Raw genomic sequence first — 67,140 nt, forward strand, 5'->3', positions numbered from 1 at the left:
TTTCTCCAAGATCCCAGACACGCAAAGTAGTATTTGTCTGCCCCTGCAGCAGCTCTGCTCCGCGATACTTCATCCGTCCACAAAATAATACAAATCTCGCTTTCTAAAAAGTTGAATAATTTTAAATTTAATCAAATTCATAAAAAATACTAGCATTTATATCTCCAAATGAATTTAGTGTGAAAATATAATACGTAATTAATCTAATAAAAATTTATTTTGTAACATAAATATTTATACTATTTAATATAAATTTAGTTAAATTTGAAATTATTTTACGGAAAGCAAGAGTTGCGTTAGGACGGAAGCAGTAAAAACGACTTTTCTTTTCCGGCACGTGCTGCGCGCATCCGGGCCCACAGCCAGTGCCCCAAAGCTTCCGCGCTTTTCCACGCAGGCAAGTCCAGGGGAGCTTCGTGGGTTAACCTTTTTCCCTGGCGGCCGGGGTGGTCCCACCGAGCGGCCATATATTAACCCCGGCTGCAAGCTGCCCGTGATGGCGTGACCCGTGAGGCCGTGAATACAATTCCTTCCTCACAAAGAGTCTCGCAGATCAGCCAAGGAGACCAGCTCAGCGCCTGCGACTCTGCTTGCAAATCCACAGGGGCCCGTGCCGTGCGCGGCCGCCGGAGGAAGGAGACGCGAAGCCTCTCCGCGCGTCGCGTCGCGCTCGCTTCACAACCGCTCGCTTGGCGGCGGCCGCGGTAGCTTCGCCGCTTTCCCACATCTGGTCCCCGCCGCCGCCGTTGCCACAGCCGCCACAAATACCCCGAACAGCGGTTGCCTCTTCTTCGTACTCCTTCGACGTTTCAACGCGGGATCCGCTAGACCGACGGACCGGGAGCCATGGGAGGAAGCCCGTCGAGGAGCAGCCCGCGGGACGGGAGCTGCCACGGGCGGGGCTACGGCCACTCGCGCTCCTTCGGCCAGCCGGCGGGGGCACCGCCGCAGTATGGAGGCTACTACCCGCAGGACCCGAGCGCGGGCTACTACCCCGCGCCGCAGCAGGGAGGGGGGTACGCCGCGCCCTACGCGGCCCCGGCGTACCAGGCCCCCGCCGCTGCCCCGCCGCCGCAGGCCGCGAAGCCGCGGCAGCTGGACCGCCGGTACTCGCGGATTGCCGACGATTACCACTCGGTGGACCAGGTACGCCTGCGACTATCTTGTCCCTGGTAAATCTTAGAACCGGCTGCGGGCTCCGTGCCTTTCGTTTGGATGTTGGTTGGATCTTACTTAGTGGCAGCGCGGTGAATCGGATCGATTTCAACTCACCACTGTCTCGCTGAGGCCTCGTCTAGATCACGGAAGTCCCCAGTATTTTCCCATCTTGCAACCAAGTTTGGAGACCATGACTGATTTCTCCTCCTCCGTAGTTCCTCAATCTACAAAGAATTGAAATGTCAAAGGAGATTAAAATGGTCCGTCGTGGGTCAGCTGATTTGATGTTGCGCAAATTCAGATTGGGATGGCGGGTTAAATGGGTGGTCAACGATAGATTACTGTTGATGAAGGATTCATGCACACGAAAGTAGATAGACGACTTTGTGGCCATAGCTCATTGGAAAAATACACAATATTTTTCTTCAAGGTTGGCAACTTGGCATTATCGGGAGCACCAGCCTTTGGCTTGCTGTTGTGTTTGGTCAGAGTTGCTGGGTTGTCTGATTGCCTGGTTTTCTTCTCGCCAAACTGGCCAGACTGTTATGAGTTTATGGTTATGCCGGACAAAGTAGTGGCTGGGCTCGTGAAAGTTATATTATAATCTACCTCATGACGCAATTACATATGTTTCACATTAATTGTCTCTAGGCTGTATCATTTTCTTTTCATGCTTGCTTGTGTTCCTGTGAGCTGTCTTTCTGAGGATCAAACTTTTAGGCATATACTAAAATTCAGTTATGCTACTGTTATTCCTGTGAGCTGTCTTTCTGAAGATCAAACTTTTCCCTTTTGCAGGTTACTGATGCCCTAGCTCAAGCTGGGCTTGAATCGTCAAATCTTATTGTCGGCATTGATTTCACAAAGAGCAACGAGTGGACAGGTTAGCACTTATGGACTATTTATTTGTTTTATTGCTTAATGTAATAGTTTGGTGCAATGCCTCGCCTACCGATGCTAATGATTTGTTTCCGCTATCAGGGAAATTCTCCTTTCATGGACGTAGTTTACATCACATTAGCAGCACACCAAATCCTTATGAACAAGCCATCTCGATCATAGGGCAGACAATGTCAAAATTTGATGAAGACAATTTGATCCCATGCTTTGGATTCGGAGATGGTAATGAATTTTAATATTTTACTTATTACACTATTTCATAATTTCTCTACAACCTAATTCAACTGTACACTTCTTTTTTTCAGCATCAACACATGATCAAGACGTCTTCTGTTTTTATCCTGACGAGAGACCTTGCAATGGCTTCTCAGAAGCTCTGCATCGATATAGGGAAATTGTACCACATTTGCGCTTAGCTGGTAAGTTGCTATTGCCCTGTTCAGCCATCTGACTAGATTGGGCATGTGTGCTAATTCATCTTTTTGCAAATGATTCTGAACAGGACCAACATCCTTTGCACCAATTATTGAGATGGCTATGACCATTGTGGAGCAAAGTGGTGGGCAATACCATGTTCTATTGATAATTGCCGACGGGCAGGTACCATGTTTACTTTTCTTGTTGTGATGCTGCAAGTAATTTCATGGTTGTGAATTATGAGTGGTGGTTTTAATATATGATACACATAAATTAGACTCACTGTTGCATTGCTACTGCAAAATGCTGTTTTTCCTTGACCTGTATATTGCTGTGCAAATCCAGCACGTCGATACATGGACCAACAAATACAATTGTGTTTTTCTTAAAGTTACGTGTTAATGTGTACTGTCTGATGCTTTTCACTTGCACTTTATCTTTTTCCGACTAGTATGTAAATATGAATCCTGTAGCCACTAGCCATAATAACAACCTTGGCCGAATAATAATTCATGTTTACTTTTTTTATTGAATTACTTGTTGTGTTTTGAACTGTAGTATGTATGTCAGGAATTAGAACATTTCCTTTCGGTTCTCTTATTAACTTATATAATTACTCAGGTTACGCGGAGTGTAGATACTGCATCTGGACAGCTAAGTTCGCAAGAGCAGAAGACTGTTGATGCCATTGTGAAGGCCAGGTAAGACATGCATAAATGTCGCTCATTGTCTTGTTTTGTTGTGCCCATATACTGAATGCACTCTGTCTTTTAGTTACAGATACAACTTCATCAAGTTTACAAAATTTACCAAGTCTGATGTGTCATGGACGACACTGATTGTTTCATTTTTTTTTTTATGCAGTGAACTGCCTTTGTCCATCGTGTTAGTAGGAGTTGGTGATGGCCCCTGGGACATGATGAAGGAATTTGATGACAACATTCCTGCTCGAGCTTTTGACAATTTCCAAGTAAGTTGACGTGTTATACCCTGAGATGATTGGTTTCACTTTAAAATTTGCTTGTGAACTTGAGATGATAAACTCTTGCTTCCTAACACTGGAAATCTGTTACTTCTCTAGTTTGTGAATTTCTCGGAGATAATGTCCAAGAACATGCCACAATCAAGAAAAGAGGCTGCATTTGCTCTTTCTGCGTTGATGGAGATACCACAGCAGTATAAAGCAACCGTGGAATTAGGAATTTTAGGGTATGCCTTTCCCCCCTTGAATGTACATTTTAGGGTTGTTTTTTTTTCATTTTTAAGTATATACTGACTTGTATCAACATGTTGCGAGCAGTCGTCGCTCTTTCAAGTCTCCTGACAGGGTTCCTCTGCCGCCTCCTGCTGGAATCGATGATGCTTATTCCTATTCATCTAAAAGCTCTAGTAAGCCAACCACCTACACACAGAGTTCATCATCCTCATCACCGTATCCTCGCTACGAAAATCCACATAGCGCCACCCCAGCTGCGCCTACGTCCACTTATGACAACCAGGTACAACCCCATGTGCTCTGACAAAATATTTCATTTCTGCTTGATCTCTGAGTTGAAGTTCTTTTAAGAGAGCCATTTATGTAACATTTATATCTGATCATCTAAATGCGTCTGTAGGTCTGCCCTATCTGCCTTGTGAACCCCAAAGACATGGCCTTTGGCTGTGGACACCAGGTGAATCTCTATCCTTTATTGTGCTACAGTGAATCTGTACCTTCTCTTTTTAATGAAAACCAGTATACCTGCCAGTGCCGTTTTTCTTATGATATCTAATAGATTAGTGCCTTGTTGCTCGAGTCATTTTCGGTTGTGGAAGTGTGTTGAGACGTCAGCTTCATATCCCTCCTAACAAAACATTTTCTTTGCAGACCTGCTGTGACTGTGGACCGAGTCTCGAGTTGTGCCCAATCTGTCGCACTCCCATCGCCACAAGGATAAAGCTATACTAGCAAGTGGTGGTTTGGATCATTGCAAAATGGGTGGTATACTGGAGCCACCCTGCGTCACCGAGACCGGGACAGCACGACCCATTTGCAATCCGTCCAGTGAGGCCCCCCCACCACGGACCAATTCAGGCCGAGGACTGCAGGGCCGCCGATCTCCAAGATGGAGCAGGGTTGTCCCAAGTATTGATGCCCACCAGGAATGGTCCGAACACAGTGCCAGGCAGTGGGTTTCAGAATTTATCGAGGGCTATTTCCAAAGCAATGGGGAAAAACACAAAAGAGAAGAAAGAGGAGAAAACGCAAAAAAAGTTGATGGTGTGTTTTTGCTATTGCGTGTTGGGCAATGGCACTCAATTGTGTGGTTGCTCAACCGACGACTTGTACATATGGATATTCGTTCGTTTCTGGTCTTCTGACATCAGCGTTTAGAGGATTCTTTGTGCCAGTGCCTTTTTGTTCGTCCGAAATTTGTTAATTTGATTTGTTGCATGTTGTAAAAAAAATCCAAACATAAATTTCATGTAATGCGAAGTTATAAACTGGCAAAACTGATTGCTGGTTTACAACAGATTGGGATTTTGATGCTGACATGCCTGTCAGTTGGCCTTTTTCTTGTAACGAGCCGGCATTAGATTGTGCAGCGTGCATGGATGTTGTACCACTGGATATCTAGTATACGAGCTAGCATGGGGGGTGTCGTGCGGAGAGAACGTACTGCGGAAGCATCTGAACCCGTTTCACCCTGCGCTCTTTGCCTCTTTGGTTTGGTGCCGTTACATGTCGGCGAAGAAGTGGTAAACCCTGGCGTTGTGGAAGATCAAACGGACGGTGGCGGCAATGGTAGCGACGCCGAGAACCGTGGAAACTGGAGACGGCGATGATGATGCCCCAGTGCCAGATCCTGCTCCATCTCCCGCCGCTCTTCCCTTTGATCTGCACCACCAGCAACCCATCATCACAAATCATTAGACTACCCAGTTCATCTTGATATGATTAAACAACAATACTGCCACACTACGTGCCTTGAGGACGATCATGCTGGTGAACACGACGGTGAGCGGGACGAGCGCGAAGGAGCCGAAGAGATTGACGACGAAGTCGCCCATGAACGGGAACAGCGCGGCGACGAAGACGTTGAAGCCCGACGAGGCCCCGCGCGCAAAGGGGGTGCGTCAGGTTGTAGCGGGAGGACGTGCCCTCGTCCACCGGAAGCTCGACACCGTCGCTGCCTCTGCGACATGGACAACGACATGGAAGCCCAGCAGGCTGAGCGCCTTCGTTGGCACGTGATCCCTCGATCTCCAGGACATCGTCGACGCCTTCCTCACCGGTGAGTGCCCAGAGTTTGAAGCTCGTCTCCGCCGAGTTCCAGCACCTCGTCGCGGTCGCCGCGGCGATGAAGACGCCGCGATCGTCACGGGGCCACCAGAAGCGCCGCCGCGACACCACAGACGATGACATTGACGCGGGCGGGCCTCGCGACGCGCCACCGTCACCGCCATGGGCGCACGCCTGGAGGAGCAGCTCGAGCCGTCACTGAGGGACGACGGCTCACGGCACGGCAAGAAGGCACCGTCTCAGCTCGAGGCGCTAGTGACGCGCAGGCACCGCCGCGGCGGCCGAATCGCCGGAGGATGTAGGAGCCTGAGAGGAGCGCAAGAGGGGGGGTTGGAGGTAGGGAGCGGAGATCACCGGCGGCAGCGCGAGCTCTCGTCGCCTCCTCCAGCACCGGCGTGGCACTTTGCAAAATGCCCCAGGGGTCCATTTGTAATTTTCCGCGTCAGATATTTTCATTAAGGCCCCTGATTTGGATCGCGATTATGAATAATTAGAGGTATTTTGTAAATATAGGGTCCGATATTTACAATTGCGATCCGAATTAGGGGCCTATATGTAAAATCCGCCAACGTATATTTACAGAAAGCACCCTGGGTTCGGACTCCTCTGCCTCCGGCACCGCCGGCAGCCGCAGCAACCCGCCGTCGCGCACGACGAAGCCCGGCGTATAGCGCCTTCGTCCTCCTCTCCTTCTTCCTCGATAATACCCGCCACCTTCCCTTGCACCCGTAGTGTTTTCGACTCTTCTGTGTATAACTCGCTCCCATCTCTCTATGTCTCTCTGTAGGACGGCCCTTCCTGCTGAAATCCACCGAGATTCACCGCTCGCCGGCTGCCTTCCGACGCAGTCACCGCCCTCGCCCACCGCCTTCACGCCAATCCGCCATCCTTCCCCTGAGGCCTCCACGCGGTCTTCCTCCGGTCCAGTTCCGGCCCCTCCGATGCCTCCCTCGCCAGTCGCCTCGAGAGAGCGATCTCGTCCCAGCTCCAGCTCCAGCTCCTCCCGGGCACTTCCACAGCGGGTAATCTCTCGGTATTAGCCACCGTCGAGTCGGATGGTGGCTGCTCCAGCAGCTGCAGCAGCGTTGGTTCGCGATGGCAAGGCGGTGTTGTGTGAGCACTGCGGAACTGGTGCTTGGTGACGAGGTGTTTGATGAATTGCTGCACTCGGCATTGACATGCTTGGTGATCGAAACTTCAATTTGTGGTGTATGTTCCCTGTTAGCCTGGGCGTTCGGGCTACCCGAAAATTTCGGGTCAGGCTTTTTGGGCTTTTCTAAATTTCGGGTATCTCAAATCAGTATCCGAAATCGGGCTTTTTACGCCTGACCCGAAATTTCGGGTACCCGAAATTTTCGGGTTCAGGTTCGGGTAGCCCGTTCAAGTACCCGAAATTTTCGGGTTCAGGTTCGGGTAGCCCGTTCAAGCTCGAAGTTTGAAATCATATTACAAACAGAGATATATGTACAAATTTAACAACAATAAGGTGCAAAAGTCTAAACAAGTGAAGAGCCAAAGGACAATGCTAAAGTCTGAACTTAGCTCTGAACAGGGACAATGCTAGAGTCTGAAGTCTGAACAAGTGAACAGCCAGCAGTGTGCGTGCACTCGTGCAGGCATAGAGTTAAAGATAACAAGAACAATACATGACTCTCAAGTCTGAACCACAACACAGAATACCTTAAAAGATAACTCAGATGTAGACGTTGCAGGCATAGAGTTGCTTCCATTAGTTGCAGTTGCTGCTTGCTTTTCTTTTCCTTTGCCACCTAGTTCTTCTTTTAGTTCTGCAATAAGATGAGGCATTGCTATGTTAATATTTTTTGATATGCAGTGATCAATTAGTGATGAAGAAACAAGCAAATGAAGGAATATTGTACCTTTTTCCAGCATGGTTAATTCCTCAATATTTTCTTCAATGTCAATAGGTGTTGACCACCTCAACCAATCTTGTGCACAAACTATAGCTTCAAGCATGAATGGAGTAAGCGAGCTACGAAAGTCATCTAAAATGCGCCCACTTGTGCTAAATGCAGACTCCGATGCTACAGATGAGATTGGTATAGCAAGAACATCACGGACCATGCGAGCAAGAACAGGAAATCTCTGCTCAGATGCCTTCCACCATGTTAAGAGGTCAAGCTTCATTTCTGTGTCCTCACATTCTTCAGCTAGGTATTTCTCAATTTCGGACTTAGTGTTACTGCTTGGACCGCTGCCTAGCCTCATCTTTTTAGCAACAATTTCCTTCAGCTTGCCACCCCTACCTTTACCTTCCTTTGATGCTATTGAGTCACTCACATCAGTTGTGTCCTCTCCCGACGAATATATTTTCCTATACTCATCAAACAACTCACGAACGCAAGTGTTAATGGCTGTCTAAACTAGCTGTCCCCTTTCCTCACCAAAAATCTCTTCAACTGTTATCTTTGTGTACATTGATAGCTTGTATCTTGGATCAAGACATGCAGCAACAAAAATCAGTAAAATAAGGTTCTCCTTCTCCTTTGCCTTTCCCCTTCCCTTCTCCTTATCCTTGTCTTGATCACTGCTAGTATGCCAAAGTCCCCAATATTTGTCAAATTTTTCTTTCATTCTCATTCCCATTGCTGATTGCACATCATCTGCACTGTCCATCCATGATTGAATCAACACATGCACTTCTCCGATCTCATGAAGGAATGTATGAGTAGTGGCATGAAGAGTAGTAGAGACACGGCAAGTAAGGTCATAAAAGTGCTCTAGAAATTCTGCCATCTTCCTTGCATTTTGCCAATCTACCTCATCTGGATGACCACAACCATCTTTTCCTTCAGCTAGGTCCATGACATAAGCATAAGGTACGTGGAGTTCCATCTAGTTGGGACATCAGCCGTAAGATATGAATTCCTGGTCAGCTTCTCTTCCTCCACAACTTCCTTCAATTTCACCATTCTTGAACCACCGTTTCGGATATACTTAACAGCTGCCCTAGCACGCCGCCCGGGCAGCCGGGCGGCCGCGCCGCGCCGCCGCGCACGCCGCACGGGTAGGGGGCCGCTGCGCCGCGCCGCCACCGGTGGGAGCGGCCGTGGATGGGGACGAGCGGACGGCGGCGGCTAGGGTTTAGAGGCTCAGAGCAGGGCGCCATTGCGGGAGGGGCCGGGGGAGTGAGAAACAGAGAATTGAGATGAGTCCTGGACTCCTGGTGGCTGGGCTAGTGGGCTGCCTTGCTGGGCCGCCTTGTGATAGGCTTCGGGCCTGTCCGGGTAGTTCGGGTACCGGGCCTCACTACCCGAACAGGCCTGAAATTAGTTCGGGCTTTACGTTTTACTACCCGAGGAAGCCTATCGGGTATCGGGCTTCGGGTAGAACGGGTTCGAGCTCAGGTTTTTCGGGCTTCGGGCTCGGGTTTTATGCCCAGGCTAATCCCTGGATCAAACTTGCTTATTAATCTCTTTTTTGTTGTTGCTGTATAGTATCAAACTTTACTCAAGAGTCTCAGAACCATGATGTAATATAATTTGTGGGCACGCACGTTTCATCCATACGTACAGCTCGTACGATCAGTGGGCATCGCAGGTGAGAAACGATTTGGAATCTCTTGGAGGAAAAATGAGGCATCTGATCTGAATTCTTCACCAACATGCCTGCTTGCATCCATATATTTACAAATTCATACAAAATTATCTAGTTCATCCAGTTGCGTACTAAAATTATAACGAATTTAATATGTGAAAAGGCAACATACATCACCAACTTAATATTAATGCCACTTGATTCACTAAGGAAAAGACATTTTCACTATTTCCATGTGGAATGCATTTTCATAGATATTGTTTGTCAAAGTGTTGTAGTATACTGAAGACTGCAGGATTATAATCACAATTTAGAAGTAGTAATAGGCAGATGTATAAGAACCTCACTTACCGAAGACAAAGCCCATGCATGAGGTCCCTGTACCGGATGAACCTCTGGCCGTCGATGACATGTAGGCCGGCGAGGAGCCAGTTGGCATACCACGCCGCGGCGGCGACGATAAGCAGGCAGGCGGTGCCCCCAGCCCAAGGGGACCAGCATGAGGTTGGAGAAGATAAGCACGTAGGCGCAGTTGAAGGAGGTCACAAGAAGCAGGCCCACCCTGCTGCCATGAGTCTGAATTGAATGATCAAAATTCACCCAAAAGAATCGTAGTTCAGAACGAACCAAGGAGCTAGTCACTAGTTTTAGCCATAGTGCAGGTTTTCATGCTGGTACAGGTTCATGCAGTTACTATTCAAAGAGCAGATTAAAACAAAACCTTGAGGATCATGTGTACCTTTGTCTACAGCATGAGCAGTAGCTGCAATGGTGTAGCCACTGCCGTTGTGCTCCTGATCCGCTTCAGTGCCCAGCGAAGATGCCATTGCTTCTCTCTTGGCACCTGCTTCCATGTGCGTTGTTCAGCTTGCAGAGGTCAGGAAAGATGCTCGGATTACACTCCGTATGGCTCATATACATAAGCAGGCAAAGAAGACCCAAAAGCCGATTCGCGAATTATTAACAAAGCTATCTTTTCTTTCAGAACAAATAATCACATTCCCCATAATAGCAAGTACTACACTCTTTAGTCTTCAAATAATTGTCATTTTAGAAAGCAACAAGATCACCAAAACATTACTTTGATCACAAATTAATACTATTAAGCACATTCAAATATAGCAAATGCGCAAGAAAGTACCGTTGAAGATGACCTGGCCATACTATTTTGTAAAAGTTAATTTAAATAGGTTAAAACTAAAATATGCAGTAGACAAACTTGATACGAAAAACACAACATTTGGGGAAAAGCCATCTTTCTTCTATTAGTTTCTTCGGATACAATATATACAGATACCTGAAGTATTTTCTCATCTACATAATAATGAGCGTTCCTGGAAACTCTGAATCTGATGTAAACCTGCAACTTAGCTTGCAAGCTCACCACTGCATGCGTGGCTGAACTCCGATCCCGGCCAATTCGATTCTCTTGGTAAATCAAGTTAATAATTAATACTTCAGCATTGAAATATGATATGACTTAGCATTATGATGACATATTTTGTGTTCAAACTTCAAAGAGGTCGCATTAGATTCTTTATGAAAGCACAAAAGCAACGGTATGCGACTATCACAATGTTTAATCTTTTATGAACCCGTCAATCCATTATGGTCCATTATTCTTGTGTAATATTCTTGGTCCTTGCAAGGGTTACTGAATTCGGCACGTGCGAAACATTCGTCTTTCATACAAAATGATGTTTGGTTTGAGGAATCACCTCATCCAAATCATGCATTTGTCAAGGATGAGGTGGTCATTCCACTTCTCAAACCAAACAAAAATGAAAAGAGCGAGAAGGTATTTAATCGTCCTACCCCTCAAACTAAACACCTTATAAGAGGCGATAAGCCGTTAACCTAAAAGGCGGCACCATGTAACTATCACTTCCATCATGTTTTCACTCCCCCTACATGTCGGCGAAGAAGTGGTAGATCCTGGCATTGTTGAAGATCAAACGAACGGCGGCGGCGGTGGTTGCGACGCAGAGAACAGAGGAGAAAACGATGACGCCCCAGTGCCAAAGCCTGCTCCATCTCCCACCACTCTTCCCTTTGATCTGCAACACCATCAAATTCACCAGCCATGGTGATCTGCTCAATTATTCTGCTAATACAAGCAATTCAGACGAACTAAAGCCATCAGAGTATACTACGGCAACGAGCCAGTACCTTGAGCACGACCATGCTGGGGAACATGAAGGTGAGCGGGACGAGGGCGAAGGAGCCGAAGAGGTTGACGAAGTCGCCCATGAAGGGGAACAGCGCGGTGACGAAGATGTTGAAGCCGAAGATGAGCCCCCGCGCGAAGAAGCGGCGCGTCAGGTTGTACCGGGAGAACATGCCCTCCTCCAGCCGCTGCAGCCGCGTGTCCATGGCCTCGTGGATCGGCACCGCGAACAGCTGCACACGACGGCAAACCACACCGGAGCTCCGGTCAGCTAGGTGGGTTCCACGCGGCGAAGCAGTAAAGAGTTCGCCGCAGCCATGCGCGCAGCGGCGCACGTAGGAAAAAGAAGCGTACGCACGTGTTGGGAGACGACGCTCTGGAGGAAGGCGGTGGCGTTGATGAGCACGGCGGCCCACCGCGGCCCACCGAGCTCGTTGGGGAGGTACTCCGACACCGCCGACCCGTACGCCCAGTACCCCGCCACGCTGATGCCGTAGTAGGCGGCGGCGCCGGCGGTGTACTGCAGCAGCAGCGCCCGCCGCATGCCGCGCACCGCCGGCTCTCGCACCGTCGACTGAAACCAAACGGCAAATGTAAAGCGTCAACCACCGTCGAGACGAGGTCACGGGTAACCAAAGCCACCAGCCACACACGTCGGTCGGCGTGCACGCAGGGTCGCCGTCGACGCACGGGTTTGAGCACTCGACGAGAGCTAGTAGACATCGATAAAAGAGATCGATTGGTTCAGGGTTCAGACCTGTATCTCCGGGAGCAGCCCGGACGTGTTGCAGACGAGGATGGCGGCGACGGCGCCCAGCGCGTTGAACACCTTCTCGGCTGGGCTGCCATGGACGTTGTAGTCCTTCTGCTTGTTCGATTTCCCTGACGATCGAGAAGACAATGCAAATCAAGTTGTTGGGGTAAGTCCTAATGCTAGCTCACATGATCAGCAGGTGTGGTCACCATCTCTGATTAGGATGGCCAGCAGAGCGACGTCGTATGCTAACGTCAGCGCCGCCGACGTGGCGAGCCAGTTCCTCATGGCAGAAATCGTCGGCACGAAGTAGGCGAAGGCGAAGTAGATGATTCCCGTCGCGGTGATGAACCACTGGAGCCTAGCAGGGGAGTGGGTGAACTCCACGTTGATTGCCTGGTTAATGACCACGAGCAGTGAGTTATTATGGGGTTAACCATCGGAGCAAAGCTGCTTGCGTTGCTGCTGATTCCTATACTAACTGTCAGTCCTGTTCTTGTGCACATGTCAAATCAAGAACAAATTGGTGTACCTTGAGTGCTCTTGCACCAAGTAAGATGAATCCCATGTTGCAGAGAAGCAGAGTGGTGAACTGCAGGAAATAAGTGAGGTAGTACATTTTCCTCCCTGCAGATTCAGAACAGAGCATGCATAACGTATGAGCTGCTTGTTCAGTATCAGGCTATCAGCTACTAACTTGTAACAATTTCTTCGCATGAATTATGATAGATCAATGGTTGCGTACCGAAGACGAAGCCCATGAGGTCCCTGTACCGGATGAACCTCTGGCCGTCGATGAAGTGGAGGCCGGCGAGGAGCCAGTTGGCGTACCAGGCGGCGGCGCCGACGAGCAGCAGGCAGGCGACGCCCCAGCCCCAGCCCAGCGGCGCCATCATGAGGTTGGAGAAGCTCAGCACGTAGGCGCAGTTGAAGCCGATCACCAGCAGCAGCCCCACCTGCTGCCACGAGTCTGTCGCCAACAACAACGAACTCAGTAGCTGATCAACTGAACCTGATCAGAATTCAGAACAACCACACCAGCTCGCTGATCCTGAATGTTTCGTACCTGAGTCCACTGCATGAGCAGTAGCTGCGACGGTGTAGCCACCGCCCTTGAGCTCCTGGCCTGCAGCTTCAGTGTCCATGGAAGAACTCGCCATTGTTTCCCTCCTCTTGTCAGCTCCTCCTTCCAGATGAGCTGAGCTTGCACGGCCCAGGAGGGGCATGGCCTAACACTCTGCATATATAGGCAGGCAAAGAAATCGCAAGAGCCATGATGCCGATTCCGGGCGACGAATAAAGCTGTCTTGTCCTCGCAAAATCCAAAAGCTTATTTCCATTGATAAGCATAGCTAAGAGAAAGTTTGTGTGACCAGTAACCACCAATACTAGACCTTTGGTCTTGAAAGATCAGTCACTGGATTCCCCAAAGATAGCAAGGAGGGCTAGTGTTTCAGTTGCGATCTCCTCCTCTCCGCTAGCAACGTCGTGCTGCTTTACGCAGTGTCTTAGCCGCTCATACCACCACTTGCTCTCTGCCCGCGTCAGCCGTCTCCTCTTTTCCGTGTCTGGTATAGCCGAGAATGGCAGAAAAGTTGCGTGAGGTAGCGAGGTGATGCGGTGCCGGCGGTCACCGCGGCGGCGGCGGAGGCAGAGGCGAAGCTGATCTTGCTCACCGGTGCCAGCTTTCGGGCAACAAAGCTAACTGTCCAAGCTAGCTGATACCTCCGTTGATTTCTCAAGAGTTTTTTTGTAAGATTCTAGTAAGAATTTGAGCTGGGTCTTAGAAAACATGCCGTTTTGGCTCTCCCGAGCATAACCGAACAGCACCTGAATGACAGCAGTGGTAGTCTATTCATGACGTTTATGCTAAAAAGTCTACTGGTCTCCAATTCTTCCTGAGTGGCTTTTCTAAGCTAAAAGCAAAGCTAATTCCATAATAACTGTAATGACCATAACATTCATGCGGCGGATGCCTCATTTCATGATTGGAAGCCATCATCAGATATCCTGTTACTCTCAGTCTGATCATCCCATTATCTCGGTGCAGAGCACACACCACGCCTTTTGAAAAAGCAAAGGAAGCAAACATGGCGATAACTTTGATGAATTTCCTTTAAGCCACAAAGGAGGAAGAGGATTTGATTGATGCAATGTGACACTCGACCATCCACCAATCACCGTTCGTTAGTGTGGAGTCATCGCAATATACAATACTTTCGTTCTTCTATGCTTGGACCTAGGGTTACCAAACCATGCAAGGAGACTATGACTAGGAAGAATAAAAGTATCTAAGTTTATGCGATGTCCTTTTGCAGGCGAGAATGCCGGAACAAAATCCCATTCATCTGGAGGAGCTTGCACTGTGGTATGGAACAAATATTGCCACCACTGACCTTGGTTTACAAGTTACAACACTAGTTTTTCGAACTCTAGGAACTATTTTTTCCGCTAATCTCAACACACTATTCTTGGTGCTGTTTTTTGATGCCACATCCCTCACTTGCACCTATGTCCATGCACACATACAGATGTTGCTACCGCCAACAAGCTGAAGTACTGCACCCAAGGTCAGAACGAGCTTGCAAGTGCTCCTTCAAGTTGTGGTAGGGCTTACACTGGATATTCAGCTTAGAATCCATGCTGGATGCTGTGGCCATGGAGTATTGAGAATCATTTGTTGTTTTCTTTTAGCGCATACTCCACATGGTAATACAGCCTCCATAATGTTGCATCATCCTAACCAAAAGAAACAAGCAAGGGTCAGGCATAGATAATAAGGTTGCATTACTCAGAAACTGCTTGTATTTTATAGTGGAACATACCAATTCTCTCAAGTTCATGGTTATCCGATCAGAACTCTCACTTGCCAGTTTCCTTGTTGTAATTATCTCCACGACGCGGTTAAGTGCCTCCTCTGGGAGCTTTCGGATGCGCTTGCTGAGTTCAATCTTCTCCTCGGTACTCATAGGTCTTCCAATATACAACAATTCAACAAAAGGATATACTACCATCAAATACTATAAACAATCACTCTGTAATTTTGCAGGGGAGGAAAAAAATAATACGCAACTCAGTGAAATGTGAGGACTGAAACGTACTGTTGTAGTCTATAGAACATATAGGATCTCAAATTCTTAAGTCAATGTAAATAAGCACAAGGCTCATTTGAGATGAGAGAGTATGGCACCTGCATTTGGATGTTGCTGTATTTAGCAAGTCATTGACACCTTGCGCCATTTTACTGAGCTGGAAACAGAGAACTTTCTCACTTGTATCCTATAGAACTCCTACAACATATTTTAGCACACTACTGCTTAAGGACTATCCAACCATCATGCCATGCTCTGTAAGTATACCTTTCCCAACAAACCAGTAGATAACCTCTTCACAGCCTCTTGACATGTTTCACCACTTTCTTCCATTGCCTGAATATCTTGATCAACCTGCAAGAAGTCCTGTCAATGTCTTGAAATGTGAACAAGTTTCCACAGTTGGCTAACTTGATATATTGTCTTCTGACATAATTTGACATGGCAGAGTACCAAGTAAATCTGGTACAATTGGCTATTTCAATTGTCATGTGTGAACATCACAAAAGTGAAAACTCTCCTGCATTCTACGCATCATCACATAATACATTTGGTCTCTGAAAAATTCACTAGGATGGAGATATTCTCCAGTAGAGAAAACAGAAAAAGATACCAAGCATAACACCTGCTGCTGGGTATGAAGAAGCAAAAAATGGTTTGCATGTTAACTTTTCAAGAAAAAAAATGAAATTCCCATATTTTACCTTTTCATTTTCATATTTGTCCCCAGCAAGTCACCTCGCTTTGCTTTTACTGTTATTTGTTGTGGTTTGTCAAAGGGTAAAGGAACAATAATGTTTCAGGCCAAGTCAGCCACAAATTGCATGCTAGTCTTACATGCAATCGCCAACTGCAAATCGATTATGTATTCGGAATTGCAGCATCCAATTGCATGAGGATTGGCCTCAACTAAGCTGGTTTGATATTTAACCTGATCTATGACGTATTGTGTCAGAATTGGCCAAATGCAAGCTGGGAAAGAGAAGGAGAAGGGGCTTATGTTGATGCCAACAAAAATGTATTACTTGGGTTAGACACCCAATCTTAATACACCTTAGATGATCCGCATATTCACATCTAGAAGTATTGCACATACTTAAGTATGATTGAGATATCTCAAACAACACGACAAAAAGCAAAAAAAAATCTAGAACTGCACTTAGCAAAGCCATATAGCCTATGGTACGAACAACCTAAAGAGGCTATATCAGAGTCCATTTTTTTATACATTCCTATGAGGCGTGGCATTATGAGATAAGAGCTCACTGCTATCAAATAGTTCTAGAGATAATTCCTTGTGTGTCACTGAAAGATAGCGAAATACTTGAATTGCCACTTAGAAAATTAAGGATCCCTTCTATGCCCCCTATGGCTTGTTTGCTTAGAGGTAATTAGTGGAAGGGATTGGGAGTTTAGAGATGAGGGTTCAAAATCTCTTGTTTGATTGGTGGGAATGGGAGTTTTAGTGGGTTAAGGAAAGAGAGTTTAGGAGGCCAAGTCCCACTAAGGAATTACTTGGGGAAGAGTGGTAATTGGATGGGAATTGTGCTTAAGTATAAGATCGATACATCATAACCGTTTGTTCTAAGTTATGATATAATTTCCCACTCCTAAACCTACGAAACAAACAGAACATATGAATTATCTCTTAAACTTCTCATTTCAATTCTCATCACAACCCAAACAAGGGAGTGAGACTAAAAGTCCAACTCCCACGTGAATTCCCTCTATCAAGCCAACACTCCTGTAGTGCAGTGGTAAGCTTCCCATTTGAGGAAGACACCAACCAGGGTTCAAATCCTGGTGGCAGCAAAAAAGTCCCCTCGCTGGCAACTCGAAAAATGGTGGCAGGACGCCGGCCTGTGGCACCTGTGGTTGGTTTGGCCTCTCCCCTACCACGGTGTAGTTGCAGCGGTCGCTAATCCAGTGGGTCGTGGCCAGCCCAGGTTATGGTGCGGCACTATAGGGTGAAGCCGAAGTTTAGGGGTTTTTTTCGGCCGGTTGGCTGAGAATTCTTCTTAGTGCAATGCCATGGGAGCGGTCTCTCCACCGCCGATTGAGTTTTTTTTTATTCCCTCTATCAACTCCCACTTATAATTCACATGCCCATTCCCATTGCTTGCCATTCCAAACACAACGTTAAGCCACTTCCATCAGCAAGACCTCAAGTGTCGATTAATTGGTGATGGAAAACGAGAGTTTTACCCTCATGTCCATGAGCTAGCTGATGTTTCCTTTACTCTCTTTGCGGGATCCACAAAGAAATTAAAAAAAAGCAATTCCCCTCTTTTCATACTTCCGCCCACCAAACTGTAGCCATCTGGAAGAGCCGCACACACCCTTCCTAGTTTTCTCACTGTCATACCGTAGTATAGGAGGGGAAAAGGTGGTAGGGCCATGGATCTGAAGGATGGTGAGTGGAGGGAGCGATAGGGCAAGGCATACTGTCGGCGTCACGCTCAGTGGAAGTAGGGTAAGGCTCCGCGAGGACTTTGGTGGGGTCTCGGCATCCGCGGCAATGGACAGCAAAGCAGATGGCCATGTTTTCCACCTCAACCTCACAATTCAAATTATTGAAAGAAAGATACTAAAGTCCATATGCTCAAACTTCTATACATTTATTGTCGTACAATGGCAAGTATAAGCACATTTTCAAGAAAGCATTGCAAGGATATCATGACAAACTAACTCAATAAAGTATGATGGATATAATAAGAGTATAGTGTCAAGTCTTTACCTCATCCACATCATTGTTGAGGAATGTAATAATCTCGTGAAGGGCAACCTTTATTTTCTCCTTATCATTCTTCGATAGGCCACTGATTTGTTCCTTGAATAATGGAAAGGTTCTCTTGCAAATGTAGCCTTCTCTACCCTTATTTTGAGTAATAGTGCCTTGAACTTCGTTACTAACTCCTTTACAAAAAGAGTCATCTTGCCCTTGCAACAGCTTAGAGAGAATATATTTGTAGTGCTCCATATGATCAACATTGGATTCAGTCTCCTCGAAAGATTTCCTTGTCAATTTCCTATATTGTAAGTGCGTGTCAAGACGGAAAGTAAAACAGGTTCTCCGATTTCTCGAGTTCAAATTGGTATCCCCGCATTTTTGAGAAAAAAAAGCGGTAGAGAAAGTTTATTTTGATACCCACATTTGGTATCTAGTAGCCAAGCCAAAAATCGGCACGCCAAAATTGGGATTGCCAATTAAGTAGTTTGCTTTGTTCATCAAAATGAAACGAGACGGCAAATGAGGCAAATTTTGACACAACCAAGTGGTGCCAAAGTCAAACAAGGCATAGTTAGATTTACAAGACACCAAAGCAAACACACCCATAAGCACCAAGGACCATTATGGTTCCTTTAATAATAAGGTATCTATCTATTCTAGAAAACATCTCTCAAATGAGAATATTTTGTTTATGCTATGCCTTTAGATACCAAAGAACAAAGAAAAAGGTTGAGGCATAGAGGCTTAAGAGATATAGGGTAATGCTAAGCCAATTCCAAACTGATTGTAGACTGTGGATTCTTAAAAGATGTACATGTAAAAGCAAGGAGAGTATTAATATTTGCAATATTCTACTGTTATGAGGATGTGTCTTGGATGGAGATTGGATAAGTAATAGAAGCAATAGGTTTATTTCAACATCAATGGCAAATCCATGTCCCTCAAAGTTGATATAAAGCAAGCTCGGATTTGAAGAATTTTGAAAACGTTATCCAAACTTCAGCTTTTGAAGCGGAATCCAAAGTTAGATCCAAGCAAACATGGTTCATAAATAAAGAATAAATTCAAAGGTCATCTTTATAGATTTAATACATATTAAGATGCATTTTTCAACAATCACAAAAGGGAGAAAAGGCTTTAACTCTTCTTGGATTTGGATCTTCATTAGATCTGGTACCCTTTTTTTCATCTCTCACTCTCATTCCTCCTCAAAACCAAGCTAGCAACCATAGCGTGCGTGCCCTTATCTCGCTCACCTTATACCATCTCCGGCGACTCCCATCACCTATACTATCTTCTGCGACCGCTGCCACCAGATCTGCTGCTAATCTGTTAGAGCGAATTGCTCCGGATCAACTCTCCCCAACGGCCGTCCTTCACAACCCCAGCTTGCGGCATCACGGTCGCCTTCATCATCGAGCCGATCTTTATCCTTTAGCCTTGCCTCTAATTCTCCAAATCACAATTCTCTAACCTATATCCCCTAAATCAATAAATCTTTAACCTAATCTCAATGTATAAGCCCAATCTTCATAGATTTGGGGGATAGACAAATCTCACTAGAGATAGATACAGAGGAGGATGAAATAAACACCATCCACCATATATAGCAAATAGAATAGCTGAATTCCACTTCCACAAAGGTAAAGAGAAAAAAAGGAAGAAGACGAAGAAACCAGACCTAGGCATCTCAGATCCAATCTCCGACCCCCTGAGTCCTTCTTGGCCTAGCTCCGCCCATCTCTCTCTTATCGTGCCCTCGCTGGCGTTCTTGCGCTGCTTCGTGGATTCTTGGTGCCGTCGAGGGAGCAGGTGGCGGCTCGCCGCATTGCATGTTCCTTCCGTCATAGGCCGCGATCCTGTTTTAGCGGAGTTATTAGCTGATTTTATAGTCAGTTTCTTCTTTATATACTGGAAACTTCGTCAGCTTGACCATGGAGAACAGAATGGCCCACGAGTCAGGCCCTCATGGGCTTTGTCAGATTGGGCCACGCCATCGAGCTGGTTTCGATCTCATGAATTTTCCGAAAAGCCCCTCGGCATCAGTTATTTTCGCGCAAACCCCCACGTCGCCTCCCAGCCGCCCACCACCAAACCCACCGCGGGGCACACCACACCGACCGTTTCGTTCCGGATTCCCCACCGCCGCCGCCGACCCCTACCGAAACCCTAATTGTTGGTGGTAAGCCATGAGGCCGCATGCCACGGGGACGGGCGGCGGCGGCGTGGGGAGGCGGAAGGCGGGGGCCGCCGCTGCCGCCGCGAGCCGGGAGTGGATGGTGGTGCCGGCGTCGGGCCCGGCGCGGGTGGAGGAAGCCGGGAAGCACGCGGTGATGGCGCGGACGGGGCTTCCCGCGCGCGATCTCAGGGTGCTCGACCCGTTGCTCTCCTACCCTTCCACGATCCTGGGCCGTGAGCGCGCCATCGTCGTTAACCTCGAGCGCGTCAAGGCCGTGATCACCGCCGCCGAGGTGCTGCTTCCAAATTCCAAGGACCCCACCTTCGCGCGCTTCGTCCGTGACCTCCAGACCCGCGTCCTCGCGTCCTCCTCAGACCAGGTAGCGTTTTCTACCCCCTCGTTTGTTGTTCGGTTGTCTAGGAGTCAAATGTTTTCTTTTCAGTCTTACAAACTATTAGGCCTCGTTCGTTTATTTTGGATCCGTTCCCGTCCAGGAACGGTTCAGGGCCACGATCGAGTGAATCCCCTTCCTTCACTCGATCCTGGTCTGCTTCAAATCCTATCCAGGAACCATTCCATCCCCTACAAAATGTATTCGTCTGGATAGGAACCATTCCTGGTTCCAAATTGCCAAGCAACTGAAGCGAAGCAAACAAAGACAAGAAGGAACATCAGTTCTGAATTCTGATGCCAGCAACCATCATCCTGCCAGCAGCGTTTGCTTCAACTACCATCACACTCTTACTATGGATCTGCGTGATTCTAGTAAACTACTTCTATACAGGAAAAAGAAAAGAAAAGTCATATATTCTGGGATCAGATTCAGTTCTCGCTCCAGCTCAGAGTCAGAGACCTCTTCCTCTGGCAGCTCAAAGGCGCCGACATCTGCGAAGTACGTCCTCTGCTCCTTCACAAAGTCTGCTCCTTCACAAAGTCTTCTGGGTGCGCTTGGAGGGGGTTGTTTCTGTTTAAAACATTGCAAGCAGTCAGAAGTCTGAACATCAGTGCAAACAAACTTTATCGGAAAGTCAGATTATCTGAAATCACTTTCCAAGCACACATTGTTATCGATAAGAAATTTAAATTTCGCCGTTATTAATTAACAACCTGTTCCCGACAGATTTGATGGGGATTGTTGTCGAAGTAGTCCAGGAAAACATGGTCCACCCTCCCAGCCAACTGAAATCCAACGAGCCATGGTAAGAAAACAAAACAGTAAAGTTCATAGTTCTAGACCTGAACTTCTCACCACAATAGTATCTTTAAATGTGATTGACAGCAAGTTGCAGAAGTTTCATTTTATCAAACAAAACAGTAAGACACCACTAGTCTAATTGGAATTAGCATCCTCAATCACTAATGAAACAAAATTGCTTCCATGGTAAGAAATTCTTTGCAATTGTAGAACTGATAAGTTCTAACTAGCATCAACAGTCCTGAGTGCCATCAGGGAAAAAGAAATAATTTCTATGAGAACACAACTAATCCTCATCAAAATACCAGCTCCACCCTCTTATACAAACATTAAAAATATTAACGCGTGCAATTAACCAAAACCAACCACCAACGATGTGCTCGAATCATCGCAAAATCAGTTCACTCATCATCTTCGCGCCAAGCAAATCAACAGCACAGCTCAGCACCGCACGGAATGTGGAAGCTCAGCAGCGCACGGATGGAATCAGTTCACATTGGATGGAATCCGAAGCTCAGCAGCGCACGGAGCGTGGCGACGGCGCCAGTGACGTCCCACACGGCGCAATAGCGCAGGATGAGAAAGAGCACCGCGGCCAGGGAGGCCATCGACGCCCGCCGCCCCAGCGCGTAACCGGCCTGCGCCGTGGCCCACCGGCCACCGGAACCAAGAAACGCGAGAGGGAGAGAAGAGAAGGTGACGGCTTACTGGCGAGAAGGCGGCGGAGACTGCGGATGAAAAATGGGAGGTGGTCGCCGTCCCTGTTGGGGATGTGCCGCGCCGTCCACCGCCCGCGCCACTGGCTCCGCGTGACCGCGAGTGGGCAGGAATCGATCCGTAGGGTATGAGGTAGGGTTTCGTTCCGGGCCGTGGAAAGGGGGGAAGCCCATTCCGGGCCTGTTTCATTTCCCGGTCCGGTCGAAACGAACGACCATTACAGGCCGGACCTGATTTCAAAATGGGCCGATTCAATCCAGGTGGAACGAGGCCGGGAACGGGCCAATCCGGCCTAACCGAACGAGGCCTTAGGAATCGTGGTGTGAGATTTCAAATATGTGTGGAGGGCATTGTACTGGAGAGTTGGTCCTGAGTGTGTGTGTGTGTGTGTGTGTGTGTGTGTGTGTGTGTGTGTGTTTGAAAAGCTTGCTTTGCTCTGGTCCTGAGCTTCGATCACAATACCGCACTGCTCTGCTCCATTGTGGATTATGCACCACTGCAACTAGAGCAATGGAGAGCAAATTCATGCAATGAGCAGATAGTTTAGCGAAGTGGACAGAAAGTGGTGATATTTCGGCAGAAAGATAAAAGTATTATGATGGAGTGTATTGGTCACTTATTGTTATATAAGATACTGTGATTAGGGGATTTATCACTAATTGTTTTCCCCTTTTCTATATTAGGCTGCGGATCTCACCGACATGGAGGGTGAATCGTCAGCTGTTGCTTCACCATTTCCTGTTCCGAATTCATCCAAAGGACATGAATTGGAGATGACTAAGAAGTCTACTACCGTGGTGCCAGAAATGACAAGCAGCACCAGTATGCCTGATTTGGCTGCTGCAAAAGATGGAAATGCCAAGGTTTTACCTTTTGAATTCCGAGCACTTGAAGTCTGCCTTGAGTCAGCCTGCAGATCTTTGGAAGAGGAAGTATGTGCTTTCATCTGGATCTTTTTGTCAGGTTATCTGAGTTCAATTGAATTCATATCTCTCACATCCTGCGTTCTGTGCTTTAGCATGCTTTTATCCATTGTATTGGCTGTCCAAGAATTATATATTTGTTTTTCTTGTTCGTAGAATATTGGGTAATCGCTTCAGACATGTTTACCTTTGTTGTTCTTGTTCATAGAATATTGGACACTCTCCAGATGCTACTGATAGATGGAGTTAATGCGTCTTGTAGAAGCTGATCTGTTTAAAATAGCTTATGACCATTATCTGTTACATGTTTCTTCTATAGTGCATTTAAGATTAAGGCTTATGGATTACTTTTAAGATAGCCAAGTACCTTTTGCAAATAAACAAAATATGTCCTTCTTGCAGATTCTTGTAATGACTCCCATCCCTTACGTTTTCTTCTTTCATAGACTTCTACTCTGGAGCAAGAGGCATATCCAGCATTAGATGAGCTGACATCAAAGATCAGTACATTAAACCTTGAGCGAGTTAGGCAAATCAAGAGCCGCCTGGTGGCGATATCTGGTCGTGTACAGAAGGTACTCAACTGAGATTCTTTGATATACTTGATGCCAATCTTCTTTCAAATTTGTCAATGGTAGGTCCTTTTGTTTGAATCGAATCTTATACATGGTGGGGATAGGGTGCCTGGTGTGTACATGTCATATTGCTATCAAACAAATTGCAGTTAAGCGCTATTGCTGTCAAATAGGAAGGTGATGTACAATTAGGGGTGGTAATGGATCATGGCCCTAATTCCTCCTTCACAATCTATCATTCCAACTCAAGCCTTATTTGTTCTTAGCTCAAAATTATATAAAGTATGAACCCGGTCCTTTTTTAGCCCGGCCTATACATTATTTATAGGCTAAATTTTTAGGCCCTTTACTACCCCTTGTACAATATAATTTCCTTGCAAGAGACTTGCTTACTTTACTAATGTAGTTCGCCCTTGTGCAAACATCATGTTCTGCAAGGTGAGGGATGAGCTTGAACATTTGCTGGATGATGAAATGGATATGGCTGAAATGTACTTGACAGAGAAGCTTACTCAACAAGAAATCAGTGAGGCTTCATCTAGAGTTGAGGTTGATGATCCATCTCAGACTGAGGAGGACAGGCAAGTCATTGTTGCTAGATATTTTTATTTGAAAGAAGAACAAGCTATACCCCAATCATTATGTCCATAAATAATCTGAACTGTTTTGAATGCATCTCTTTGCAAGTTTGCACGTACCAATTTGTTAATGTATTCTATCATCTTTTATTGTGTCTAGGGATGAAGATTATAGAAGTGAGCCAGATGGAAGCAATGGTAGCTTTATTGGTTATAAGCCTCACATTGAAGAACTGGAGATGCTTCTTGAGGCTTACTTTGTGCAGATTGATGGCACACTTAACAAGTTATCGCATGTAATATACCTTCACTTTGCATCTTATACTTATATTGTTCCTAATACTATTGAGTTTACAAGCTTTTATTAGTGACCGCTATTGTTTTTTCGCCATGTGGTATCACTTTACATCAGAATTGCTAAAAATTGATGAAAGTATTTGACTTACGACCGTGGTGCCAGAAGTAAAATAAACTATGTTGAGTCTTATAACTGCTGTCTCGCGGTCACAGCGAAAAGATATTTTTACCTTGATAGACTGGTACGTTGACTTGGTTTGGTTGAGCATCCTCTGACATTATTGATTATTGGATACTTATATTTTTGACAATTTTTTAATTAATAGGGCTAGGGCAACATTTCTGTTTATTTTATTAATGACATGAATGCATGATTTCTCTAAACAAGCTAATCTTAAGAATTAGCAGTTTGCTGATGGTTGTGCATGGTTCTTTCTTTTGATGTCTGCCATAAGCCATAAGTCACGGGGACACTAGTGTAGGTCTACATTTATGGATTGATAAATCAGATTCTGATGATGACTTGTTCATGTATTCTAAGCCATATGTCTTCTGTATGATTGAAGCTGAGGGAGTATGTTGACGACACAGAAGATTATATCAACATAATGTTGGATGACAAGCAGAATCAGCTTCTACAGATGGGGGTTATGCTCTCAACTGCAACTGTCGTCATTACTGCTGGAGTGGCTGTTGTTGGACTTTTTGGAATGAATATTGGCATATCACTTTACGACCCTCCAACAACTGAGGAGGAGACAAGGGCGGCAAACATGAAATTCTGGGAGACCACTTTGGGCACCGTTGCTGGCTGTCTGATTTTGTACATAGTAGCCATGGGTTGGGGGAAGAGAAGTGGGTTGCTGCAATGATGGCAGAAGCGTGCATCTTGACTTCACCCAAAGCAAACTAGATTGAAAAAGTTCTCCAATAGCGTGATTGCCATGCAGCTCGGTACATAATGGGGAAAACATCTTCTATACTCCTAGTAAACGGGTAATGAGAGCTAAGAAAGCCGTTGTACAATTTGTTGCCGCACAGTTGACGCGGCAACTCAGTTATTTTGTCTCGCACCTGGTGCGCAACTGTTTACCATACTAGTGCAGTTTCTGCACTTGCTATTGTAATCGTTTCTGTAGCTGTTGTATATGTACCTAGTTACCTGTAGCTTGTTGTGTGAAGTGTTGTATCATAAAGGTGCCACAAGTCTGTAGTACGACGAGGTTTGGGGTGTGGCATCATGGAACTCCAACCTGCGTACAAGAGCTGCTTGAGCAGGATTGTAATCACAATCTATGATGAATAAGCTTACCCTTTTCTCAAAAAAAAAAGGATGAATTCGTCAACTCAGTTACTGCCAAAGTAGGAGGGTGTTAATGATCTTTGAGTAAATTTTTTGGCCTTTGTATAATTAAGAAAATGTTTATGTTAATAATCCATGGGTGGAGTACATAGGTATCTCGTATCATTTTTACATTAAAGATTATAGAGAACCGAGTTGGAGTTCATTAAAGAAAATTAGGTTTGGAACCTGGAGACCCACCCGATGGGTATCCCGGCTGTTGAGTATAAGTTGTCAGGTCAAAGGTGGTGGCTGTTGATTATGACTAGATGTGTTTTGTCCTTCAAGCAATTGCCATGTATTATGACTACGATATATGAAAATTGGACGTTGAAAATACGTTTACGCTGAGTCCACTCATTTGACGGGCTCTTAATCGCAAGTGCTGGAAACAAAATTTCTGTTAGTTAGGATTCCTTTATTCTTTACTTTAGCTTCACGAATTCTTGGATCTCCGGCAGACATGTCTGAAGTAATTTGATTCTGAGCTGATTGTCTTGTAGAGCTTCGGTCATTACTCGGTGTTGTCAGTGGCACACTCAGTTTATTTATTTTATTTTATTTTTGAGTGGGAGTGGCAAATCACAATCACTGGACAGATTATTTAGGCCCAATAGGGAACGAAGGGCCCAGCCCAAATCACTCCTCTCAGCCCAAAAGGAATCCCAGCCGTCCAATGGAGGAGAACCTCCTCCTGTCCAGAAGACGCCGCAGCCGTCGCCAAAATTCCCCAATCCGCCGCGGAGAGCCGGAGAGAGGGGCGCAGCCAGAGAGATCGGAGAAGAGGAAGAAAATGGTGCGGGTGGCGACCTACTTCGCGATGACCTTCGGGGCGTTCCTCTTCTGGCAGTCTATGGACAGGGTCCACGTCTGGATCGCTCTCCACCAGGACGAGAAGGTGAACTAATCACTGGCCCAATCTGCTCCCCTTCTCCCTCGGAATTCAAATCCATTCCTCGTTACTATGCATGTGCCGCTCGTGGGGATTCCATTATCGCCTTAGCTTGTTAGATCTGGGTCATATATGCCTGTGACTAGCAGTTGCTGGAACCACTTAAATCTCGGAATGGTCTAGGGATTGCTGGATCCTACATGGCCTGATGAACAGATTCGGGAATGAGTTTCTAGACATATCTGAGATTCTGAGTCTGATGTTAAGTTTTGAGAAGGGGGCATTTAGAAGCATAGGATTTCTTCAGTTAGTCTGCGCTACGGGTTCACCCTTTTAGGGGCATTCTCTTCTGGATTATGCATTTTGATTTGTTGAGAGACACGCCAATTCTGTGTGTAAGCTAGGAACAAATCTTATACAGTTATGCCACAAACATAAATACATAATGGGCTCAGACGATACATCTTCTGACAGAAAACACAAGTGGAATTTAAGCACCAGATATTGGGGGGTGCTACAAGAACCTGAATTTGGAAGACATCTGAAAGTAGCCCATTCTGATCCATAGAAGACATGTACTGTAGGAAAGCCTTTGAGGTTTTTACCTCATGAATCTGCAACTATGGCACCCAAATTTTGCAGCATTAGTGCTGCTTCAGTCATCAGTCAAGGCCTACACCTATCAAAAAAGTTGCCTTCAAGTGTTCCATGGCTGCAATAAAATGTGAATAGAAATTAGCCTTCAGCTGCTTCTTGCTGTATGGCTGTGTGATTATGGTTTGTTCCGAGTCCTTAGTGTCCAGATTGCAGTTCCAAAGCCATTTAGAATTAAGGGTACATTGTCAGGGAAGTTTCTAACCTATTATTTGAAAACACATCATGTGTGATAATAATTTGGTATGTTCACACCATGACACTTTGATCCTTTGACTAAACTTTGGCCTCCATTGTACCCAAAAGTTCATTTTTGTGGAAACTAGATAATTGCCACTATTGAGACTTCTGAGGGATGGAAAGTTGCTCAGGTTGTGTTTCTCAGGGGGGCAACGCCTTTGCTTTTATATGCATGCTCAATCCTTTTTGGGTTCCCATTCTTCAAATTTGATATTAAGACATGACAGCATTATGTACCCTTGTAGTGCTAGACTGAAACACAGACTGATAAACTGATTTCGTGTCTGATCGAACTTTAAACTAGCCCATTGAGCTAATGGCCAGAAAGAAGGTTCACTTGTTTTATGTTCTGTGTCCACCAAGAATACCATCATCACCCATATATGCAACTGGACACCAAAACCACTAACAGCCCTAAATGCAAATACATGCTCTGTCAGTGTCTGTAGTTTGTTATACTTGTGATTTTTTCCTGAAAGCAGCTGATAATGGTTTTGTTCTTTCAGAAAGAGAGGATGGAAAGGGAGCTGGAGATAAAGAGAATGCAGGCAGAGCTAATGGCCCAAGCTAAAGAGAGTGATTCATGATTATCATTTGGCCAATGGTTTCAGGCAGTTCCTTTATCATATTTCCTCTGCTGTATTTCCAAGTGATATCTTGACTGATGTATGCTTGACACCTCCAATAAACCGAGAGATGCCATAACTTTGTTGAATGCAAGCGGATATGCTCATGTTGAATCATTGCAATTTGTAGAACAGCACAAACCTGGCCAGCTTGCTTGGAACAAAAGGCTTTGTTATTGTTGTTGTTTTGTTCTTGTTATAGAACAGCCGACTCAACACTCAGATTTTCTGTCTGATTATAAGGTGTTGTTTTGTACTGATATTCCATTCTTCACTTGAAGAAACCCTTGTTGGGAAGCAAAATGTGTTACAGGTAGTACTTTTGCTCGTATTCGGGGCATACATGTCTCAGCATGTTGGTTGCTTTTCTGTTGCTCTAATTTGACATATATAGTGCTGTTTCTGTTACGTGTAGTCTTGATCGTTGTTCTGTGCAGCAATGCCTTTCTTTCTTTCTCACCCTCTCTTATGGCTTTTCAGGTGTGATTCAAAGCAGTTTATATCAGCGTATCCATTTTGCCTGTTCGCTTGTTAGTGCCCCTTTGATTTTTGTTATGATGACTCCACCTCGTGCAGATAAAGCTCATGAAAGCCTGAGCTTTTCTATGTTTAAAGAATCTTAGAGGGTCTGTTCGTTTTCTACCCTCTAAATTTTAGACCTATCACATCGAAGAGAATCTTACTATTTAGAAGTATTAAATAAAATCTGTTTATAAAACTTTTTGCATAATTTGTCACAGTGGTGCTAATTCGCGAGACAAATTTAATGAGCCTAATTAATCCATAATTTATCACAGTGATGCTACAGTAATCATCCGCTAATCATGGACTAATATACCTCATTAGATTCGTCTCGCAGGGTTCTGCAATTAGTTTTGTAATTAGACTTTATTTAATACTTCTAAATGATAAGATTCTCTTTGATGTGACCCCTCTAAACTTTAGGTCCCAGTAAACAAACACACCCTTAGTTGATCCCATCTTTATCGTCAAGAGCAAGTTGGATGATGAAATCAAATCGTAAATAAATGCAGGCCTTGTATTCTGGGTTTAAGCCATTTTGGATTGCTGTATGTCAGGGGCAAGAAACCTCAAAGATATCATAAACATATTTATTTATCTCATCTCATATTTCCCTGTTACAATACATGCAGTTTTTACAACGATTTTGGGCTCTCATTGATTCCCCACCTGGCCACCTTGCTAAAGGACTCTAGCAACGTACTACATAGTATATACCACGGTGTAGCAAAAGGCATGTACAGTACATAGCTCAACAGAGATCTGGCATATCAAAAAAACAGAACCAACCAAAAAAAATAACAGCTCACTTAATCTTCTCACACTCACTAATCTAACTAACCCTAACCATCCCGGCTGAAACTGCATTTGCTCAGCACTGGGAGGTGGAGCTCATCTGCTTCCTGTTGGCCAGGGAAGAGAAGACCCTGGCAGCCTTCACCTTCTTCACCAGGAGCCCCCATTTGTCGCCATCATCGCCGGCCTTCACGGCCGCCTTCTCCTGCTCTTTCTGCTTGAACCTCCTGCATGGCGCACGCAACAATGTCAGGTGTGAGCTTAAATTAGGGCAGCAACGAAGCGGCTGCCGAGCTCTGATCGGCGGCGGCGCTTACTTGCAGAGCGGGGTGTTGCAGCTGTCGGGGCGGTCGCAGAGCGCGGAGTGGAGGCGGAGTAGCTGCCACATGCGCTGGCACCGCGCGCAGCTCTTGCGGTGGCACTGGGAGAAGTGGCGGATGAGCAGCTGCAGGCCCCGGCAGGTGGTGGCGTAGCGCGCGCACGGCGCCGGCGCCGGCGCCCGCCCCGCCGGCCCGACCTCCGTGCAGCCCTCCGTGCAGATGTGGTCGAGGCAGTCCATGGCCTCGCTCAGCTCCACGTACACACGCTGCTCCGCGCGCTTCCGCCGCCACTTGCGCCGCCGCTGCACGTCGGAAATAGAGCACCCATCGATCAGCGCTTAGCTCACACAGGGACAGGGTCGGGGTACATTCAGAACAAAACGAAGGTGCATCCGTCACAAAACTTGAATCTACAAATTGATCACTGATCAGCGATTCTTCCTACGACTTTCCTATCCTTCGGTTGAACACTGTTAGAAGTTAGAAGTGAGTAGCCGCCAAGACTCTACAAACTTTCGTCAAACTAAAAGGTTGCTTGGTCTCAACTCTTAAACATGACCTGGCCTCGAGGCTGGAACTGCTTCAGGTCACGATTTTTCTACCCAAATAAAAAAAACGTTTAACGCAGAGGGTATGGCAAGGTCCATCCGAGGAGATGTGAACATTCAATTTGCCAGCCATTCGGCACTGACGGGCCGGCCTAAACCGCCGCCCCAAACTGACGCACTAACCACCTAGAAAACGCACTGGTGCCATGTCGTACGCGCACGAACGCGACATGGAGGTCCGGCCATGCCCGCCATTTCCTAGAACAAGAAGCTTGACGCTAAGAAAGCATGCTCCCCACTGGCGCACTGGCGACAGAGGCGTCGTGCATCGCGCTTCCATTTGGTGTGCTCACGTGTCAGCACGCAATCTACATCGATCGTGTTGTGCCGGAGGAGGAGAGAAATTTATTAAAAAGAAAAGAAGAAGAGCGTACCATGTCGGCCTCGTGCAGGCCCTGCAGGACCTGGAGCTCCTGCCATGGGTCGTTCTCCTGCAGGAAGCGCCACGCCTCGGTGCGCTCGACGGCGGCGAACTCCTTGGCGAGCAGCCTGGTGCAGCGCAGGTGCAGGCGCGGCGCGTCGCAGAGCGCGGCGAGCTGCAGCACGTCCACCGCCGAGTCCGCGGTGAGGCGCGCGCCGATGGCGCCCTCGCAAGCCCGCTTCAGCCACGGCACCTGGTACGCGTGCGCCAGCACCAGCACCTGCACCGCGTACTTCTCCATGTCGTCCTCCTCGCCGTCGCCGCACCTGCCGGGGTTCATCATGATCGTCGGAAAATTAAAATTAAGCACGACAGTTTCGGCAGGCCCTGTTTTAAACTTTGGCGAAATTTTCTACATTCCATATGAAATTCAAATTTCTACTAGATTCCTGCTATCCACGTAGTAGCACGATACGAAGAATCTTCGACAGGCTCCACGGGAACATTCGTTCAAGGCGAGGCCACGGTCGTCCCGGCGGTCCCTTTCTCGGAATCCACATGTACAAAGAGCCCCAAAGGCAAACAGGATGATAGGTCACCCGTCCCCGTGCCAGCCGCGCCCGCGACAGCAACGGGCCCCGGCCGGTCGCCTCCGGGGCAGTCGCCGCCGTGCGCTAGCGATAATGCGCACGTCGGCCGGGGAGGGTCCAACCGGGCAGGCGCCACCCGCGCCGCTCACCACACCAACCAGGCAGGCGGCGGGGGAAAAAGGAGAGCCATGTTTTTTCTTCTGTTTTTTGGAAAGAAAAAGGCTATGTTTTTTTTCCGAAGAACCAAAGGCCATGTTTTTTCACTCCCTCCTCCCGCGAGCTTTGGAGCATCTCCGAAATCTGTTTGGATCCTTTCATTTTGAAAAATTAAAATCTACGGTAGACTATTTATCTTAAAATATAACATTCCACGACTTTCCAAAATATATATATATAACCTTCTCTTAAATTCATCAGAGTGGGAGATGTAATTTGATTATATAAATCCTCATATTATATTTCTAATGTACAATTTATAGCACACTTTTCGATTCGCTTCCCTATAGCAAAATTGCAGTGCATAAGCATGTCTATATATGGCCAACAGTAATATACAAATATATTACACATGGAAATGTATAAGCTTAATTAATTTATATCTAAAATATGATTATTAGAATGGAATTTAATTCCAAAGATCCAAGCGGGGCCTAAGAGTTTTTCTAAAATCTACTCTCTAAATCATCATTTAGAGAGTTATTTGAGTAAAAATTATTTTATATATTTTTGTACTTTCTAACAGCTTTTCTATATCTTGTGCACAGTCTAGAGAGCAATTATCGCTCTTTATCTTTGTCTGATGAGAAATTCGGAATAAAATAGGTATATATTTAGATATCCAATTGAAGAGCTAGGTGGGTAACTTTTTACCGAAACCTCTATTACTAAATATATAAACAGTCGCTAGGAGATGCTCCGCGTCGCTTTTGTTTTTCCTTTTCTTTCCCTCCGCGAGCCGTCGTATTCGCCGCCGGGAAGGCCGCGGGATTTTTCCCGTGCTTTTCCGGCGGTGGCCAATCGCCGGCTCGCCATGGGTTCGGCGGACGTGTGTGGCTGTGGTCGAGAGAGGGGTCCGGCGGCCGACGTGGCTGCCGATCCGGAACATGACAGTTGATGATAGGGCAGGTGGCTGGCCCAGCCCAGTCAGGGCCGTCTGCAGACAGGTCGGCTTGATGATTGGATGTCCCAGGGAAAAATATCAAGGATCCGTCTTGATCGTCAACTACTATGCAGTACGATTCAGGGGTTGGTTCGACGAACGGCCAGCCGCGATCAACTGTTCTCCTGCATTTTGGCGATTTATCTGCCAAAGGTTTCTGTAAGGAGCACCGTTTGACTGAATTTTGTTTAGCTGATTTTCAGACCGATCGATGCACAGAGACTGCTTTACTATTCCTAGAACGTCAGACAACTCGAATTGCAAGTTTATTTACTGCTGCTAACAATGGAAGGAATCGTCTTCTGAAAATATGCAAAGAATAGAAAGTACGTGGGGTACGCACGTGCTGATGCGCCATGTTTTTCTCTCCTCGTGCGTTTAGAATAAACTCGGCAGAATTAGTCCTTGCAGGGCGTGCTTGCCCAGCCTCGCAAGGAAGGGACAGACGGTCGTGTGCGGAAATAAGACTAGGAACAGCGAATCAGATTGCAGGGACGGAGGGAGGGGGCGCGGTACCTGCCGGCGTCGAGGAGGCGGACGAACGCGGCCGCGGCGTCGTCGGTGACGCCGCGGATCCGGAGGACGGACCGGCCGGCCTTGCCGCTCTCCCTGTCCTTGCGCAGGCGCCGCTCGAGGATGCTCGCCAGCACCGGCGACGCCGAGGCCTGCGTGCGCGGAAACACAAAGGGAGACGAAGATCTCTCGTCAGACCAGCGAGCCGGATGGTCGATCGACGCGGCAGCTGTGGGATCGTTCGCGAACGAGCAGAGCGAATGCGCCGCCGAGAGACGGCCGGCGCCGGCCGGACGTTCTGACGCTTACCAGAACAGAGGAACGCGCCGGGATCCTCCTGCGCCCGCCAGTGGTGACGACGTCGACGTCGGCGGCGGCGGCCGCCGCGTCACCGGCGCCGCAGCGGAGCCGTGGTGCCTCGCACATCTTCCTCCGGTCTTCCGGCGCGGATAGGAATCGCGAGCGTCGACGGCGAGGAAATGGGAGGAAACCAGCAGGGGAATAAAAAAATATCTGGCGAGGAGCGCGCGAGATGTTTGGGAGGGGACGGGGTAGACGTCGCGTCGCTGGTCGCTTGCTCTGTCCGCGAGGGGAGGGAGGGAGGGCCAGTTGCCGCGGCATTCGAACGCTTTTATAGAGGAGAGGTGGCGCCGACCGTCCCACCACCCCACACGTTTCCAACGCAGCCCCGCGGGAGAAATATGATTCGCAGAAACGGCCTCCGCCAGTGCCAGCCTGCCTTGCCCTCCCTTCGCCTGGTCTGCTGCTCATCACCTCCTGCACTTGTAAAAGACTGTTAGGTACCAGTAGTTTTTTTTAATAAAAAAGCAGCGCGTGTGGATGAATGAACCCACAAAAAGTCTGCGCCGGCCAATGAACATTCGGCTAAATTTTATCTTATTTTTCGTCAACTTGTTAGATCATGTTTCATCGGAGCAGCAAGTCGATGATTAGTTACTCATGGTACATGCATTTACAATTCAATCGCTATGATCGCTTCAGCTCATCTTAAGACCTTACTCCTACCTGCGACCGAAAGGGTGAGCCGACGGCCCGGCCGGCACGAGCCCAAAGGGAAAGTTCCTTCTTGCACGAATAGTTGAAGCCGAAACCTTATCGGTTATCGCCAAGCGCCCAAGTTTACAGGCGACGACGGAGATTGAGGTCGACCGCGCGACAGGATCGATCACCCGACGCTGACACGGGAGTAGTGACGCAGCGGCGTCGCGGGGTCGCGGGCAGCCAGGCCAAAACGGCCCTTGGACTGAGCAAGCGCCACATGTGGCCGCGCCCGCGCCGACGTGGCGCGCCCGTGGCCCCCATGCAGGCCTCCACCCCGGCCTCATCCGCATGGGCCAGCCCGGGACCAAAAAAAAGCACAGCCCGGCGACAGCTCAGGCCTCGGCCTCTACGAGCGGCGGGCCTAGCCCGGTAGCCCCCACCTCTCCATCCGCCGTGGTCGCCGTCTGGGCCGGGGACGGCGACGGGTTCACCCCGTCCGACGTGGCGGCGACTAGTTTACCGGCCGGCCAAGTTGGCTACCTGCCGGGGTTTGTCTGCACCACATGCGTTCGTGTCGGACGTGGCGCCTGGGCTGCAAGGTTTGTCGATCTCATCCCTTAATTAGCAGTTAGCACTAACCTTGGAGCATTAGTGTCCGGTTGCGTCATTTGCGAGCATCAACGGGCAAGGCAAAAGGTTTTATAGTAGAAACTGTTGGAGGAGCCGGATTGACAAGTAGCACTCGTGAATATATTAGATGCGCTTTTTTTGCCTTTTGGTTCTTCAGGCGTGCCAGGGGGCAAAAGCGCAGCTGATCCCGTAGAAAAAGCGCCGGGTGATGGCATTTTAATCTGTCGGGGCAACATTCTCTAGCACTGATGCGATGATGCCTCATCCCCTTGTGCCTCCCAAGAATGTGTCTCGTAGCGCAGCAGGCTTCGCATCTGCAAATGCGACAGCGTCGGATGAGATCAGAAGAAGAAACCGAAAAAAAAAAGGAACTTTCTTCTGACGCTTTCCAACAATTACTTGTACCAAAAAAGAAGCTTGGTGCTGGCATCATTATCGCCTGAAATCTCTCTCGAGATATTTGCATTGGTCACTTCGTTTGCCGACTGATAGCGTGGGTTTCCTGTCATCTTAACGGTTCAGGCGCGCTGCGTTTTGCCCCACCGAGGAGGCGTTCCGGGCTTCCAGGCGGCCCCTGCAGCTAGCATTCCGGCTCTTCTATGCACAGTAGGCTACAGGACATGCCAGTGGCAGCAACTGCTGGGTGCCGCCGGTGACAATGACGGGTACCGTGCCATTTTATGGGACTGTTCATTGCTCAGATCAGTGTGTGCATGCACGAGACCCGATCTCATCAGGGCCAAGCACTCAGGTGGCAAGTTGTTGATGGGCACCGAATAACACTCGTAATAATCCCGCCACATGGGGATTAGAATATGCTCGAACAATCGCATGCGTATGGCGCCTAGCTAGAGGAGGATACGACCGGACCTGGATACCGCCGGGCTTATGCCTGATGCTTCTGTGCCTCTCGTACCAACCAACTCAAATCCACTCGAACTGTAATAATTTTTATACGTATGTGTATGTACATATCGCCACACGCATCTTAGTCAAACACGCAGATTCAAATCTCCTTTATATCATTTTATGACAGTGTGACTTTAATTATGCTAGAGGGATATACCATCCGTGTCATGTTTAGGCTAATCACAATGAAGATTTCATGACGAGTTTTATGGTATTAATTACCATGACACATCAGCATTTTTGATGATGTGACACTGATTTAATGAGGGAAGAGAAGGGACCAGTTTCATCCCCATGACACACTCTGCTAACTCGTTTTCAAGACGTTTGAAATGGCGTGAAACGACCACGGTGACCGCCGTTATTTCATGGAGGATCCCGTGTGCCAATAGATCAACTAACATTTAATTACACTGGTTAGCTTTGGAAATAGTGAAATGAAACTCTCCACTGAGGCATAGTATTTCATTCATCCCCCAACCTGATATGACGTTTTTGGAAACAGGGATATGAAACCCCCCACTGTGATTAGCCTTATATACAAGTAGCGGCTCTAGCTACCTTGGAAATAGTATATAAAATAATAGCACACGTGACGACCTCCATGTCGGCATTTTAGCTAATAAACTCGATCTGATATGATGGCACTAACTGCAGCCTACTCCAAAACTATCTTTCATTACTGTATAGATGAATACTGTATGACCAGCCGGGGGGGGGGGGGGGGGGGACATGGTCAGCCAATGCAAAGCCTCGAGCATGCCTTTCACTTGTGCACAAGCACAACTGTATGCGTGTACTCGTACACATGCATGACCAGATGACCTCTCTTACTTGGCCGCACGACATTCCTATCCGTTTGCAGCTTCTGATCTCGCACTGGCTGATCTGCTGATCGTGACAAAAGATTGCTTGCCGATCACAGGCTAGAATGTATATTATTGTCGTCTCCATCGTGGGGCCCTCCTTTATCTCCTAAGCAAGTTTTCTAGGGCGGGAGAAGGATTTAGGAGTTCCCAACAACCACGAGCTCTGGACTATATATTAATATCTTTTCCTGGTCCATGCTGCGTGGTTGGTCGATCTGAACTGGCCTGGCCCCTCGGGATGATGTTGTCATTTGCTCAGTTCCATGGTCTCCTGCTTTTTCGTTGCTGATGAGACACCCGTGCAAAACCGTGATGTTGGAAATTACTCTCGGTTTTTTACGGACACCAAAAACTTTCTGTCAGGTAACTGTAATCCCGACGTCTTCGATCGAACTTCACTCATCTGTGTTGAGAGGGTCAAATCTTCGTTGCTAATGGGCTTGTACTTCTACATGGGCCATACCAATCCATACATCATCATCTTCAACTGGCTGGGCTTGGGCTTTTTTGTCGTGAGGAAGGTAGGCCCATCACCATCAAAAGAAGGAAGGCCCATCCCGTGAAAGGCGTAGTAAAGCATGAAAAGTCAGCGGACGATCTGTACGGTTGATTTCAATTGGGCCCACAAATCGACGGTTAAGGATAGATCCCGAAACATGTCTCGCTAACCGGACACGTTTCTGAAGCCACACGGGCGGTGGCCGGTGGGTGCATCTCAACTCCCAAAGGCCAAATCCATGGCGAGCTCGCCGAGATCTCCACCGCCGCCGCCGCCGCCGCCGCCACCGGAGTTCGAGATCTCGCGGCAGTCCCGCATCTTCGCGGCGGTAAGGCCTCCTGCTGTTTGCGTATTGCTTGGTTTTGGTTTTTCGGCTTCTGGCTTAAGGGTTCGTAGGCGTGCTGGACTCTGTGCAGCTGTCCAAGAAGGTGATAGATCTCGATGAGCTGAGGATGCTGGCGGCTCAGGGCGTCCCGGACGCGGCCGGAGTCCGTTCGACTGTGTGGAAGGTACTTGATTGGCTCGCTTTTTGTGTTTTTTAGCCCTTGTATGGTTTGTTCTATGGGCAGGGAATTCAGACTTCAGAAATTAATCGCATCGATACAATGGCAGTGCAATATACTGCAAAACTAATTCGGTTTTCATTGTAGGATGGCCTTAATTTATTTAATTGTCCTTTAATCAGCCCTCTATTATGTTGGAGATTTAAGTCTATCCTTTTGCTTTGGATGCTTATGTACGGTTGAAACTGCCTACTCGTTTCTGTTCACTCTTGGCGAAGATTGAAGAAGCATTCTGATTCCATAAGTAGTGGAAAGGTTGCAGTCAAAGCTTTTAGTTTTGCCTTTTCAGTCACTGACACCGCATGTTATTGTTGTGCAGCTGCTACTGGGTTATCTGCCCAATGACCGCTCGCTGTGGGAGCAGGAGCTGGCAAAGAAGAGATCACAGTATGCAGCTTTCAAAGATGAGTTTCTTAGCAACCCTGTAAGTCACTGCAAATTCAGGTCATCCCTATGGTATCTTGATTGCTAGTTGCACATGTGGTACCTGGCGTATGGCCAGTATGCCTGGCTAGATCCTGTCGGGAAAATAGAGATCCTGAATCCTGAATTTGCTAGGTAGGTAGAAACAGCGCGACAAGTGGAAAAAGAAGGCAACAGCAACGATAATGCAGAGCATGTTGACAATGGGTTGCTCCACAGGTCAGAGGTAACCCAAGAGGAGCACCCTTTGAGCCTTGGGAAGACCAGTGTTTGGAATCATTTTTTTGAGGTAGATCGTTGCCTTGCAATGCTATAACTGTTTATGTTTTTTATATAGCTAGAATTCAGTTCACCTAACGCAGTTGACTACACTTTTGTCGGTACTGTGTTTGAACTATGCATGAGCCAGTGGTTGTGGTGTCTATGATTTATTGGCATTGCTGTTAGAATGCATGGTTTAATCATAACAAGAATCAAGTAGAACTGGAATAATGCAATTGACTCTCAGCTCATTTATTCCTGCTCCAAAATCTAGGTGCGCCGTGCTTAGAGAAAAAGAAAATGAAGCTAAGAAATTTTTGAGTCAATTATTCTTCAGCTAGTTTATTTTGCCATAGTTTCAGAAACATCAGCTTTCTTTCTGAGTGTACATGCATGCAGTGTGTACCGTACTGCACATATGCTGTTGAGTTCGTTGCAAGTATGAGCTGATTCACCTTACGTCATTGCTCTTTTATTGTTAACATATGATGTCTGGAATTTTTCTTTCATACAGTATGCGGAGATTATGGAACAAATTGACCGCGATGTAAAACGGACACACCCTGACATGCATTTCTTCTGTGGTGATTCATCTTTTGCTAAGTCCAATCAGGTAAATCTTCATGTCGCTCGGAGATTAAACAGTGTTGTCAGATGCCTGTCTGATCTTTTATGATTCTCACCAGGAATCTCTGAAAAATGTACTGTTAATCTTTGCCAAGCTGAATGCTGGAATAAGATATGTGCAAGGGATGAATGAAATTCTGGCTCCACTCTTCTTTGTCTTTCGGAGTGATCCAGATGATAAAAATGCTGTATGCAGTAAGAGATTGTTTTACCAGATTCTTAGTGCCCTTTATTGTACTGCTGACAGCTGAAGCTTTTCCTGTTCGGTTTAGTCATGACTATCTGTATCATGATGTTGCTATTTGGACTCTTTGCAGAAATTTGCAGAAGCGGATTCATTCTTTTGCTTCGTTGAGTTGCTTAGTGGATTTAGAGACAACTTCTGCCAAAAACTTGACAACAGTTCTGTTGGCATTCGAGGTACCCTAGCGAAATTATCACAACTTGTAACAAAATATGATGCAGAACTCCAGCACCATTTGGAAATAACTACAGAAGTAAGTCTTTACTTCCTGCATATTGCCGTCTTACTTGCTGTGTTTAGTATTGTTCTCTGTTTGGCCTTCTAGGTCATTTAAATGTATTGACCTGAATGAAACTATAAAGAACAGTATTTCTGTTGTAAGGACAGTGTAACAGAATGTAGGTGGTTCTTTTGTTGAGTATATCTCAAATGGTTTCGCTGTACCTGTTTCTATGGTGTTATGATTTTGAAAGCATCCTATCCACTGTTTTAAGGTAGGTTAGGTGCCTGCAGCTTTCGTGACAAAAGCAAAACATGCTATCTGCAGGTTAATCCCCAGTTCTATGCATTCAGATGGATAACGTTGCTGCTGACCCAGGAGTTCAACTTTGCCGACACTATTCATATATGGGACACGCTATTGAGCGATCCTGACGGTCCCCAGGTAGTAACGCAAACCCTGGTATATTCTGCAAGGCTTTGATCCTGTGTTTCTTCAACTGAACTTTTTTTATCTGCCGAACACAGGAAACCTTGCTCAGAATATGCTGCGCGATGCTGATCCTTGTCCGGAAGCGGCTCTTGGCCGGCGATTTCACCTCCAACCTCAAGCTCCTGCAGAACTACCCCCCAACAAACATCAGCCACCTCCTGTACGTCGCGAACAAGCTGCACTGAAGCGAGCTCTCGCGGCGGCCGTGGAGCGCTGCTGTGCTTGTTCAGCTAAAACTGCCACTGAGCCGCAGAACAGCAGCAGAATTGAACCATTGTTTGATGTATCATTACTTGTCAATTAATCCCTATGACCTTTTATATGTTGACCAGACGATGACTTGAATCCCGAGTAATCAAGGTGGTGCCGTAATTAGCATCCGGCTTATCTGTTGCCCTGCTTGTCCTTCCACTGATGGGGGGGCATTCTTTCTTTAGGAAGCGAGTCTAGCTCACCCTAACCACACAGGTTCAGATTCAGTTACTCTTTAACTCAAATTTGAGCGGCCATTTTAATTTCTCCTTAACCAACTATATTAGGTTGGGTTTGGGACTCTTTCACGTTACATGTACACGCACCAGTTGGCATGCGCACCCAGTTGCAAGTTGCAACTGCACTGCAGGTCTCTCCTCTGCCAGTGTCATTCTTCTGTACTGTACGTTCGTCTTTACTGTTGAAGTATACTCCCAGGCCAGCTGCAGCAGCAGCGGCAGCACCCTACAGGGATGGAACTCAGAATCCATGTATGGTAGGGTTCATGACATGTAGTATATGCGTATCAATCATATCAGTGTGCGTGTGTGCTCGTGTGTCCAGGATCCCATATCCCAGAACAGTGCTGTTCCGGTGAGGGGAAGCATCCGCGACGCCGAAAGGCTACAGCCTCGCTTTCCCCCCTTGTTCCCAGAGCTGAAACAGCCCTCTCGCGTCGTTGCGACCGGAACTGTTGGTGCCGCGCCTTGGCGGCGCCCAGTGGGGGACACGGCCGCCGCCGGCGCAGCCCCCCGGCCCCAGCCCTGGAGATCCTCACGAGTCACGCCGGCGCCGTCTGCACCAGGAACGCTCGCTCGGTAATCCCGGACCTCGACGCCACGATTGCTCGGCGTTGCCCGGACCTGACCGGACCGGACCGGACGGTGGAACGCAGTTGCCACTTGCTGCTCTACCATGCGAGGCTGAGAATTTGCAATGGGAGGTTGCACGACACCGGGCAAGTGAACACATGGCACATGCATAGTGGCATACGGGCGCGACCGCTAGTTTGTCCTCTCCTACTCACTGCTCGCTGCCAGAGAGATATAGGAGTGATGAGGGGCGACGACGACCGCCCCGGGGGGGGGGGGGGGTGGGGGGGGTCCTCTGCAACAGGGGCAGAGCGATCTCAACGCCGGCGACAAAATGTACAGGCCGCAGAGATAGGCCGGAGCGGAGCGCCTGTAGTCGCCCCCTTGCTGTTGCTGCTGCCTGCTCCGATGCATGCCGCCGCTGGGTCTCTCTGATGGGGCAATGGCGGATGGACGTCGATCCAGGCGTAATCCAAATCCGTGAGACAGGACTCGCGCCTCGGCCTCTCCCCCAAGCTGACGGTGATGTGATGGAAACCCGCTGGCGCGCCGCGCGGTGTCACCACGCCACCGCCGGCCGGCGCCACCGCTGCAGATTCCATGCGGCCACATGCTGCTAGCGCATGCATCGCCACCAGCAACCGCAAGCACTGTTCTCCTCCACAGGTTGTATTGTGTGCGGCGCCGGAAATTGGCTGCCGTGCTAGCTCGGATTACCAAACTGCTAGCTGCTGATGACAGCACCAACAATACCGGAGTCTGCATCAAACAGTTCGGTTTCAGCACGATAAAAAAATGATTATCGGATTTGGATCGACTAAACTTTGCTATGTGCTGCTAGGCTAGGCTGTACTCCTATACGTAGTTCAGGCTCCGGGTTTTACGAAGTGCGGCGTCGGCGCAGGGGACACGCGTGGGAGGGCCGGCCGGGCCGGGACCCCGCACGGTTGCAGCAGTAGGCGTACCCGCGCGTATACATGTCGCCCGGGGACCAGATACGAGGTTGGCGTTGCCGTTGCATGCGACACCACGGGCAGAACCAACCTCCGACAGGCGCCACGGGCGGCCGAGCCCCTCGTAGCCAACGGCCGGCACGCCGCATGCACCCTCTCCGCATGCCATCTCACAGTCTCCTCGCGCTCTCTGCATGCCGCCGCGCGTGTCCGCCTAGACCACCTCCCCACGCACAAAACGGCCACAAGTCTTTTCTTTTTCTTTTTTAACCTGCTTCCTCAACATTCGCCGTATTGTTGGTGTTCTAGAAGAATGATCCCAGATACTCAAGCTGTAATCCAAAGGGGATTTTTATCTGTCTCAAGCTTCAAGCTTGCATAATTACTCACTTGCTAACCTTTATGCTTCGTTCGAGCAAGTATTCTGCAAGACTGCACAAACTCTACCAGCAGCGAGCGCCGAATAAACTTCATAGTTCACACAGCTCAGCGACAGGCCAGCAGCCCAGCAGATAGCTTCTTCTCCGCCCATGTCGCGGTCGCAGCTTTAAATTTTCAGAAACACCTAACAGAGTGGCATGGTAAACTCTTGGCTAGCTCAGCACCCGACTGATCTCTCCAAGTGTCCGGCCCTCCATGGCGTGGCATGCATGTAATTACAGATTCACAGGCCGAGAGCTAGCTGGACTGGCGAATCACTCACTCCATTGTCGTCGTCGACCGGGGGTCCGTCCAAAGCGAGACGCCCCGCCAGAAATGGTTGGGCAAGTTTTTGCCCGATATAGCTACTGTTTGCCGGCCAGTTCGGAGCAGCCGGCCGGTACAGTGCCCACACGCAGCCCGGCCGGCCTCGGCCAATCTTTGTTGGCATGCATCCACTGTGCCAGTGCGCCCGGCCGCCTGCTGCTGCGACGCTAGCTGCTGCGTGGTGTGGTGTCCACGCCGCACACAGCAACTGCATCACACAAGCGCGGGCGCGCACACGCACTGGGCAGTGCCACCCAGGGCAGGGGGACAGCAGCGCACGTACGTGCATGGCAGATCGACGCAGGCCTCTGCGTGTGCTTCCCCTGGCCTTGCTGCTGCTCGCAATTGTGATGAGGGGGCCAAGGCCAGGCCAGGGCAGGCGATGCCAGGCGTCGGGGACCCATGGCTACCCACTTCCAGTTGTGTCATCGACCTCGCCTAGTCTTCTCAACCTGTCTGCGGAAAAGCAACCGCTCCTGGCCAAAAGATATCGTAATCAATTAATGGGTCTTTCAGGCTTCAGGCCCCCGGCCAGAAACACAACGACCCGAATGATTACGCGTAATTCGGCTGCCGGCTTTGGTTCGAGAATTAGCGACAATCGTTGTTCAGATAGCAGGTTCTTTCGCCGTGAAACAAAAAATCAATGTTCAGATGGGAATATGGCCTGAGATGACTGAACACTGATGATGCTTCTAGTGATAAAAATGGAGGCCTTGACATTTTATGTGATGTTATAGCACTGCGACACAAGATCATACTGCAACGCTATTGGTTTAATTTGGTACCTCCTTCATCCTAAATTATAATTTATTTTAGCCTTTTAGATATATATATTTTGTTATGCATCTAGATATACATTATATCTGGGTAAAGGTTATATATTTAAAAAAATTAAAATAAATTATAATTTAGGACGGAGGGAGTAGATGCTGTCTCGTGGAAAAATAAACAAACGATAGATTCAGTGGTGTATGTGAAGATGTTTGAAATCTCACTGTTTTCTCAGTACTATCTAGCTCTCCCCGGGCAGTGTTATGAAGCATGGTGGATTCGTCGATTGGTGGTACGTGAACCTGTCTCGCTGAACTCCTGCATTGACTGACCATTTGGTAACCGCAGACTGGGAGCCTGGTACTGCCGCGACCAACGATCTACCATGAAAAGCTGTACTTTTATGTTTGCGGATCACCATACAGATGGATGGAAATTATAAGGACGTATTACTAGCCACGTACAGAGCTACATTGCTTCACTTTGGCTGCCTCTTTGTTCATGTCTATGCATCGAGGAGCATGCCATTAGGGTAGAAGTTTCTCATGTAGAGTACTATAGTAGTAGCTAAAAATTCTCAAATTGTAACTATAGGGATATAGACGTGCATTGATAAAAGAATCCCACTTTCCTTTTTCGCAGTGCAGACAAAAGATCTCACATGCATGAACACTTTTATGTAGCTAGCAAGCTGATAACGTCCTTTGAGTTTCACAAGCATACTTCGTTCCCTACAAGTTCAGATCAAGAAACAAAGGAATATGATGTCTCCAGCTAGTATTGGGATAATCTCCTAATAATTTATGTTTCCTCTTCTTCTTTCCTGCAAAGCCATTTCTGCTTTTCTATCTCAGCTGGTCTGGCCTTTAGTCGTCAAAAAGAGTACGTGTCCGCTTACAATAGCATGCAATCAGCATGAACTTGGAATGTAAGCATATCTTACTCGTAATAGTGCAGGTGGAAACTTAACCGGCTTTGCACTTGCAGCCAGTAAATGTGGCACACCTACACACTAATACGGTCAATGAAACCGGGACCCCACCGGCCTGGTGCCCTGAGCAAAGGTAGTGGGTGCTTGGGGCCACAGCTCAGTCCCTGACAGGTGTGCGTCCAGTGAAGTCCCCCCTCCTCTAGCCTCTTTCCAGGAGGCCATCACCGAGGCCGTCCTGCAGGTCGTGGACGTACGGAGCCGGTCAACGGCGCGGACCGCCATGTCATTGCAGGACGCTGTCCTACGTGGCGGGTACTGCCGCGGCCACCTCCCCTCTGCTCTTCTCCCCCCATCCAGCCAGCCATCTCCCTCTTTCTCTCTCCCACCATTGCTTCGTAATTCGCGCATGCAAGCATCTCTAGCTCCTCCCCCCTCTCTCTCTCTCCTCTTTTATTGACCTCTTCAAGAGTTTTTTTTATTAGTTCCCAGCATGCCCTCACAGTCACTTCGTCCCGCACATGCATCACCCTTTGGCATGGGCGGAGCACCCTTGTAACCGGGTAATAGCATGCACCCTTTCTTTCTCTCTCCTTCCTGCGTCGTCTCTCTCTCTCTCTACGGGCACGGCCTTTGCGTCATTGGAACACACGTCGTCGGGAAGTAGACGACGGTGCCGTGCAACCCTCCTGGTCGCATGGGCCCCGCTTCACGTGGCTCCCGCCTGTCAGCGTCCACGTGGTGCGTGATCGCATGCGCGCATGCGGCTCTGCTTGTTTCTCTCGGCTCAGCTGGGCGATCGAGTCGAGACTCGAGAGGAGAGAAGGCCGCCACAGGAACATGATGGGTCGCCGGGTGGCTGCATGTGGGGTAGACGATGGCGTTGACTTTACGTTTGACTGTCGTGTTTAGCTTGTCCCATTTTGGCCAAGCCTTTCGTTGCCTCGTCTCTGCTCTACCTCACCCTTTCTCACGATCGGTCGCCTTTTTTTGCAGCGCTCTCTCTCTCTCTCTCTCTCTCTGTGGTTCTTGGGAAGAGAATAACGACTGGACTTTTGCATAGCTATGGCAGGTAGGTTGGTTGCCAGGCTCATGCGTTACACCAAGCTGCACAACTAGACCTCGGGACCCAAAAATCATCGTGCTTGTGTGCAAATGTGGTGATACGACGCTTACGTTAAATGATACGGAGTGCCTGGTTTGATCTGACAGCTGCGTGTAGTCGTAGTAAAAACCATCATCTGTTAGAATGATCTTGTGGGATTTGTGAAAACAGTTGAATGTGAGGAAGATTTTAAGGTCCTACTGGCTGTCTACCGTTGAATGTTTGTTTATGGAAGATTTTAAAGTCCTACTGGCTGTCTAGCTGCAATAGATCGTCCATCCATTTTAATCCCTTATATGTTAGATATAAAGCAGAATCTCTTCTTATGTTATGGAAAAATCTGCATAATTCTTTATTATTATTATTAAGAGGAAAAAAATTTAAAAGTAACAAAGAAAATCAAAACAGCGTAACAATAAGTGGAAGTTGAAATCTCTTTTGTGACAAGCAACTTATTGAACCTCTGAAATAAAAATTCCTGTGAGAAATCATAGATAGAAATTTGCTTCCTTATGATAATTCTCTAATTTAAGTAAGTATTATTTCTATGCTCGATGCAAATTAGACGAAGATCGTTCGTGCAATTTCCTAGCTACGTCTTATGATGCTCTATTCCTACTTAAATTTTGAATGTTTCCTGTATTTCCCTTGTTTTTTTATAATTTAGTTGCCGTGGTTTTGTCATCTATATGATTCACCCACTTAATTAATTTAGTTGCTCTATTCATATATAGATAGAAAGAGAAGCATGACACCTGATGAGTCTGTGTTGACAAAGTTTCAATAAAGCTATCCCATCCGAGTCTCCTAGATGCGCATCAAGCAGCAAAAGTGCTTACAATTAGTACTATTTGCCGTACAAGCAGGTGTGGCCGAGCACTACTATCGCTTTTCAGGAGACAGAAGGTCCACTCCATCACCAAAAAAATCACATGACCGGTAGAAAATCCCCAAAAGGCTTCTTCGGTTGGTCGGCGCTAGCTGCTGGCACCAGGACTCTTTCTACTGCTCCTCCTAACATAGATTGTGCACGCAGTATACGAGTCCCTTGTTAACGACGATCGAAACCAGCGATTAATAAGCTAATGGTAAACCCCAGCAAACCCTATTGTTTTATGCAACCAACGAAGGAGAGTAGTTCATTGCGATGATGTCGTGCGAGGTCTAGTCTCTCTCCTTGGTTGCATGCGACTGTCTGCCCCCACTGTTTCGAGTCACAACACAGGTGCCTCGGAATTCGCGGCCATCGCCACCGTGCGTGCCTCGGTGACCCCCAAAGCGCCCGCAAATCGCTGGTTTTGGCTCACCTCGCTCCACTGCCTAGCTTGCTCAGCCACCAATTCTTTTTGGCCCTGCCACGCCGCACGCAGCACAAAATCCTACCTGAAAACGCTCCACTTCGACACCACAACCACCATAAACTACACTAAACTAGTACGTAATAATTAACCTCTCGATCGAGAGTGTCAGCGTGCAACAAGAGTATAATAGCCCTGCCGGTGTCGATCTCTCCCGCGTGCCCGCACGGGTGCAGCGCTTGCAGTGTGGCAGCTTCCCTGATGCGGTAGAAGCCACACACACATCTGATATGATCTGGGCGATTACCTTAACCAAATCCACATGCATGGCCCACACCGAGCTAATTAACAAACAGAACACACGACGTATTCCATGCTAATTTTTGTTGCACTTGTACAGAACTACCAGTAACTTAAGGATCATTAGCAACCTCTTGTCTGCAACTTAGCCGGTGTGACCGTGTGAGCCAGCCAGCCGGTCAAACGGAGCGCTACGACCCACACGGCCGGCTCGGTATCCGTTGTATCGTTGCGACCCGTATGCAATGCGGTGCGCTCAGCTCGTAGCACCACCCTGGCCGTTAAAGCGGCCAATGCTGTCAGAACGCGGCGTGGGGCCACGGCCACACCAGAGGGGATGGCCCAGGCGGCAGCGTCCGGCAGCAGGAAGATGAGGTCCAGCACATGAAATATAGACAAGTACACCACCGGGCAGATCGCTACTGGTACGTGCATCCACCAAATAAATGGGGGCACATGCAGGACAAGCTGAAGCTAAGGCAAAATCTTGTCATGCTCGTTTCAAAAGAAAAAAAAACTTATCATGCCTTTCATTCACATTGCAGGTTTGTTTTTCAAAATTAATATCTTGAGGTCTATGTATTTTCTCATATATATGCTTCTAATTTATAATTTCCGACCCGCGCATAACTTTTGGGTGGTGTGTTTGCAGTTGTCCGAAGGCAATTTTATCCTATAAGGAAGATTTCAAACATGGCAGCTGTTTTGAAGACGCAAAATGTCAACTGAAAAGGAATTTATTAACTTAGCAATAGACTTTTGTAATTCATTGACTTGAACTCGTGTAGACTGGCCCTGATACTCTCTCTGCCTTAAATAAAAGAAATATATATATATATATATATATTCTGATTTATCCTATGTCAAACTATTACAAATAAACTATAATATGTATTATTTTTTTACCAAACTTAAAATAGTTTAGTTTAATACAAACTTCGAATCCCTTTATATTTCAGGTGGAAGTATAGTATATAGACGTGACATTGGTATAATTCCCACTTGAATCTTGTGAACCAATCACATTTCAAGCCGGCGAATGTGAAAGCATAGCCATACCTTCATTATCCCCAAAAGGTTTCTAGTCAAGGTCCCTCATGAGGGAATCCGGTCATATCAAGCCAAGTTACACTTAATGCACGGCAATTCAACAAGATGCACCATAAATCAATTTCTAATCCGCGTAGCCTTAAGACCCGCATGCAATTTCTAATCACTTTTCAAAATACCGCATAATTAATTTGCTATCTAGAATGCACTTTTACCGAACGCCTTTCTAGAGAACCAGAAACAAGAGAGGAAAGGAACAATGACTTACTCCATGCTAACAAGAACTTGAATGCTAATAGCCTGTAACTTTCTTGATTTTTTTCCACGCACATTGCCAAACTTCGTGTAAGATCTACAAATTAAAGTGCTCTATGTATAAATGATTCGACTCTACATTAGGTGGCGGCATGGAGGTAAACACATACTCCCTCCATCCCTAACTAAGTGTCACTCGGGAAGCGTGTTATTTAGGGACTGAGTGAGTACATTACATATCTTTTGGTTGATGCAGCAGTCTAGATAATTTAATTTTTTTAAAAAAACTGGAGCTGGTTATCTGATCTACCTATATATGTTTTTAAATATATAACGCCATATATTTAAGACCAGAGACCAGAACGAGTACATAACGAAAAGCATTGCACATATTCATCACTACATTTACAGGGGGGAGAGGGTGCGAGTTCTAAAGCTTTTTTCTTGTATCTCGGTTCTTTTCTAACACTGAGATGGAAGACCAGTACGCCCGGCACTCTGATCCGGGGTCATGTGTAACTAGACGGTAAGGATAAATTCTCAGATTAAAAGAACAAAAAAGACAAACCATGATGAGTCCATGGCCTTGATGCGGCAGAAATTTATTTCTAAAATTACAGAATTCCATATACAATTTTTCATAATGCAGTTAAAAATATATATTTCATCAAAATACAGACAACATAAAAAAGATCAACGAAACAAGCATACTGGGAAGCACGGAAGAGGACAAGAGGCTGCCAAGAGCCTAACTTCCCAAGAGCCAAAGATATCATAGGAGCGTAGGGGAGATGGAGCGAAGATCTCATCTCCTGGTGGCTGGTGCGAATCATCAAATGGAAGAGATCCGATGGAATCCAGCAACTCATGATGATACCAGATCAGAGGCTCTCTCGGAATATGGAGTATGGTAGTAAACTGTAGTAATTAATGTAAGGAACAAACGCATGGCGTACAAAGAATTGATAGTCCTAGCTAAAGCTACGCTAGCTAGCTCCAAGTTTCAACGATGGAAACTTCAAACCGAAACCCAAAAGAACACGACTCCACCCTCCTGCCGCAGCTTGTACTTCTACGAGCCAACGAACACCCACTCCCCTCCCCTTCTCTTTCCAACCCCTCCTCTATGTTCTTCATGTGCCATAAATGAATTGCCACTCCACTCCACTTCACTCGCTGCGCGTGCAGGAGTTACGGAGCAGCGAGAGGCTTGGCCGCCATCATTGCCTCCGCTTCTCGAAGCAACGCGGCGCACGCGCGCCTGCCGATCGCCGCTAAGCTAGGCCGGCTACTAGAGCTGCGGCGGCTAGCTAGTCGGTGTAGCCCAGGCGCCGCAGCTCCCCGGCGAGCCTGTCTTCCTCGTGCTCGTCGTCGGACGGCGCGTGGGAGGACGTCGTGGTGGACGACGCACCGTCGCCGTCGCCGTCGCCGGACGAGGAGGGCGCCGGCATCAGCTCCTGCGCAAGAGGGTCCACGCTGGGCGCCCGGCTCTTGGGAGGCGACGACGACGAGCCGGACGCGGCGGGCGAGCGGCCCACGATAGGGACCGGCTCCGTCAGGAGCTTGCCGTCGCGCGGCGGCGAGAACGCCACGGGCAGGTACTCGTCGCTGTCGCACGGGAACTTGGAGTTCTTGAAGTGCTCCTTCAGCGCCTCCAGGCCCTGCGATGCGCCGCCCAGCGCCACCACAACGTGAGCGTGTCAAGCCACACAATTGAAACATGGGAGTCGACACGAAAAAAATATATATTTTTGGCCTAGGTGAAAGGCAGCTGCCATACTTGTACGCGCGCGTATGTGACTTGGCAAATCTTGCGCGAGTTGTACACCTCCCACGGCTGCTTGTGGAACGCCTTGTACAGCCGCACGGCGGCCTCCGGCGAGGTCATATTGACGAAGCCGTAGCCCACGTTGCACTTGTTGCTGAAATTTTTTATTATTGGATAAAGAAATTTGTATCAAACACTACAAAATCCTCATGACATGCTAGTAGAAATGGAAATTCAAAATGGCATGGCGACAAGTAAACTACTAATATAAAGCCTTAGAATTGAGACAGAGCAGAGTAAAAAAGCTTTGCGGCATGATGCTGCTTTATGTGTATGTGAAGCTGCATGCCTTTTGACAGCCACTAATGTCCTCTCGTTATTGGGCATTGATAGGTCTTTTCTCAACTTGCTTCGTGCAAGAGTAAAGCTGCTGGTGTAAAGCTACTCCAGTTCTTAAGCACACTACAATTTTTTTGTTCATTTGGTCAAAAGTTCAATTTTTCACATTGTAAAAAACTCCGATTATTTTTCCTCAGATGCAAATGATACGTCTGTCTCTACTGTCTACACCCCCACCGGTGCGTCTCCCCTTTGTGTTGGCCTTGTTATGGAAGTGCGGGGCTGTGCAAAGCAAGAAACGCAGAGGCAGGGAGGCGAATAGGCGATCCCAGAGGGCAGAAGCAGCGGCCGGCTAGAAAGGAAGGCAGGTGAACAGGCAGAAGATACTGAATCCGCATGCAACCAAAGAATCCATGGCATCAAAACGAGACGGATCCCCCTTGGGCCGCTGCCAAATTTATTTCCATTTGGGCTAGTAACGCCATAGCCATCCATGCCTGCTGCTCCACTGCACTGTGTGCACTCTCACTCTACCCACCCAAAGATAAGATGCCGCCTCGATCCACAAGCTCTCGCGCTGTCAGCAGCCGAACCCCTCGCCTTCCACCACCCCCCTCACATTTCCCATTCGAGTACAAGCACTCTACCATGTCAACAATTTTCAGGGCACCAAATTCCCAGAAAAACAACCGAATTTTCAAGCTGCCAAGCGTGTGTTCTTGCATCGGGCACCATAAAATATAAGTAAAATCGGCTGAAAGTACTCACTTGAAATCGATGGGGAGGTAGACGAAATCGTAGGAGGAGAAGGGCTGGCCCTCGCCTTCCTCGCCGCTCGCCGCGATCCGCTCGTTGGAGTGGATGCAGTGGTTGTCCAGCATGTTGAGCAGCAGCTTCTGGCTGCGACCCAGAGGCCTCGAGCATCAGCAGAATTGCAGTTCTAAGCGTGCAGCGCCCATGAAATATAGCAGTGTCGCGGCAATGCGGAGATTGGCGAGGATACCTGTACTTGTTGGGTATGTTCCTGATCATGACGGTGGTCCTCGTGTCCATCTCCTGAGCCGGCGCCGCCGGCGTGGCGGCGTCGCCGGCGGCCTCCGGCTCCTTGAACAAGAAGCGCGCCTCCCACCCGCTCTTCCGTCCTTTCCAATTCCCGCCGCCGCTCCCGGCACCTTTCTGGGCTTGCTTTCCAGTCGCCGTCGCGGTCGACGAGGAGGGGGGTGACGAGGAGGACGCCGACGGCACGACCTTGTTGCCACCCTTGCTCTTGCGCTCATGGCTCGTGCCGCCCTTGGACTGATCGCCTGCGACGGCCTTAGAGGAGCTCCTCCGCAGAAGCACCACTCCTTCCCTCGCCCTCACGGAGCCCGACGACGACGACGAGGAGGCCGACGGCTGGGACGTTCGCCACGCCGCTTGATGCCTCGGCGGAGTCGGCGCGGTGGGCCGGTGGTGGGGCACGTACCCGCGCCTACGACCGACAGGCACACGGCAAAATTTCAGCCGCCCACTGAATGACGAGAAGGCAAGTCTGGCTGACCGAAATTACCTGCGGGGCCCGGGGCCGGAAGGGCGCGTGAACTCGATGGCGAGGCGGCGGCCGAAGAGCTCCTGGCCGTTGAGCTCCGCGAGCGCGCGCGCGGCGTCGCGCGTGTCGAAGAAGTCCACGAACTTGTGGCTCGGCCGATGCGCCGACTCCCTCACATCCTTCAAGTCCCCTGCGAACACGAGGACGGGCCAATACAATTGCTGCGGGAAACACAAGAAACGAGCGTGGGAAAACGAAATGGCTGGTTGGTCGGCTCGATCGGTGGAGAGCGTACCGAAGGCTTGGAAGACCTGGCGGAGGTCCGCCACCGAGACGCCCGGCAGGGGGCTGAGCACGACCAGAGAGCCGCGGTTGTCGCCGTCGTCGGCGCCGGTGGCGAAGTGGGCCCACACGGCGTGCCCGAGGACGAGGCCGCGGCAGTCTTCGTGGGGCCACTCCCAGGCCTGGGGCGTCGGCGGCGGGGGCCAGGCCGGGGACACGGTGGCCGCCGCCGCGTAGAGCTGGCCCAGGCGGCTCTGCTGCCGCATGTGCTGCTCCCGGACGCAGGCGACGGCGAGCTCCGCGGAGCGGATGTCGTAGAAATGGACGGTGGCCACGCCCTCGGACGCCACCGCCGACGCGTCAACGGAGCGGATCGCGCCGAACGGCGCCATCGCCTGCGCCACATCGGCCTCCTGAGCGTGCGGCGGCACCAGGCCCAGCACCACGACGCGGCTCGATGGGCCGTCGACCACCGGCGTCGACATCGGCAAGGTGTACCCCGGCTGCGGCGGCGCCAGGGCCATCGCCATCGGAGGCACCGGCACCGGCACGGCCATCGCCGCCGCAGCCGGCACCGGCATGGCAGGATACGGGTGGGGGCAGTATATTTGTTGCGGGAGAGGCTGTAGAGGGTAGGGGGCACCGACAGCAGGGTAGAACGCCTGAGCTGCGGCATCGAGAAGGTTGCCCGAGGCTCCAGGGAACCCACCGATTCCACTCCCTCCCCCACCCTCCATGGCCTGAGCTCGGAACAAAAGAAACCGAGACGTCCAGGGAAGACGCCCGTCCAAAGATCTAGGACTTCCTAGCGATTCTTGATCATGCCTTCGATCAAGAACCAGGCGAGAATTGTACTTGGGGACCCCCGACTCTCCCTCTCTCTCCTGCTTAGCTGTATGCTCGGTATGTGGGTGGAGTGAGAGTGGTGGAGGTACTACTGCCAGAAACGAGGGAGGGAGAGGGGGCCGGAGAGAGGAGAGAGAGATTGAGAGCTCTTTTTATGGTAATTGTCGCGGGAAAAGAAAACCGGTGGGGTTTTATTCGGAGCTCTACAGGAACGAGGGGGGAGAGATGGAGAATTGGAGAGGGAGGAGGGGAGGAGAAGAGTCGAGGAGGGAGGTGAAGGGCGGTACGGAGGGAAGAGGAGGGAGGAGGGGCGTTGTGCTGGATTGTTTTGCTCGGATCCTCTGCAACGACAGCACTTGTTGCTCTTGCACGAGTCATGCCCCGTGCGTACATGACAGGCCCCACGTCTGCTTCTTTTGCTGGGGAGATTTTTCGATAGATTTGCTTTTTTCTTTCTGAGTTGAAATTTATGCTTTGTTGAGCAGTAGACATATGTAAATATCTAGCCTTTTGATACTAACAGGATCCCAAAATGTGCCTTGACCACAAACACGTACCAACGTATACAAAACTTTATGGAGTATTATACTATACATATCAACACATTTTGAAGCTGAAAAAAATTCCTAAAGTTTTCGCAAAAAATTATGTCCATTTGTACCTGTGAACTAGGTATATTTTCTTGTGAAAATAAGCCTCTTTTAAATACCCTAAAGTTACAAAGATATCAATAGATCAGATCCATCACTAGATATCCGTCGGAAGAGGAAAAACACCTCCAACTGAGCCACTTATTTACAACGGAAAGGTAAGTCCGTTAGGCACAGCTGCATAGCAACTATTTTGATCACCCATCAGTTATTACATACTAGGCTGCAGACCTCACAATGATGGCCTAGAACAGGGGCATCAATTAAAGTATAGGTTTCAGGCTTATTCTTTAGAAATACTGTCAACATGGACATATATACCAGCTAAATTTGCTACAACATTTAGTTTAACTAGATGCATAGAATCTGGATGGGTCTTTCCCATACTCACACTCCGTGTCATGTCTGTTTTTTCTCTTAAAATTATGTGATACAAACGTACTTGTGTGTGTTTGTGGTGTACGCGAGCGCATTAGCTGGGTACATACCGCCGGAAAATTGAAAAAACAAAGGTAGGAAACAGCTCTGCATGTGAGGGAAACATGCCAATTGTGTGTCGAAGTCATTAGGCTTGGTAGTCTAGGAAAAACTTGATCTATGTAATGGTAGTGACCAAATCTTCTCGTGCTGTAACGGTAAAATCATGAACCCAGAGGAGTAGCCTTGTTCATTTTTATAAGAATATATCCTACTTCATTATATAAGACAAAAAAAGTTAGAGAGCATGGGTGTTTGGACGAGTAACTAAAGTTCCTGTCATATCGGATGTTTAACACCAATTGGAAGTATTAAATATAAATTAATTATAAAATAATTGCATAAATAAAGACTAATTGGCGAGATGAAGTCCGTTAAATCTAATTAGTTCATAATTTGGCAATGTTGTATTACAGTAAATATGAGCTAATGATGGATTAATTAGACTTAATAGATTTATCTCGTGAATTAGTTTCCATTTATATAATTAATTTTATAGTTAACTCATATTTAGTTTCTTCTAACTGGCATCCAAACATCATATGTGATCCGAACTAAAAATTAATCCATCCATCCAAACAGTGCCTGGCTCTCCCTCCGGTCCCAAAACTGCGAACCAAAGCGGTAAAACCCAAAACAACAGAGGAAACCAGAAGTATTCCGACTCTATTCCCCGGCTCTTCCGAAGCAGAAATGGGGGCAGACAAGATGGACGCACCCCGATTTGTGGGAAGCACGTACAGTAATCGCAGAAGATCCTGCACCTCCGGCGTCCGCGTCGCCCTGGGACGGACAAAAGGCGCGATAGCGGAGAGGCGAGACGGAAAGGCACCCTGCAGGCAGGGGCGGTGCGCCGGCGGCGCGCAGCCCTCATCACTCCTCGGCGGGAGACAGTGGCCATGGGGTTTAGGCCGGGGGCCCACGGGCAGCGGCATGTCCGGTCTTGTCGAGGTGCGTATTCTGTGTATTTAGCCACAGTAGGTATCCTTATCGCCGCAGCCTGACGCCTGTATTGTCATTCCTCGCCAGGCCTTTCACTTGGCGCTGCCTCGATCTTGCTTTGCCTGCAAGCGCACTCTGAATCTGATCCATCCATCCACCGGTCGATCCGTCGATCCGTGCTCCATCTTCACCTGGATCATGGCGACGTGGAGTGGAGAAAACAATTGATGGCACTGCTGGTGGTGGCGTTCTGTAGGCTAGCTGTTGCAGGAGGCGAGCCGTCTGCAGGTCGAGATGGCGCGGATCGCAGGGGGGATTCCGCGGGAATTTTTTGACGGGTGTTTGGCATGAGCGGGAGGGCTCTATCTGCTTCTTCTCCCGGCCCGCCGGCGAACGGTGGTCGCCGAGGTTCCTGCTGCTGGTCGGAGACAGGGAACGCTGGCCGGCAGAGTTCGGCACGTGGGCTCGGCGTTGGGAGCGGTCAACCCGCGCGCGCAGCCACGCCGCCGTGCCGGGCTCTCCGTCCGTCCGTTCATTCGTTCGTTCGTTCGCGCAGGGCGCAACGCAACATGCCCGCGCTGGCAACACACACCTCTCTCTCACGTCTTCTCACAATCTCCGCTTTGCGGCTGGCTGTCCACGCTTGCTCGCTCGGTAAGATCTTTCACATGAGGTATTCAGAGTTTCAGATTTTTGGAGTCGATCGATCGACGGGCAGCGCGGCTTGTACTGGATGGAGAAGTGGACTCTCTCTGTCAGGTTCGTGGGCGAAAGGGAAAGCCTCTACAGATTAACTGGGCTAGCCCAATTCTACAGTACCGCCTGCGAATTCTTTTTCGTCATCTGAGATATTTGGATCCTCTCGATGCAAAACGACCTGATGGAGTGGCTGGCAGGTCCATCCAGCTCCTATATATATGGATTGGAAAAATAGTGCCAGCGCCTGGGGCGCTGTCTTATCCGTATGTACTATAGAAGCGTGGCTCAGCTACGGCTGCCGTCTACGAACCTGACCGACGCCGCAGTGACGATGCTACTGTGCCGGCGGCCGGCGTACAGTAACCGAGCGGCCGGTATTACTACTGCGTCCCCCGACCCGACCCCGATGAGCGCCGCGGCTGCAGGGCTACGTGCAGCCGCAGCAGCTACACACACCGCGGCGAGCGCCGACTGCGGCCGGCATCGGAGGACGCGGCAGGCTCCAGGTCGATCGGGCCGCAGCGGCGCAGTTTACGTGGAAGCGGATGGAACCGACCGATTCGAGGTCTCGTGCGGCCGGCGCGGCGGCCCCGATGGGCCGGGGATTGGCGCATCCCCGTTGGTTCCAGGACGGAACAGCGGTTGGTTAGGTTTGTCGGCGCCGCCGAGTCGCCGACCCCGCCGCGCGCGAGAAGGCTCGGCTCCCGGCTCACCGCGACGGCACGCGGCCCTACGTGCGGGTACCCGGACCTGTTGGGTCCGGTAGGTGGTGGCGGTGGCGCCTTTGGCTCACTTTCCTGCCCGGCGCGGCGGTGCATCAGCGCTTACGGATCGCCGTCCAGTGCTACGGGTGACAACGACGGCTGGTGCAGCAGGAGAAGCGCTGCCGCAAGTACCGGAAGGAACAGCGCCAGACGTCGGCCCCCGATGTCGCGAGTACATCCCTCGTCTCGCTCGTACGCCGCCCACGCACATCCATCCCTCAGGCAGCTCGCTCGTACTCGTACGCCCCCCCAGGCGCACGTCCGCATCCGGCCCGGCTGTGTCCGGGCGCCTGTTCCGCTCGCGCCACGATCGCGAAAGGGCCCGGCGCTACAGTATATTTATGTGCGCGCGCAGCACGTACACCAGGCCCTGCACGTACCTAGCACCTGTACGCACGTAGCTAGCTACCAGCGTACGCCATGCGCCCCCCTACACGCTGCTGCTTGATAGCTGCAAGTACGCGGCCGGCGCGGTAGTAGACAGCACACAGTAGTAGTACCAGGGCCGAGCAGTGATCGAGGCCGGCAGGGGGTGCACTGCAGCTAGGCAAAGGCAAGGTGGCAGGGGCGATGCACACATATAGATAGACCAACCTTTTTGGCTAGCAATACGTGCGCTGTAGGAGCGCCGTGCAGCGGCAGACCTAAAAGCAGCCAATCTTGTGCTCTCCCAGTCTCCCTACCTCGCTGATCACTAGCGCCATACGTGCGTGCTCAGGGTCGGGATCGACGCCGGTTACTGGCTGCTCCAGCAAAAGGTTCGCTGATCAAACGGCGTGTGCGCTCTATATTCTTTCCTTTCGCTGCCGAGATCGCCCCGTGAATTCGTTTCGGTCCAGCCCACGAAGCCACGCTCGATTAATTAGGGCCAGGGTCGTAGCCCATCGGGCCCAGCAGTTTGAGCCCGGTATCAAAGTCACGGCATGAAGTCCTCCGCGTTGCGTACCCAAGCTGCACTGCACTGTGCGACGTACAGGCACGGGCACGACCGCGAGTTGGCACAGTGGCCATCACTGTGCCAATGGTGGCTCGAGGCTGATGGCAAGAATATCCTTGCCTTTTCCCAACAGGAGATTGCGTGGTGCTACTGTGCGCGTGGGGGGTCAGGATCGGACGCGACCTGGGGCTGCCCGGCTCCAACAGCTTTGAAGGAACACCGTACGCGCTGCCGATGACAGAGGAAGAAGAACAGAGAGGCATACTATGCAAGTATACATAAGCAACTGCTTGCTAGCTTACGCGTAGCTCCCTTACCTTTTAATATCCCGGTGCATTACATGCCACACCGTATTACATTACCAGTAGAATTTAGACACACGCCTAATCTTACTCTTTTTTGCGCGCACGCGCCGCTACTTTTATTCTAGCTTCTCTCGTCTCTCACCGAGACCCAGACCGGCACAATCAAACCACGTATCACTAGTACAACCCAATCGACAACTAATAACACAAGCAAACAGTAGTAGTGGTGGTAACTTGGTAGTAGTCCTGGCTGCGTATACTTGCGCGCCAGCTGATGCATGGTGCGTTCCTCCGGATGATGCTCGCTCAGATCGATGCAGCCATGGATGGATCACTGGGAGGAGGCGGCGGAGGCGGAGGCGTCCCTGGCGAGGAGCGCGCGCCGGGGCTTTTGCGCCGGGTTGGGGGAGGTCTTGATGGGGAAGGAGGCCTCCATGGCGATGCCGCAGAGCCCGCCGTCGCCGGCACCGCGCTCCATCCGGATGTACCCGCCCTCGCCCCACCCGGGGCCCCACGAGTTCTTCACCACCCAGTAGGGCGTGCCGTCGTCGTCCACGCCGTACCCGACCGCCGCCACGCCGTGGTCCAGGTCCGTGCCGCACTCGCCCGTGAACACGCCCTCCGAGTAGAACTGGAACGCCTGGCCCCCCGCGTCGATGGCCACGGACACCGGCTGGTGCGCCACCGCCTTGGCCAGCGCCTCCTCGCTCCCCGCGGGGACCGCCTGGTGCCCGTCGATCACCACCACCTGCCCGTGCCGGGTCCGGTAGCTGTCGCAGGTGCCGTTGCGCGCGCGGTACGGGTACGCGGCCTCGGTGGTGATGCCGCCGTGGCCCTTGATGAACTCGAAGGCGTTCTCCATCAGCCCGCCCTGGCACCCGTTCTCCTCTGTGTCGCAGTCCACCAGCTCCTGCTCCGACAGGGACACCAGCCTCCCCGTCCGGATCGCGTTGATGCCCTCCACGGCCACCACCGTCGAGAAGGCCCAGCAGCTGCCGCACTTGCCCTGGTTCTTCACGGCGGTGACCGCGCCCGCCCGGCGCCAGTCCACGGATTGCGGCAGCTCGGCCACGTCCTCGTACATGAACCCCGGCACGGCCGGCCGGGCGCGCGGCTCGCGGCGGAGGTCGTTGATGCGGGAGTCGGCGAACGTGGAGCGGAACTCCTCCCGCCCCATGTCGCCGAAGTGGTTCAGGCGGAGGCGGTACGGGCGGTCGCCGCGCTTGTTGTGCGCGTGGATGAAGTGCACGTTCTCCTTGAAGGTGCCGAAGCGCCGCCCCTTCTCGCCGTGGTGCCGGTGCATGCGGTGGTGCGCCTGCCACCGCTCGTACAGGTCCCACAGCGCCTCGTCCGTCGCCAGGTCCTTCTCGTCGAATTCCATGGCGCGGCACAGCGCCGCCGCCGCCGCCACCACCAGGGCCACCAGTAGAAGCCGCTTAGCGAGCCGCGCCATCGTGCAAGCACCTGCTGCAAGCTACCGCCGAGTTTGTTGTGGTGGCAGCTGCGGTAGCGACCGGGGAGCTCGATCGCTCTGCTCGGAGTGTGAGCTGGTGAGTTGGGACGAGGAGGGAGGAGCCGTATTTATAGCGCGGGCCGGGGGAGGGGGAGCCTCGCCTTTGCGGCGGGAACGATTTGAATTGAATTGATGGCGGTAACAGAAAGCGTGGGGGATGGTGTCAGATTCCGCTCGGGGGTTGGGGTCGATGGCTGCCGCAGCAAAGTTGGCCGCCGCCTCGGCTGGGCTCTCGTGCTGGCTGCCCATTGGGGGCGTCGAAGATTCAGGCCAGATTCATTCGCGTCGAAGGAGATCGATGGATGGATCGTTCGTGCCTTCGCGGGGGTGGTATAGCCGCCGCCATTGGCCGTGTTGATCTGTGTGCAGCCAGTTTTAAGGATGCTACTCGGGTAGCCATGGCCGTCGAGGAGATGAGAGGCGGTGTTAATGGCGGTCGCGGGGGCCGAGGAGCTGGGAGTACTATGAATCTACGGTAGGAGCGAGTCGGTTGCGATAAGGATTCCGGAGGCTGCGACGGCGGCGGAGGAGGCAAGAGCGCGGAATCGCGTTCCCATGGTCTGCAGATTCTTCCATGTCTTTCGCGAGGCTTCAAAGGAAAACCGAATAGAAGTTGCGTGTAGAGCGTAGTTTGCTAGACGCACATCAGCATACAGACTCGGTTGCTGGAGAACGAGTCACAGAAGCCGGAAATGGAGGCTGCTCCTGCTGATTCCTAAGCAAGTTGTTATGAATTGCTGACTGATGCAGAACCCCAGTGCAGTTCTACCATGGACAACCATTGAGCAGAAACCTTGGAGGTTAACTTTTTTGGTTGAGCAGTTGAGCTTGATCAGAATTCAGAAATACCAGAAAAGGGAAACGAATTCGCGTGCTGCTTCACCGGTCTCGGTACCAGTTTCAGGATTGGTCAGCAGAGGATGTTCTCCTGTGGGATCGGCAGCATGACGCTGACGGCACCGGGCGGGCCAGATAGCACCAAAGCAACGCATCACCCCCAAGCCGGCAGCCAACAGCAGAAACAGATCTACGACATCAAACGAACCCGCGCCATGTTCACGTGGCAATACAGAATCTCAGAATGGGCGTACAAAAATTCTGGGAACAAGCAGAGCACTAGCACCAAAGCCAGGCAGATTTTACCATCAGTCAGCGCAACAAGATCAATCAAGTAATGAACAACAGCCAAAGACAGATCGGAATGCTACTTAACCTTAACCATGGATTTCAAGTCAGCAGAGACCATGATAATTTGTTAATGATAACCAAATTACTGACACGGAACCACACTAATTGTGGGTCCATTAGAATTCCTCCAAACTGTGAGCAGAGACCAACATGGGCTCTGGGTGCTAACGGAATGTACAAACTTTCTCCTATTCCTTCACTACTACTGTAAGCTACTGCTGCTTTGCCTCACTTCTTTGTTTTGGCCTTCTTTGCTGCATGGCCAGTCCTGCGCTTGTGGCGGCTGAAATCAGAGACGAACCTGAATGTCTGTTCACACCCTGGCTCGGGGCAAACATAGGGCCTGTCGCCTGTATGCACCCTCATGTGCTCTGTCCTAGCCCATGGCCACTTGAACGCCATGTCACAGCCCGTCCACGAGCATTTCAGTGGACGGTCATCGTTGTGAACCTTGCGGTGCTGCAGCAGGTACTTGTGCGAGAAGAACTTCCTGCCACAGCCCTTCACTGGGCAGATGTCACGCTTATGCAGAGACAGCTCCTGTTTTGTGCCGAAACTCATGGAGCAGCCTTCAATGTTGCATGCATACTCTTCACCATGCTTCGGAGAACTTGGAGGAGCTCCTTTATTTTCTCTAGTTTTCTTCATTTGCTGCTTTTCTTCTACTTTAGTCTTCTGCTTGCGTGAAGATAGCTGCTGTTTTGTGAAAGAAAGTTCCTTGCATTCCGACGTTCGCTCTTCATCCTTCAGAGCAGCTGGGCTTGAAGCCTTTTGCTTTTCTGCTCTAGTTTTCTTCGTTTGTTTCTTCACATCTATGTTTGTCTTCTGCCTTAGCGCTCCTCTAGCTCTTGAATGGCTAGCAGGATCATCACTATCCTCTTCAACCATTGCCTTTGGATGGCTAGCTGGATCATTATCCTCTTCTTCCATCTTTGATTTCAGCATGTTTTTCCTATTGGCAATCCTGGAGCTGCTACGGATTACCATCCTAGATGGTGAGGGGGGAGAGACTTCCGAAGCACCTTTCATTGACTTTGAATTTTCCTCTTCAGTATATTTTGGCTTTTTTGTGTTCGCTTTCTCCACAGGTTCTTTCTTCCGCTTGCTTGCATTTTCTTCATCTGTTCTGCTGTTACTCTTTCTTGCGGAGGCCTCTGCAGCACCTTCTAATGCTTTCAAATCGTCCTCTTCAGTATGTTTTGGCTTCTTGGATTTTGCTTTCTCCAATGGTTCTTTCTCCCTGTTGCTTGTTTTTTCTTCAATTGCTCTGCTGCTACTCTTTCTTGTGGAGGTGCCCTCTCTACTTGAATTTTCAACATGTTCAGCATTGGGTTTCTGAATAGAAGAACAGATTTCATCTATTTCATCTGGCTCATGACTTTTGATTCTGTGAGCCAAGTATGGATGGACCTGGTTTGACATCCATATTTTCCCGCACCACCTGCCAGCCAAGGCTATTTTCTTCGCCCTGCCTTGCCTTCTGGCATAAGTCTTCAGCTTTACTGGCGAGTTATTGGGAGAACTGCAGCCAAATGCCTTATAGATAACTCTATTGTATGGCAATTGCTTGTTATATAAAGGAGACTTAGCAAGATTAGCACTATAATAAAGATTAATGCCCAGTTTTACAGCCCAATCACTATTTGTCGGTATTGTTTCCTCATCCTGCACAACTTCCCGCATCTTCTCCCTATCCTCGATGCTTGCCTCTTTGAAACGAATATCCTTCCAGTCATACTCAACTTCCATTTCTTCAGCCAGCAATTTGGCTTCTACTTCTATTTTGGGATATTCTGTACAAATGATAAAAAACATTGCGTCATTTGAGGTTTTGAGAACCTAGGAAGCATTGGTGGATATTTTGTATCATTAAGATCTGAAAGCAATGGAAGTCTGAACCTACTTATTCTCACTTCACCAAAACCAATGGAAGTAAAATGTCCTTTCGAATAGGAAAGGATGACATTTTAGGACAATATGTTGGATGGATCATGCACTAGTGTATTCAAAGGGTAATTGCTTGGTCATGATGAACTCATGCAGTCTTGAAGATCATGAAGTCATTGCTAAAAAATGGTAGATAAAAAAGAAGCATATCGCGTTGCATTCAAAAACAGTAATTACCGAGCAAGCCTAGTGACTGACCTGGACGGCACAAAAGAAAAATATGGGCACCCCCAATAGTTTGAAGTTGCTTCTCAACCTCAATAGCATGTTCAAGACAAAATACATGCATTCTTGATGAATCCTTATCAGGTTGCACAATCGATGTAGCTAAGTTGTCCACCATAGTCGTAGTGCTTCTGTTACCATCCATACAGATTGTAGCACTGTTATGGGCAGCTTGACAATCTGTACCATGAAGTCCCTCTGTTGAAGTCCTGTTCGAGCTCAATGGTTCACATTGAACCTTCTTTTGCATTTCTGAATATATATCCTTTGGTTGAAACCCCTCAGAAAGCACCATCTTAAGTTGATACTTATTTCTTGTACGAACACCTTTTGGTCCATTGTTTGTGTTACCAATACATTGTGGCCTCTGAGAAGATGGTCTTTGTTGGTGTTCTTTACTACTTGACGACAGGTTAGTTCCATCACACCCGATACTTGAAGTATTATTGGGCTGTGATTCAATTGTGTGACTTATTAATTCACTGGAGACATTAGAGACCTGAATTTTTTTGTTCAAAACATCATCATCAGAATCTGATGGATCTCCATAAGCAGATGCCAAAAGGTCAAGAGCAGAATTCCTGTTGAGGGCTGCAGCACCTGAACTTATTCTATTGCTATCCATTTCAAAACCAGATCCTGCTTGTTGATTAAAGATACATACATACATACATTAGATGAAAATAAATGATTTATGCCATGAGCCCAAAGAAGCTAATATGAAATTGCAATTTGGAAAAAGAAATAAACTATAAAGTTCAACCAGCACTACACAAGGAACAATGCACATGACACATGCTCTTGCATCTCTTGTGTTTGGAATTGCTATGATGGCCAGATGCAAATATTACAGGAGTAGGAATTAGACATAACGTTTGCATCATAAACTATCCACTTCCATGACAAACAAAATGCAAGGAAATAACTCAAAATTAAAGCACCAGAGGTTGAACTAAAGCTCATTTAGAATTCACCAATGGAAGTAGCACAAATATAACATGTATTCAATGTACATTAAAGACATATGGCTTACGTAAAACTCCACTATTTGTCGTCGCACTTTGTAATGCATCTATCAGATGACCTTCTCCAGAACCAGCAAATTGTTTATTGATCAAACTAGAATCAGCAGACATCAACCATTTTGCTGCACACTCCCTTGGTTTGACGACAGCCACACATGAAAAACTCAAAATCCCGCAAGTGACACAGGATAAGAAACCTTGATCTAGAAGGCCATCAGCACTGTTTATATCCCCCTTATCACTTTCTGCATTGTTTGCATCTGATGAGCCCGACATGTTTACACAGTCATGCATACACGCTGTAGGTGGGAACTTCTCTCCTGAGCAAACTGACATTGGAATTTCTTTGGATGATGGCAATTCCCCATTCTTACCAAGCAGCCCATTTGTTGGTAAGCATCTTGAGTCTTTTGGAGCTTCTGCGCTACTGCACTGGCAATCCGATATCCTGGGTTTAGTTGTTGACTGTGATTTTGAGAGTAAACTTGATACTGCAGAACCATCATTGGGACTAGTTGGAAGAATAGTGCAAGAAGACCCATCACTCAGAAAATGGTTAAGCAGTTTATTGTCTTCAATAACATTTTGGACAAATATCTTTTTGACCAATTGTTCACCTTCACTTTTCTTCTTCTCCTTCAACCTAGAGCTTCGTGGTTCCATAGCCCCGCTGGATGGATCCCTAGAAATGTAGAATTTTAAACAAAATCAAACTAAAGGTCCAGATACACATGTAATGAGAGACTTCTTGAAGCATAGAAGGACCTAGAAAAGAATGAAGTTCCAATAATTGAAGAATTATGTCACAACATCATGGCTATTGCAATATACAAAAGCAGTTCTTCGGAGAAAAAAAACATATGAAAGCAGAAAATCTTTTGCAAAATATTTTCTGTATTGCAGAAATTGAAATGGAGACATCAAATATAGACAAGCCTAAGGCCCTGTTCGTTTCCTACCCTCTAAACTTTAGACCCATCGTATCAAAAAGAATCTTGCTATTTAGAATTATTAAATAAAATCTGTTTATAAAACTTTTTGCACAGCTGGGTGCTAATTCGCGAGACAAATTTAATGAGCCTAATTAATCCATAATTTGCTATAGTGATGCTACAGTAATCATCCGCTAATCATAGACTAATATACCTCATTAGATTCGTCTCGCGAATTAGCACTGGGATTCTGCAATTAGTTTTGTAATTAGACTTTATTTAATACTTCTAAATGACAAGATTCTCTTTGATGTGACCCCTCTAAACTTTAGACCCCAGGAAACGAACACACCCTAAGATAAGTAAGCAGACGGAAATTCTTCATTGGTCACCTACTACTGTTGTTGATAAAAAATGGGAGTTGAAACCATGAAAAGACAAGTACCACAACCAGATCCAGAAGTGAAATCAGTTTTCTTTCTGAATGGTATGCAGTAGGTATCTCATAAGAAAAGATCTGCCTCATAAAGCACGCTACATGTTTGAGAAAAAAATGATATAAAATGAAGCACACAACATATGATGAATACCTCAAGCACATCGACAGTGCAAGTTCATAGAGCAGTTGATAGTGTGAAACCATGGGAGGACGATTGATTGAAGCTCTCCGAACTGCAGCCTCTTTTGCAACTCTCAACCATTCAGGAGTAGCCATATTTGATGCTTCCGCATAGTTGAATCCTGCCACATACAAAACTTCCTCACGAGCTGATTGGAAGGATCACCCACAAAAGACAGCAAAGCAACGACCAAGCAACAGCAATATTAATTTTCCTAGCATGTGATAGAAAGAAAATCCTAATGTGGTCATATGCACATGCACTGTGGTACCTGCAGCAAACATGTAGCTTGCATTTGTATACTACACACCAGTGTAGCTGGCATGGATTTATGAAGACTCCATTGCAAGGCACACAACCAAAGTTACTAGGTAAAGGGCAAAACACAAAACGGAAGATCTTTACGAGAAAGGTAATAGTTCAGTTTTCTGAAGGATAGATAATTTCCTATTATAGGAAAATGTTAATCCCGACCTTAAATATCCTATAGTTGTCCGGTCTAAAACTCAAGCAATCAATAGATACCACCATTCTCTTTTTTCCGTTACATCTTGTATCCGATACTCGTCATATCCACTAACTTTTAATATTGAAGCCAGAAAAGGACTTTTCTTTCCCGCCATGCCATTCCAAATAAAACGGTCCGCATCACAAAGACACAACATTTGCAAAAATTGCTAAGCTACCTTACTGTTCAAGGCATGTCTAGTTCCAGAAATCTAGTGACAAAAAGGGTTGGCATTAAGACATTATTCGGCAGGCATAATTGAGTAGGCAAACAAATGTAGCATAGATAAAAGGCAGGATTTTCAGTGAGTCCAAGTCCTAAGACTGCTCACCGTGATTGAAACCGCTGTGATATGATCCGGGGAAAGTGACCACAAACTCCCCTGCATTCTGCACTAATCTGTTTCGATGCATAGAACAACCAACCGTTCATCAACCACCAAAGGTATCAAAGGAAGTGATTCAGTAACGGAAGGAAGCAGTAGCACCACCTGCAGCAGGGAATCCCAGATTGCACGAGCACTTCAGGGGACATCACCGTAGTCTTGTCACCCAGCATTGCAAACGTCTCTGCACCCGAGATCACAGTTAGAAATACACATATCACGTTACAGTTTCAGAAGCACGGAACAGGGGTTCTATGGAAAACGATGAAATGCCGCCGTCTCACCTAAGGGGTTCACCTCGCCACCATACCCATGGACGCGCACCGCGTCCTCGAACGCGAGGGCAGCGTCGCGCGGCACCCCGTACCACGTCTTGGGAGCCCCGGAATGCAGGTAGTTGAGGCTGTGCAGGTCGTGATCCTCTACGTGCCACGCGAACCAACTGAACAGCATGGCGACGTAGAGCATCGGCGACGTGACCCCGGGCACCTCCTCCCGCAGGAACCGCAGCAGCGACGCGGGGCTCCTGGCGACGCCGCGCATGTTCCAGGCCGTCTCGCCGACGTGGGCCGCGGGCAGCTGCGTCGGGCGTGCGTCGCGGGGGGCGAACCCCGAGCCGGGCATGTCGCTGGCGTACTCGACGGTGACGGGGCGGTCGGCGGTGGAGCGCCAGAAGAGGGCCTCGACGTCGAGCGGCGAGAGCTGCCTGGAGGCGGGGACGCCGAGGCGCGCGAGGAGCGCCTTCCGCGAGGCCCCTGCCTCGGCCTCGAACTGCGGGAGCGTGTAGCGGCGGGAGGAGTGCCAGACGGGCTTGAGCGCGGGGCGCGGGCGGCGCGGGCAGAGGCCGAGCTCCTGGTGCCGGGTGGGGAACGTGGGCGAGGGGTCGCCCGGGTGGAGCGCG

General features: G+C 48.8%; 10 protein-coding genes and 1 long non-coding RNA gene across 13 annotated transcripts in view; 4 read left to right on the plus strand and 7 right to left on the minus strand.

The window, feature by feature from the left end:
- Positions 1 to 511: 511 nt before the first annotated feature.
- Positions 512 to 5,008, plus strand: LOC112893581 (E3 ubiquitin-protein ligase RGLG2-like). Its single transcript, XM_025960985.1, has 11 exons — positions 512 to 1,146; positions 1,957 to 2,041; positions 2,140 to 2,280; positions 2,364 to 2,477; positions 2,561 to 2,658; positions 3,097 to 3,176; positions 3,340 to 3,445; positions 3,557 to 3,684; positions 3,776 to 3,974; positions 4,092 to 4,148; positions 4,343 to 5,008. The coding sequence occupies exons 1-11, from the start codon at positions 847 to 849 to the stop codon at positions 4,421 to 4,423; spliced, it is 1,389 nt and encodes a 462-aa protein (XP_025816770.1). The 5' UTR covers positions 512 to 846; the 3' UTR covers positions 4,424 to 5,008.
- Positions 5,009 to 10,878: 5,870 nt separating this feature from the next.
- On the minus strand, positions 10,879 to 13,665 carry LOC112891369 (proline transporter 1-like). The gene is made up of 8 exons (XM_025958211.1): positions 13,304 to 13,665; positions 12,983 to 13,207; positions 12,770 to 12,864; positions 12,447 to 12,633; positions 12,241 to 12,365; positions 11,842 to 12,057; positions 11,486 to 11,716; positions 10,879 to 11,373 (listed from the first exon to the last, which is right to left on the minus strand). Exons 1-8 carry the CDS (start codon positions 13,461 to 13,463, stop codon positions 11,224 to 11,226), a joined length of 1,389 nt encoding a protein of 462 aa, XP_025813996.1. The 5' UTR covers positions 13,464 to 13,665; the 3' UTR covers positions 10,879 to 11,223.
- Positions 13,666 to 14,547: 882 nt separating this feature from the next.
- Positions 14,548 to 19,969, minus strand: LOC112892239. Of its 3 annotated transcripts, none has more exons than XM_025959371.1 (6): positions 19,742 to 19,969; positions 18,067 to 18,358; positions 15,597 to 15,683; positions 15,428 to 15,516; positions 15,063 to 15,210; positions 14,548 to 14,976 (listed from the first exon to the last, which is right to left on the minus strand). In XM_025959371.1, exons 1-6 carry the CDS (start codon positions 19,906 to 19,908, stop codon positions 14,911 to 14,913), a joined length of 849 nt encoding a protein of 282 aa, XP_025815156.1. In that variant the 5' UTR covers positions 19,909 to 19,969; the 3' UTR covers positions 14,548 to 14,910. The 3 variants fall into 3 exon arrangements, with proteins under 3 accessions (XP_025815156.1, XP_025815157.1, XP_025815158.1); XM_025959372.1 differs by having other exon boundaries at positions 15,428 to 15,486; positions 15,597 to 15,695; positions 19,742 to 19,968; XM_025959373.1 differs by having other exon boundaries at positions 15,428 to 15,486; positions 19,742 to 19,966.
- A 153-nt stretch (positions 19,970 to 20,122) lies between these two features.
- Positions 20,123 to 25,855, plus strand: LOC112892236 (magnesium transporter MRS2-F). The gene is made up of 6 exons (XM_025959369.1): positions 20,123 to 20,618; positions 22,835 to 23,083; positions 23,521 to 23,649; positions 24,088 to 24,230; positions 24,388 to 24,523; positions 25,091 to 25,855. The coding sequence occupies exons 1-6, from the start codon at positions 20,250 to 20,252 to the stop codon at positions 25,394 to 25,396; spliced, it is 1,332 nt and encodes a 443-aa protein (XP_025815154.1). The 5' UTR covers positions 20,123 to 20,249; the 3' UTR covers positions 25,397 to 25,855.
- LOC112892241 lies at positions 21,137 to 22,196 on the minus strand. Its single transcript, XR_003228693.1, has 3 exons — positions 22,143 to 22,196; positions 21,347 to 21,418; positions 21,137 to 21,203 (listed from the first exon to the last, which is right to left on the minus strand). It is a non-coding gene; the product is annotated as an uncharacterized LOC112892241 (long non-coding RNA).
- Positions 25,856 to 26,521: 666 nt separating the features above from the next.
- On the plus strand, positions 26,522 to 28,575 carry LOC112892240. Its single transcript, XM_025959374.1, is given in 3 exon segments — positions 26,522 to 26,764; positions 28,159 to 28,221; positions 28,223 to 28,575. Coding segments are annotated over 3 exon segments (420 nt in total). The 5' UTR covers positions 26,522 to 26,542; the 3' UTR covers positions 28,358 to 28,575.
- An 801-nt stretch (positions 28,576 to 29,376) lies between these two features.
- Positions 29,377 to 33,760, minus strand: LOC112892235 (BTB/POZ and TAZ domain-containing protein 1). Its single transcript, XM_025959368.1, has 5 exons — positions 33,456 to 33,760; positions 33,150 to 33,298; positions 30,898 to 31,210; positions 29,913 to 30,217; positions 29,377 to 29,822 (listed from the first exon to the last, which is right to left on the minus strand). The coding sequence occupies exons 1-5, from the start codon at positions 33,570 to 33,572 to the stop codon at positions 29,672 to 29,674; spliced, it is 1,035 nt and encodes a 344-aa protein (XP_025815153.1). The 5' UTR covers positions 33,573 to 33,760; the 3' UTR covers positions 29,377 to 29,671.
- A 3,447-nt stretch (positions 33,761 to 37,207) lies between these two features.
- On the plus strand, positions 37,208 to 40,265 carry LOC112892237 (TBC1 domain family member 13-like). Its single transcript, XM_025959370.1, is given in 10 exon segments — positions 37,208 to 37,383; positions 37,472 to 37,564; positions 37,938 to 38,042; positions 38,177 to 38,203; positions 38,205 to 38,330; positions 38,817 to 38,915; positions 38,989 to 39,117; positions 39,247 to 39,426; positions 39,721 to 39,837; positions 39,921 to 40,265. Coding segments are annotated over 10 exon segments (1,116 nt in total). The 5' UTR covers positions 37,208 to 37,293; the 3' UTR covers positions 40,071 to 40,265.
- A 9,244-nt stretch (positions 40,266 to 49,509) lies between these two features.
- Positions 49,510 to 53,013, minus strand: LOC112892234 (protein terminal ear1-like). Its single transcript, XM_025959367.1, has 6 exons — positions 52,290 to 53,013; positions 52,016 to 52,184; positions 51,470 to 51,937; positions 51,235 to 51,366; positions 50,140 to 50,281; positions 49,510 to 50,020 (listed from the first exon to the last, which is right to left on the minus strand). The coding sequence occupies exons 1-6, from the start codon at positions 53,011 to 53,013 to the stop codon at positions 49,670 to 49,672; spliced, it is 1,986 nt and encodes a 661-aa protein (XP_025815152.1). The 3' UTR covers positions 49,510 to 49,669.
- Positions 53,014 to 58,227: 5,214 nt separating this feature from the next.
- LOC112896028 (cysteine proteinase EP-B 2-like) lies at positions 58,228 to 59,349 on the minus strand. The gene has a single exon (XM_025964061.1). It carries the CDS (start codon positions 59,347 to 59,349, stop codon positions 58,228 to 58,230), a length of 1,122 nt encoding a protein of 373 aa, XP_025819846.1.
- Positions 59,350 to 60,611: 1,262 nt separating this feature from the next.
- The window catches only part of LOC112892233 (lysine-specific demethylase JMJ705-like), a 6,812-nt gene continuing 283 nt past the window's right edge, over positions 60,612 to 67,140 (minus strand). The window contains exons 1-7 of the mRNA XM_025959366.1: positions 66,524 to 67,140; positions 66,345 to 66,423; positions 66,186 to 66,253; positions 65,317 to 65,467; positions 63,803 to 64,476; positions 62,743 to 63,408; positions 60,612 to 62,390 (exon numbers count right to left, since the gene is read on the minus strand). The exon at positions 66,524 to 67,140 is cut by the window's right edge and continues 283 nt beyond it. Of these exons, the coding sequence (XP_025815151.1) occupies positions 60,826 to 62,390; positions 62,743 to 63,408; positions 63,803 to 64,476; positions 65,317 to 65,467; positions 66,186 to 66,253; positions 66,345 to 66,423; positions 66,524 to 67,140 (3,820 nt within the window). The 3' untranslated portion in view covers positions 60,612 to 60,825. The remainder of the gene's footprint in view (positions 62,391 to 62,742; positions 63,409 to 63,802; positions 64,477 to 65,316; positions 65,468 to 66,185; positions 66,254 to 66,344; positions 66,424 to 66,523) is intronic.

This window comes from Panicum hallii, chromosome 5 (genome assembly GCF_002211085.1).
Source record: "Panicum hallii strain FIL2 chromosome 5, PHallii_v3.1, whole genome shotgun sequence".
Classification (NCBI taxonomy): Eukaryota; Viridiplantae; Streptophyta; class Magnoliopsida; order Poales; family Poaceae; genus Panicum; species Panicum hallii.

What these genes read in the sequence shown, in the direction of transcription:
- LOC112893581 (XM_025960985.1), top strand. Translation starts at nt 847, where the DNA reads ATGGGAGGAAGCCCGTCGAGGAGCAGCCCGCGGGACGGGAGCTGCCAC. An exon ending in ATTACCACTCGGTGGACCAG is followed by an intron (nt 1,147 to 1,956) that starts GTACGCCTGCGA and finishes TCCCTTTTGCAG; the next exon opens with GTTACTGATGCCCTAGCTCA. An exon ending in ATGCTTTGGATTCGGAGATG is followed by an intron (nt 2,281 to 2,363) that starts GTAATGAATTTT and finishes TCTTTTTTTCAG; the next exon opens with CATCAACACATGATCAAGAC.
- LOC112891369 (XM_025958211.1), bottom strand. Translation starts at nt 13,463, where the DNA reads ATGCCCCTCCTGGGCCGTGCAAGCTCAGCTCATCTGGAAGGAGGAGCT. An exon ending in CCTCATGGGCTTCGTCTTCG is followed by an intron (nt 12,865 to 12,982) that starts GTACGCAACCAT and finishes CTGAATCTGCAG; the next exon opens with GGAGGAAAATGTACTACCTC. An exon ending in CCAGCATGGTCGTGCTCAAG is followed by an intron (nt 11,374 to 11,485) that starts GTACTGGCTCGT and finishes ATGGTGTTGCAG; the next exon opens with ATCAAAGGGAAGAGTGGTGG.
- LOC112892239 (XM_025959371.1), bottom strand. Translation starts at nt 19,908, where the DNA reads ATGACGGAAGGAACATGCAATGCGGCGAGCCGCCACCTGCTCCCTCGA. An exon ending in CTACTGGTTTGTTGGGAAAG is followed by an intron (nt 15,517 to 15,596) that starts GTATACTTACAG and finishes GGAGTTCTATAG; the next exon opens with GATACAAGTGAGAAAGTTCT. An exon ending in CCATGAACTTGAGAGAATTG is followed by an intron (nt 14,977 to 15,062) that starts GTATGTTCCACT and finishes TCTTTTGGTTAG; the next exon opens with GATGATGCAACATTATGGAG.
- LOC112892236 (XM_025959369.1), top strand. Translation starts at nt 20,250, where the DNA reads ATGAGGCCGCATGCCACGGGGACGGGCGGCGGCGGCGTGGGGAGGCGG. An exon ending in TCGCGTCCTCCTCAGACCAG is followed by an intron (nt 20,619 to 22,834) that starts GTAGCGTTTTCT and finishes TTTCTATATTAG; the next exon opens with GCTGCGGATCTCACCGACAT. An exon ending in CACTTAACAAGTTATCGCAT is followed by an intron (nt 24,524 to 25,090) that starts GTAATATACCTT and finishes GTATGATTGAAG; the next exon opens with CTGAGGGAGTATGTTGACGA.
- LOC112892235 (XM_025959368.1), bottom strand. Translation starts at nt 33,572, where the DNA reads ATGTGCGAGGCACCACGGCTCCGCTGCGGCGCCGGTGACGCGGCGGCC. An exon ending in CGCCTCCTCGACGCCGGCAG is followed by an intron (nt 31,211 to 33,149) that starts GTACCGCGCCCC and finishes GAACCCCGGCAG; the next exon opens with GTGCGGCGACGGCGAGGAGG. An exon ending in TGCAACACCCCGCTCTGCAA is followed by an intron (nt 29,823 to 29,912) that starts GTAAGCGCCGCC and finishes TGCGCCATGCAG; the next exon opens with GAGGTTCAAGCAGAAAGAGC.
- LOC112892234 (XM_025959367.1), bottom strand. Translation starts at nt 53,013, where the DNA reads ATGGAGGGTGGGGGAGGGAGTGGAATCGGTGGGTTCCCTGGAGCCTCG. An exon ending in AACATACCCAACAAGTACAG is followed by an intron (nt 51,367 to 51,469) that starts GTATCCTCGCCA and finishes TCTGGGTCGCAG; the next exon opens with CCAGAAGCTGCTGCTCAACA. An exon ending in TACCTCCCCATCGATTTCAA is followed by an intron (nt 50,282 to 51,234) that starts GTGAGTACTTTC and finishes AAAAAATTTCAG; the next exon opens with CAACAAGTGCAACGTGGGCT.
- LOC112896028 (XM_025964061.1), bottom strand. Translation starts at nt 59,349, where the DNA reads ATGGCGCGGCTCGCTAAGCGGCTTCTACTGGTGGCCCTGGTGGTGGCG.